At 42.4% G+C, this 72,089-nt stretch overlaps 2 long non-coding RNA genes across 2 annotated transcripts; one reads left to right on the top strand and one right to left on the bottom strand.

Moving 5' to 3' along the window:
• Positions 1 to 15,725: 15,725 nt before the first annotated feature.
• On the bottom strand, positions 15,726 to 27,532 carry LOC308473768. Its single transcript, XR_013984300.1, has 3 exons — positions 26,184 to 27,532; positions 22,482 to 22,564; positions 15,726 to 15,827 (listed from the first exon to the last, which is right to left on the bottom strand). It is a non-coding gene; the product is annotated as an uncharacterized lncRNA (long non-coding RNA).
• An 8,214-nt stretch (positions 27,533 to 35,746) lies between these two features.
• Positions 35,747 to 40,066, top strand: LOC308473783. Its single transcript, XR_013984315.1, has 2 exons — positions 35,747 to 35,912; positions 40,001 to 40,066. It is a non-coding gene; the product is annotated as an uncharacterized lncRNA (long non-coding RNA).
• Positions 40,067 to 72,089: the final 32,023 nt, after the last annotated feature.

The following is a 72,089-nucleotide window of genomic DNA, read 5'->3' as shown; positions in this document are numbered from 1 at the left end:
GGGGCAAGGAGTGGCATCCTCCTAGCAGCATTGTTGGATGGAGATGGGGATGGGTGACAGTGAGGTCACGAGAGCAGCCTCACTTCTGACACCATGCTCCATGCGCTCCCTGACCCAGTGAGTGCCTCACTGCTCCCCTTCCTCAAGTCACAGCTAGGGTGGAAATGGCACCAGAAGGCACTTGTATCTGCACCTTTTGAAAAGCAGAACCGCAAAAAAACCCCAACTCCTCCCTTATTCCATTTCCAACCGCAAATATAGTGTTAGAGGAAAACTGCACGTGATGTTAACTTTCCCCAGTATTTTACAGTCTCCAGCTTGAAAGTTCTATTAGCGCCAGAAGGAACGATCTCATCATCAATCAAGCTTCCTTCCAAGTCCTAACAACAGCTTTGAAGGAGGAGGGATTTTTGCCAGGGCAAGCTGAAAACATTTACCCTTCTTCATGTTTCTAACTTGGGTAAACTTGATGATAGTTATTTAAATGCATAAAGTGTGCTGATTAATTGCTTATTGTCTACAATGAATAGCAGTGACTCTCCAAGGCTTCAGGCAGGAGTCCCTCCTAGCCCTCCCTGAAGATGTCAGAGATACAACCTTAGCATATCAAGCAGATGTTCTACCACTACAGAAGTTGTACACAAATACATTTATTACACTTTGGTGCCATTTTCCTCCTCCCCTGTTGGCGTTCCTTTCCTTGACAGTGTTTGCCCACACTGCCATTTAATACTTTTGCTTTTATGGTTCTATGTGATTTTGCCTACGTCTTCACAAAGTCATATCCTCCACCATTTCTCCAATGAAAATAGGGACATCTACGGTATATTATTATTATTATTATTAACCCCACCCTGACTGCGTTGCCTTAGCCACTCTAGGCAGCTTCCAACATATATAAAAACATAATAAAATATTAAACATTTAAAAACTCCCCCAAACAGGGCTGCCTTCTGATGGCTTGTGAAGGTTGCATAGTTACTTATCTCCTTGGCTCGGGGATCATATAACTCTATACCCCCCAACATTTCTTTGATGACAATAGGGACATCCTAAGGAAAAGCGGGATATTCTGGGATCAAATCAGAAACCAGGAGGGCTTCTGTAATTCTGGAACTGTCCCTGGAAAATACCGAGGCTTGTGGGGTCTGCAGTGTACTCGGAGGCTGGGCGGTTTCATTCGCAGAAACACCTAAGGGTCTGTACATCAACAGAATACAATAGCATCAAAGGCAAATGAAAGTGAGAGTAGTCAGAGCAAAGAAGATAAACGACAGAGATGGGGGAAGCTGTGGTGAAAATGGGAGCAAATCAACAACATGATTGTAACTTGGTTTGCTGCATTGAATGGGTTAATTTCCAAACTGAATTGTTTCCATTTTTTCTGCAGCTGCTCCAAAAAATGCAAGGAAGTGGGCTTAAGCACATAGCTGGAGGCTACAGGTTCCCACTTCCCCTTCATGGCACACTCATGGAACGATTTTGCAACTACCGTGTGACTCCCCTGGCAGCTGAATAGCCAGAGCGCATGATGATTTTGCTATAGCCAACAACGCTCAGCTTCCCTTACAGGTCTGGAGCTTTCACGAATCTCTGAAAATCACTGCAAATTCTCAATGTTTGAAATCCCCCACAATTAAGATAAATGCTATTGTGATGGCAATTGTCACAGCATCATTCCATGAGTTAGTTCCATTAATATATATTTTTAGGATTGACAGGTATTAACAAAGACGCCAGCTGCCTATCTCTCACTCCATGTATCTGTAGGAGACTGGGAGTTTGTCCCATACGGCCCGGCTTTGACTAATGTATTCTGTTTATTATGTCAGGACTGGTGCTGCAGGATTCAGAATTATTGTTAGCTGAAATGAAAAATGCATTATGTCTTATAATACCCTGGTTGGGGATTTGCGAAGCTTTTCTCTGTTATAATTCTTAATCAAGTAAACTGGAGAAAACCTAAAAGTAATCTGAGTTCAGGTAATTAATTCTGGATAAAGTTGCTCAAAATACGTAAGATCATGTGATAGAAACCAATTACCTGAAAGTGAATCCTTGATATCAGAGTTGCCATACAGATGAGAAAATATGAAAAGGGGGGGCGGGGAGAGAATTATTATTCCCATTATCCCCTAAAATGTGTTCCACTTTTCATCTCAAGTACCACTTCAGGGATCTCTTAGTTTAACATTTTGGTAATTGGTATACATTATTAACTCACTTGTCTGTTCCTGAAGATGCATTTTGACTCTGAACATCAGAAATTGGAAACTGTCAGCATTGGGGCTGTTGTTCTTGTGTATGACAGTCACCAGGAAAGGGACCTTCCAATCTTATGATTTTTTCATGAATCCCAGCAAAGGGATTGTCAGGTACCAGTGATGAATGCCAACCATCTCTGTTGCCAACATGCACATTAATGACACCAAAGGCTGTAAAATATTACCTTTATCCCGCTGATTGCAAGACTTCCATGCTCCATGTCTTGAAATGGGTGTAAAAGAAACTATTTGAGTATATTATTATTATTATTATTATTATTATTATTACTTTACTCCTGTTCATACTTAGGAAATATTGTGAGTTCGGTTCCAGACCACTGCAATAAAGCGAGTATTGCAATAAAGCAAATCAAACAAATTTTTTAAAAAATTTCCCAGTGCATATGAAAGTATGTTTATGTTGTTTATGTTTGTGTGGTCTATTAAGCCAGACCTCCCTGGCAGCAAGGGTGAAGGAAGAAAACACAACTCCAGCCCTAGCCAGCTTCACTCCCATGGCTAGAAGAGGAGCAGCGGCAGAAGGGGGTTTTCTTCTCCTAGAAGTGTCATGGCTGCCTGCAGCTACACCTGCATCATCATAAAGAGCCACATCTCTGAGGCGCAATAAAAGGAGGTAGCCTGAACTCAAAGCAGAAGCAGTTCTTATGTATCTTAACATACAAATTAGATCTAGCTTTCACAAAGTTAACAGAAGGAGATATGTGTGAACATATCTGACCAGACATGGGTTAGAGCTCAACATCAAGTCTACCAAGTGGTGATAGCGATGGTGAAGAGGACCTTCTTCACCACCTCTGTTGTGGTGAACATATCTGAACTCAACGTCAAGTATACCAAGTGGCGATAGCGACGGCGAAGAAGAGCTGGGACAGAGCAACAGGAGCTCACCCCATCATGGGGATTCGGACTTTCTGATCGGCATGCCCAAGAGGCTCAGTGGTTTAGATCACAGCGCCACCCGCGTCCCTTATCAACTGCATGGGAGCTTCAGCAGCAGGGAACTCCTATGCATGTGACATTTTGCTGTGTGGAGAAGACATGCAAGGTCACTCAAATTATGTTGTTATAGCATGCAGAAAATCCCACAAGCACCCCTCTGCTTAACAGGAGGACTGGCCCTACAGTCATGCGAAGGATGTGGTAGCAGATTGGGCTGTACCCCAAAAGATTTTGATTTATATGTAAATCTAGCGTACCTAGGATATTTTCAAGATATACTAGTCTAATTGTACAGGTCTAATAAGAGAAGACAATTACAAGTTCTCTGTTCGTGTTTTTCAGGGAATAGTTTACCATTGTTCAACTTCAATTTCAGTTTTCACACATTAACTGTATTCTTAATATACTTCTCCATTGTATTTTGTTCCAAACAACTTTGCGCAGGTAAAAAGCAGAGGGTTTCAATATGCAGCAAATTGCCTTATACTTCTGAAATGAGTTGCTGAGTTCCGTGTGTTGTTTAATTAACTAAAGGGGAGGAAAAGACTCCAGCTAGCAATTTCCTATTCTAATCAAGAAAGAGATTTTTCCTGAAAGATCATCCTAACTGTAATTCTGAATTATACATTGTGCCTCGGTTTTCATTTCTGTTTGTAAAAGGAAAGGAGCGGCATTATTATTTTCCCCACTCTCCAAATCAGTGCCGAAGGTCATGTGTCTTGGCTGAGTAACAAAACCAAGTTGCTCAGCAAAAAGGTCAAGGGTATGTGGAAACCTTTTTTCCATAATTCATGTGGGTCAGGGATGTGATGGATGGGAGAGGAGAGCTTTAACTAATGAGCTTGCTACTAATAAGCTCATTACATGGAACTTTCAATGGGTAAAATATACCCTTCTCAGCATCCCCAAGTGAATAGAAATATAGGCTGGCCCTCCCCTACTCTAATACTTCCCCCCTGTGATGGTACACTTAGCATGAGATATAGGAAAGTATGTGGAATGACAGGTTGCTATATGGCCAGAGAACACCATGCCCCCCTCATACTGTCCAGTGTGGAAATGTCTTTACCCAGAACAAGAGTGGAAGAACAGATATAAGAATGACCTAAGAAGTCTCCTCCCACCCAAGGTGCTAAATCACTTCAAACACAGCCTCTGAAGATGAAGCACATATTCTTCATGGTGTTGTTGTTCACGGATGCTAGTGCCTATGGTCAGGGCTCCTCCTGATGACCTGTTTATTGAGCATCCATCCTGATTTATTTGCACAAAGCTTATGTGGAGATTAGGCTATGTCCATTCTTTATTGAACATTTGTTCTGACTTGTTTGTGGGGAGGATATATGGCAATGAGAATTCCTCCTGGTTTACTGCCAGTGTGTGTTTGTGTGTGTGTGTGTGTTGTCATGAATCATTCATTCATTCTGCACTTTTAAGTGCATTTCCCTATCACTTTCCTGTCCTCAAAAATGTTTGTTTTTAAAGTGAATTTGTTGCACCAGAACACTTTAATCCAATTTAATTGCACATATCTAAATTTCCTGGTGCACGCTGGAATCCCACCTACAAAAGCCATTTTGTGGTTGGGAGGGCTGCATTAGTTGTTAATTTCAAAGGATGGCTGCGTTTCAGTTTTCATATTGTTTCAGAAAGCGCAAATTTGGTAGATTTGTATTTAAATGCACACTGGATAGAATTCCTCTCCCATACCTAGCCAGGCACATTTGTTCCCAAAGACTGGAGGGTTGTTGTTTTAATAAATAGCCCCTTTCACACATTATCTATATGGGGAACATATGATTGGGATAGGGGGAGCATGCACCAAGGCATTGGCCCTGAAGGAGGCATGTTTACCCTGAACATCTGCAAAGGGATGCTGAAGTATAACCAACTAAATGTACCTAGGTACTCTTTGCAGTCAGGACCGCTGATTTCACAGGCTTGAGGATGGGGCCAGCAGTGTGCGTGACATTGGCTGTGCAGTCAGCAGCATGGCTAAGTAATGTAGAGGACTCATCACTCTTTTGTTTTGTAAAGTTTTATCTTATATCTTTGTGAGCATTTCAGTCCCAGTACTAGTAAACCATTTTTATACCCCAAAGATTGAAAGGAATTGCGGATTCCGGGATCTCATAGGGACAATATAAATGCCAACTTTTTAAATCAAAGACAATTTATTCATAACCATTTGCATTCTCTGTGTGGCTTTTCCCAGAGTTATGTTGCAAGCGGCGTATGGGCTTGGATCTCTTGAAGATATACATGTTTGGATCTCCAGACACAAGAACAATAACCCTAAAAAATCTCAATTGCTTAGAATTAATTTATTTCTGAGTATCACTTTGTATTAATTTACAGTCTTACTTTAGACAGGAAAATGCTACTCTGTAGTCTAATTTAGATGAGCATTCCCATCATTTATGTCATGTTGGATCCCATTATTTAAACTTACAGGAATGTAATTGCAGCTATCTCCATATTCATAAATGCACATTTGGATATATATTTTTAAAAAATCCAGTCATGCAAGCATCTGTGCTCTAAATTTGTCCAAGCAAAAGCAAGGTGGTCACAGCAAAGAGGACAGGGTAGCAGGTGGAAAAGGATTCCCTTGAAGTTGAGAGAGACCTACTGTTTCTCATCTCTTTCCCCTAAATGTATCTAAAGGGAAGTCACTACCAGCAAAGGGATACCGGAATCAAATTGTAATGCCAATCATTTTACAATATGGGTTCTTGGAGGCTGCAGTTCAGCTCCCATGAACTCTAGCAAAAAAGGTGTTGATGGGTACCACAACACTGGGGACAACCTTCACTTTACAAACAACTGGAGGAAAAATGAGAAAACCAACAGGCTTTTTCCATCTTTGAGAGCTTTACCTCCACTGCCTGCTACCCTGTCCTGGTCATCAGTTTGTGCCTATCTCCTTTGTTGTGTATGGTGGGGCAGTGGTAAACTAGCTGGCAGCCTAAGAAATTAGGCCTTTCCTTTGAATTTTTAAGGGAAAATCCATCAGTCATTTCTGAGTACTTGAATGAAGCACTCAAAGGATTCATTTTTGGAATAAACGCCAGGCTGCTTAGCCATTTTTAACATACTGTGGTGTTCTGAATACTTTGTGGGACTGGCCAAGCATTACATATGTCATTGCAGGGTTACTGAATAAAAGAGAGCTGTAGGTTACTAAGTACAAAGGAATATAAGATATCTCTATCTTTTATATTTGCATACAAGAGAAAAGGTTGCATGGGCAGCTTTTTTTCACCCTTGTAGAACGAGGGTATGGCAAGCTAAACCTGCTGAAATTCCTCTCTTTTTGGTAATTATTAAACCTACAGGTTGTTGTTGTTTAGTCATTTAGTCGTGTCCGACTCTTCGTGACCCCATGGACCAGAGCACGCCAGGCACTCCTGTCTTCCACTGCCTCCCGCAGTTTGGTCAGACTTGTGTTTGTAGCTTCGAGAACACTGTCCAACCATCTCGTCCTCTGTCGTCCCCTTCTCCTTGTGCCCTCCATCTTTCCCAGCATCAGGGTCTTTTCCAGGGAGTCTTCTATTCTCATGAGGTGGCCAAAGTACTGGAGCCTCAGCTTCATGATCTGTCCTTCCAGTGAGCACTCAGGGCTGATTTCCTTAAGAATGGAGAGGTTTGATCTTCTTGCAGTCCATGGGACTCTCAAGAGTCTCCTCCAGCACCATAATTCAAAAGCTACAGGTACACTGTCATTTATTGCATCTGTATACATGAAAGGGAAAGAAAGGGTAAAACACACAGAAAAACAATGAGTTTAGATGCTCAAAGAGGAACGGGAGCCATTTCCATATGTTGTAATCTGTTGTCACTGTGAAGCTTGTGTGATTAAGCAACCACACTGGAACAGCCAGTCATGTTACTTTGCTCACATGGTGGCTTAACACTCTAGCCCTCTTACACACAAATGTGTGCATGCAAATACACACTTACACTGCGGTAGTGCAGAATCCCACTATAGGGCAGGCATTTGTGTGGGAGAGATAGACAGGCAGCAGGACTTCTGACCCTATATGCAAAGTAGGCAAAGTGGCCACACATTCACTCAACCCAGTATTTCTTTTTTGAAAGTGAATTGCAAGAGCGATTGCAAAGCAAAGGAAACTTTGATTCAAAAGGGAGGGCTTCAGCTATTCGCACTTCTACTGAGACAGAAATTTCCAACTAATATTAATTACATTGAAATTGCTCTCTAAAGTACAACCTAATTGTAGTCGGATTTTTTTTTTTAAGTGACTGTTAAGAATCAGGATTCCATTGTACAGTTTGAGCCCTAGAGTCCTTTCAATATTTTGCAAGAATATTTCCAGGCTATAGATATATTTGTAAGAGAATAAGCAGAAATATCCACACTTGGTATCACATTCTTAGCAAGAAGACATTAACATGGCAATCCTATACAGTGGTACCTCGGGTTACAGACGCTTCAAGGTTACAGATGCTTCAGGTTACAGACTAACCCAGAAATAGTACCTTGGGTTAAGAACTTTGCTTCAGGATGAGAACAGCAATTGCATGGTGGTGGTGTGGTGGCAGCGGGAGGCCCCATTAGCTAAAGTGGTACCTCAGGTTAAGAACAGTTTCAGGTTAATAATGAACCTCCGGAACGAATTAAGTTTGTAACCAGAGGTACCACTGTACCTGCTTATTTAGAAGTGAGTTCGACTGAGTCCTATGGGTTTGCTCCCAAGTAATTGGGTGGAGAATTGCAGCCAGGGCTTTTTTCTAGCCGGAACTTGCCGGAACTCAGTTCCGGCATCTCTCAGGTGGGCGCCATTGCCAGGAGGGGTGCATGGTGACTTCCGGCACCTTTTTTCTAGCAAAATAAAGGTAAAGGTAAAGGACCCCTGGACAGTCCTTTGCGGCTATGGGGTGTGGCTATGGGGTACAGCGCTTATCTCACTTTCAGGCCGAGGGAGCCGGCGTTTGTCCACAGACAGCTTTCCGGGACATGTGGCCAGCAGGACTAAACCGCTTCTGGCACAATGGAACACCATGACAGAAACCAGAGCCATGGAAATGCCGTTTACCTTCCCGCCACAGCGGTACCTATTTATCTACCTGCAATGGGGTGCTTTTGAATTGCTAGGTTGGCAGGAGCAGGGACCGAGCAACAGGAGCTCACCCTATCACGGGGATTTGAACTGCTGACCTTCTGACTGGCAAGCCCAGGAGGCTCAGTGGTTTAGACCACAGCGCCACCCACATCCCAGTGCTAGAAAAATAGCACTGACTGCGGCATGAGATTCTTTGTGATTGGGCATGATAGGTGTACCCAAGTGACTCCATGACCTGGTCTAATAGGGTCGCTCAATAGCCATGATCTCAGCAACATTTGCGCACCTGAGACTTTTCAAATAAGCCAACTAGGCCATGTCTCATTGGATTTAGAGATGGCCGGGGCCAAAAAACTGTTAAAGGGCCAGTAAAGTTTGCTCATTAGAGGAAAGTTATGTCTGGGTAGTTTTACTGCTGTTATCTTCCTTTTGCCTCTTTGGTGACAGCTAACTTTATGCCACCACGATGACCTGATAACCTAGATTGATTTCTTGTTATGGATCTAGGCCTGAATGATTTTGAGGTCAACAGTTTGTTACTCTATTTATGCTACCAGCAGCCAGACTCTTAAAGGTTTTTTTTTTGGGGGGGGGGAGGTTGGAGTTATTTGAGAGCAAATCTGGAAGATCAGCCTTGCTCTGCTACATGATGGTAAGACCCAGAGCACAGAATTATATAGGAGGAAAAGAACAATTATAGATAAGTGAAAGAAATCAATATAGACTTTTTGTGTGCTTTACTCAAAATGTCAGTGTCCAGAGAGGGAGGATGGAATGTGCAGTACAGATTCTGCTTCACTCCTCACCCCCACCCGAACACCAGATAGCATATTTTCTGAAGTGCAAAGAGGTTGTTCCAGTGCCCATTTTAAAGATTAAAACTAATTGTAAAAACTATTTTAAAAATCTGGTCCCATTGGATGTGTGTTGGGGGGGCGGGGAATCTAGCTTGGATGAGAAGCCTTTCTTCTCTTAAATACTGTCAACATTTTAATCACCGTGAATTATTTTATTTTTTTAAGGAAGCGCTCACTGTGTCACTCTCTATATTATTTCCTACATAACAGCATAAAGAAAGACTAGTAATGCTGGACAGTGTACAGAGAAACAACATTCAAGAGGTCTGGGCTCAGCTCTCATATTCCACAAAGATTTATATGGGGGCATTTTTTAATGTGGACTGTGGATTACAGTCCAATCATTTTTTTTATCTGTGGACAGCTGCAGGAGTCTGTGTTAATGGAGATTCTTGATATCTTATCAGTCAGAGGCAAGGAGGGCAAAGTTCTCTGATTCCTCCTCTCCATCCAAGAAGTTCTCAGTTAAATCTCTTATTGTAGTGAGATGAGGATGGTGGGGTCATTAAATAAAACCGTATGTTAAGGTGGGGAAGCGAAAAAGGTGACAAAAAGTTGGTGGCTTTCTTTTTGGCACATTATTGCAATGTGCATATCCACACTTCTTTGAGGCTGACACAGAGCTCTGTGGTTCCGGCAGCCCACAAAAGCTACTTTACTTTCTGAAATCTTGAGGAGCCTTCCCCAACCCTAGAGGCACTGTGCAGAAGTATTGCTAGCCTTCTTCACATCATCACTGTATACAAAAACTAACACGAGCTGCATCTGAGCACAGGCTATGTGGAGTACAGTTTGCACATGTGCAGGGCCTGTTCTGACCATCTATGGAGTGTGTGTACATTGGGGCACATCATCCTGGCCTCCTTACCGATGTGCATTAAGTCTCAACACATTGGTTGTGTGAAAAGAGTGAATGATGCGCAATAACTTTGGTAGCATGGACAGCATGCTGGTGGAGTTATCAAGGCAAAATGGAAGAATGTAACATATTCGCTGGCTCCATGTTCTCTGGTAATCATGTTTCCAACAATAGCCAGCCACATGTCTCTGAGATGCGCACAAATAGGCACTCTAACCCTGTTTTGTTTATTTAAGGCATTTATATATACTACATAATTTTGCATATTTTAAAGTATTGTTGCAAAATGTTCTTTATTTTATTGTTTTATCTCTTTGTAAACCACAGTGATTTTGTGTGTCTGTGTGTGTGTGTGTGTGTGTGTGTGTAAATTTTGTGATTCTATGGTATACATAAAAACAATCCACAGAGAATGGAGCAATAAAACAATAAAAATTGATCATAAAACCAAACACTACCTTAAAACGCCTGCTGGAACAAGGAAGCATTCTACTCATGTTACCCCAACACAACTTGAAGTGGTAAAATTCAGGCATCTTAGTGAGAAACATATAGACTACCTCCCTGTCTAAAAATTTGAGGAGGAAATGAGCCTTGGAAGTAACAGCACCCATGTTCTGGACGCAAACAGGGACATACTCTTGCTTTTTGACGATGGTTCAGGGTGCATTGGAGAATCAAACTATGAAGTCTTGCTATACTACCCCAGTTAGCATCTGTGATGGAGCCCTTTCTCTGTGTGCTGATTATATGTAAAGCACCAGCTGTTCACTACTGGGTTAAATTGAGTTTAACTATACAAACCCAGCTATGTTTTGCCCCCTTTCACTGCTGATTAGGCTTGACATTTGCGGTAACTTCACAAACATTGCACAGGCAAGCAATCTGTCAAAGGTCAAATTGTTTCTGTTTACATCTCAGTGTCTTGGATTCACCTTACAGGGATATGATATTCTAATAGTGATAAAGCCTGTGCCCCTTAAGCCAGGTCTCATAATCATCATCACTATTAGGAAAGGAGTTCTGTTTTTCTCTGAAACCATGTTTGCACTCACTCCCACTTTTGTAGTGAGGCAGGAAAGGCTGAGGAGTGTCCTTCGTGTTAATTACTATGGGGTATCACTAGGGATGGATGTCTCTGGCAATCAAGGTGCCCTCTAGATGTTGTTTGACTCCAGCCCCTATAGTCTCCGACCCTCATGCAGGCTAGGGCTGATGGGAGTTGTGGTCCAACAAAATCTGGAGGTCACCCAGTTAGGCTTACACCTTAACAAAGAGTATGGCATGAAATACTGAAGTGTTCACTTTTAGCCACTTAAAACTAGATCTCTCTTTCTATTATTTTTTTACAGTCCTTCCCAGCTGTGAAATCAGAGTATGATTAGCACATTCTGGTTTATGTAAAAGAAAAATAATGATTCCTCATGTCTACTTTCTTCCAGATGGTGAATCCTTCTCCATATCTTATTACCTAATTAGGACTGACCTCCCTTCACCCACTTACAGATTCCCACCCTGGCGTACAATTTTATTTTGGCCAGAGTTCAGAGATGATTAATAGACTTGCTTTGAAAACATCCTCCAACAGGCAGACAGGAAAGCAGAATATATGCATGTATGAAAGATTCGTGGCCACCATAATTAAGTTTCTAAAAATACAGCCTGCTACAACTTATGGGCATATGGCTCTCAATTTAACGTGGATTTGTATTTCATGTGTTTGTCAGTGAGGACAGATAGGCAGATGCATAAAATCACCAAAGGTATAAATAAACAGCCTATTCAGAGCAGGCGCACCCATTAGACGCCCTGAGGCAACTGCCTCAAGAGGTAGGATCCAGCAGTGGCAGATTCTGCCACCAAGGCCTGTAGTAGTAGCCAAGATAGAGGGCATCACAGAAAGAAAAAAGGGGGTTAATAATAAAAAGAATAGTAATAACCAAGATAAAGGGCACCACAGAAAGAAAAAAAGGTGGGGAGAAGGGAGAGAAAGAAGAATTGAAAAAGAAAATGAAAGAAAAAGAGAGGGGGGAGAAACATTTGTGTGTCTGCATAGTGCAGAAGAAAGGCATTCAGAGTCAATAGATCCAACCCTTTTATTCCAATAACTTGTTTTTTGATGCTCACTAAAGAAAATAGGTTGGCAAGGTGATTGATTGCTCTCTTAAGCACCCTTAACAAGCCACAATTCCCAGAATTCCCAGAGGGTTGCCATTTTCTGGTTCGCCTCAGACAGCAAAAAATCTTGGGCAGGCCCTGGGGCCACCTAAAGGGGTAAGGGTATAACATTTGCCTTTCTGGCCAGTGTCTGCTACCACTACCTTAGTTTTATAAGTTGTATGATGCTAAGAGGGATCTTGGCTTCACATGCAAGAGTCCATAAGTTCAAGCTCCATTATCTGCAGTTAAGTGGAGGGAGGACCCTCTGAGTTTATCAGCACTTACATTTCCTCCAATTTTTACAGGCACAGTATTTGCTTTAAAACAAAAGTATTTGCTTTAAAACATGCTGGGCATGTTTAGCCTGGAGAAGAGGAGGTTAAGGGGTGATATGATAGCCATGTTCAAATATATAAAAGGATGTCACATAGAGGAGGGAGAAAGGTTGTTTTCTGTTGCTCCAGAGAAGCGGACACGGAGCAATGGATCCAAACTACAAGAAAGAAGATTCCACCTAAACATTAGGAAGAACTTCCTGACAGTAAGAGCTGTTCGACAGTGGAATTTGCTGCCAAGGAGTGTGGTGGAGTCTCCTTCTTTGGAGGTCTTTAAGCAGAGGCTTGACAACCATATGTCAGGAGTGCTCTGATGGTGTTTCCTGCTTGGCAGGGGGTTGGACTCGATGGCCCTTGTGGTCTCTTCCAACTCTATGATTCTATGATTCCACGCCACCATTTTTCTTTTCTTTTGCTCCAAAGCATTCCCTGTGAAAACCTGCTCATTAAAGCTCAGTCGGATCAAATGGCAACCCGCAGAAACCCCAAATTGATGTTTGCTACCAAAGAGTAGGCTTTCACAGGGTAAGCTTGGTGGGGGGACACTCAGACGCAGAGCTTTTAAGCAAGGGCCTCTGCCTGGAAAGAGCAGGGCAAAAAGGAAGTGTGGCTAAACCCTCTGCCTGAAACACAGTAGAACTATTGTGACACGCCTGGTCTTGGTGACTCAATAGTCCTAATTCATATAAGGCAGCCATCTATGTATTTTGTGTTCAAAGTACTTACTGTATATCATCTCAGTAATCCTTACCAGGATTACTATCTCTCTATTGCAGTTTGAATGCTGAGAAAGGAAGAATGAATAAAACAATGAAGTACACAGTCAAGGTATGACTTGAATTTCAGATCTGTAGTTGGTGAACTGGCTGATTGCCGAAGAATTGATGCTTTTGAATTATGATGCTGGAGGAGACTCTTGAGAGTCCCATGGACTGCAAGAAGATCAAACCTCTCCATTCTTAAGGAAATCAACCCTGAGTGCTCACTGGAAGGACAGATCCGGAAGCTGAGGCTCCAATACTTTGGCCAACTCATGAGAAGACTCCCTGGAAAAGACCCTGATGTTGGGAAAGATTGAGAGCACAAGGAGAAGGGGACGACAGAGGATGAGATGGTTGGACAGTGTTCTCAAAGCTACCAGCATGAGTTTGACCAAACTGCGGGAGGCAGTGGAAGACAGGAGTGCCTGGCGTGCTCTGGTCCATGGGGTCACGAAGAGTTGGACACGACTAAACGACAACAACAAGTCGGTGAACTATGCCAGGACCCACCCCTTATGTTGGGGGTAGCCCTTATAGTAGTACATTAGATGCAGCAAGGATTTGAAACAACCTTGAAATTCAACTTCCTTGGATTCTGAGAAGGCTTTTGAATGATCTGTTGATTCCAACAATAATTTAACTTCAACAACGAGTTGCCTTTAGCAATCTGTTTCAACAAGAGAAGAATTTGACTTGGTCAGTGGCAGAATGTGGTGGTATCGGCACTGCGCGTGCTGAAGTCACATTAATAAATAAGCTAAGCAAAAGCAGTCCAGTGCTTCCCCTTATACCAAAGGCTGTTCAGCCTCAAAGTCTATTAGCCAGGGCAAATAGAGCATACTATCCCATTCTACCACAGTCTGCAGATGAATATAAATGATTTCCTACCGAATTTTATACATGTTAAAACTAAACTAATGGTGGTGCTTAAGGTCTGTAATGGGGCCTTATTCAGTGATCCACAAGCACACCTTACATGCATACAAAGAAGCAGCACTACGTAGCAGTTAATCTTCTGCAGAAGCACAAAAAGGAAATAAAAAGAGGGAAGAAGAAGTTGCTGAACACTTGGCTAAGTGCATGACTTTGTCAGCATGGCATTCTAAAGCAGATGCAGCTCAGTGGCAGAGCAAGTGCCTTGCATTCAGAAGATCACAGGTTGAATCCTTGGAATCTCCTTCTAGTACTGAAGAAAACTCCTGTCTGGAACCCCAGAGACCTGCTGCTGACCAGTGTCAATAATAATTGAGGGAGATGGACCAATGGTCCAACTCAGTAGAAGGCAGCTTACCAGGATTATAAAATGAAGTTGTCAAAAGACAGATTTGAGCCTAGTTATACATAACGTCAATCACATCAAAAGTAGCTTGATTTCATTGTACACAGGTTGTACAATGACAATAAAGGTATTCTTATATTGTTAGTTACATGTATTAACCAGGTTTTGTCTGCTTAGCACTTTGAAGCTCCCCGGAATCAGGCAGAGAAGGCTGGAGAGGAGAGGATCATAGATAAACATACAAAGGGTCATATGAATTGGGCCCACTTTACAAGCCTTGAAATTGGAGGGTGTGTGTGTGTGTGTGTGTGTGTGTGTGTAGTTGTGGCTATTTTTAAGAGTGCAGTCAAATTTCAAGCAAATCATTCCGGGTCCTTCTGGTGAGCAAAGAGGAACTTATGGGAGTGCTCTTTATTTTCTCTCATCCTCAGAATCTGGCCCCTCGCTCCTGAAATGTAAACGAAGGAAGGCAGTTTAACCTCCTCTTACACTTTAAACTGCCTTCCCAGTAAGGAAGTGGGAGCTGTTTGTCACCTTTCCCTTCCCTTCCATTGTTTATCTTTCTTGACTTATCTCTCTCTGAGTGGTTAAGTGTCCTCAAGGAAAGGAGCAGTGGCTATTAAATGCTAAAGGGAAGATCAGATAAGCAGAGATTAACAATGGATGGGCAAATGGATGGAGAGAGGCAGTGGTTCTTGCTTCTTCTGTGTTTTCCTATGACTCCCTCCCTTCTAGACATTTATTCCCGCTTTGGGGGAACTTCAGAGTCAGAGCCCAACTTACACCTGGTTTTGTTTGATGTGATGAATATAATGTGTTGCCCAACCTATTGTTAAGAGTTCACCTCAACACACTGGGGAAGGGCAGAGTTCAGAAAAAGCTATCATGTAAAAAGAAACCATTCTGTTCAGGGGAAAACCTTAATATGAGGTTTATAATTATTTTAAAGTACTGAACCTCCTTGACCACCCTACCCCATTTCACCAAAGTTCTCTCAACACGCACACCAGGCAAACTAGCAACACTCCACTTTCACAGAGGAGTGGAAAGTATGTCGAAACATGGGGTGGTGATTTGGTACAGCTCTATTTATTGTCACAGCTGTTTCTATTTTACAGAGCATTTTCTATTTTAAGTGCAAGGAGGAAAGATGAACTTTTCAATGCTCCATACGTCACCTAGGTGAGGTCTCCTTCTGCTGAAAGGGCAGTGGAAGTCTATTCTTGAATGGCTGCTATACGCATGTTTTCACCTGACGCTTCGATCTACAATTAGGAAAGAGCAGTAGTTCAGTAGGCTTGTGGTATCTGTGTCCCCCTTCATGGATCACTGCCTTGCCGTGGCGAAGGGGCTTGAAGAACTCAGAGAAGCTATGAACTACACCGAGCAGGGCACCCAAGATGAACAGGTCATAGTGGAGAGTTTTGACCAAACGTGATCCACCTGGAGGAGGAACTGGCAAGCCACTCCAGTATCCCTGCCAAGAAAACTCCATGGACAAAGACAACAGGCATATAAAAGTTATGACGCTGGAAGATGAGCCCCTCAGGTTGGAAGGCGTCCAACATGCTACTGGGGAAGAGTGGAGGACAAGTACAAGTAGATCTAGAGCTGATGAAGCGGCTGGGCTAAAGCCGAAAGGACGCTCAGTTGCGGATATGCCTGGAAGCGAAAGGAAAGTCCAATGCTGTAAAGAAAAATATTGCATAGGAACTTGGAATGTAAGAACCATGAACCTGGGTAAGTTGGATGTGGTCAAAAATGAGATGGCAAGAATAAATATTGACATCCTGGGCATCAGTGAACTAAAATGGACGGGAATGGGCGAATTCAGTTCGGATGACCATCATATCTACTACTGTGGGCAAGAAACCCGCAAAAGAAATGGAGTGGCCCTCATAGTCAACAAAAGAGTGGCAAAAGCTGTACTGGGCTGCAATCTCAAAAATGATAGAATGATCGCGATACGAATCCAAGGCAGACCTTTTAACATAACAGTAATCCAAGTTTATGCACCAACTACTGATGCTGAAGAAACTGAAATTGACCAATTCTATGAAGACTTACAACACCTTATAGAAGTGACACCAAAGAAGGATGTTCTTCTCATTATAGGGGATTGGAATGCTAAAGTAGGGAATCAAGAGATAAAAGGAACAACTGGCAAGTTTGGCCTTGGAGAGCAAAACGAAGCAGGGCAAAGGCTAATAGAGTTCTGTCAAGAGAACAAGCTGGTCATCACAAACACGCTTTTCCAACAACACAAGAGACGACTATACACGTGGACATCACCAGATGGGCAGCATCAAATCAGATTGATTATATTCTCTGCAGCCAAAGATGGAGAAGCTCTATACAGTAAGCAAAAACAAGACCTGGAGCTGACTGTGGCTCAGATCATCAGCTTCTTATAGCAAAATTCAAGCTTAAACTGAAGAAAGTAGGGAAAACCACTGGGCCGGTAAGATACAATCTAAATCAAATCCCTTATGAATACACACTGGAAGTGAGGAACAGGTTTAAGGATTTAGATTTGCTGGACAGAGTGCCTGAAGAACTATGGATGGAGGCTTGCAACATTATACAGGAGGCAGCAACGAAAACCATCCCAGCGAAAAGGAAATGCAAGAAAGTAAAGTGGCTGTCCAACGAGGCCTTACAAATAGCGGGGGAGAGAAGGCAAGCAAAATGCGAGGGAGATAAAGATACAGGAAATTGGATGCAGATTTCCAAAAAATAGCAAGGAGAGACAAGAAGGCCTTCTTAAACGAGCAATGCAAAGAAATAGAGGAAGACAACAGAATGGGAAGAACCAGAGATCTGTTCAAGAAAATTGGAGATATGAAAGGAACATTTCGTTCAAAGATTACCATAATAAAGGACAAAAGTGGTAAGGACCTAACAGAAGCAGAAGACATCAAGAAGAGGTGGCAAGAATACACAGAGGAATTATACCAGAAAGATATGGATGTCTCGTACACCCCAGGTAGTGTGGTTGCTGACCTTGAGCCAGACATCCTGGAGAGTGAAGTCAAATGGGCCTTAGAAAGCACTGCAAATAACAAGGCCAGCGGAAGTGATGGTATTCCAGCTGAACTATTTAAAATTTTAAAAGATGATGCTGTTAAGGTGCTACACTCAATATGCCAGCAAGTTTGGAAAACTCAGCAGTGGCCAGAGGATTGGAGAAGATCAGTCTACATCCCAATCCCAAAGAAGGGCAGTGCTAAAGAATGCTCCAACTACCGCACAATTGCACTCATTTCACACGCTAGCAAGGTTATGCTTAAAATTCTACAAGGAAGGCTCAAGCAGTATGTGGACTGAGAACTCCCAGAAGTGCAAGCTGGATTTAGAAGAGGCAGAGGAACCAGAGACCAAATTGCAAACATGCGCTGGATTATGGAGAAAGCTAGAGAGTTCCAGAAAGACATCTACTTCTGCTTCATTGACTATGCAAAAGCCTTTGACTGTGTTGACCACAGAAAACTATGGCAAGTTCTTAAAGAAATGGGAGTGCCTGATCACCTCATCTGTCTCCTGAGAAATCTCTATGTGGGACAAGAAGCTACAGTTAGAACTGGATATGGAACAACTGATTGGTTCAAAATTGAGAAAGGAGTACGACAAGGCTGTATTTTGTCTCCCTGCTTATTTAACTTATATGCAGAATTCATCATGCGAAAGGCTGGGCTGGATGAATCCCTAGCCGGAATTAAGATTGCTGGAAGAGATATCAACAACCTCAGATATGCAGATGACACAACCTTGATGGCAGAAAGTGAGGAGGAATTAAAGAACCTTTTATTGAGGGTGAAAGAGGAGAGTGCAAAATATGGTCTGAAGCTCAACATCAAAAAAATGAAGATCATGGCCACTGGGCCCATCACCTCCTGGCAAATAGAAGGGGAAGAAGTGGAGGCAGTGAGAGATTTTACTTTCTTGGGCTCCATGATCACTGCAGATGGTGACAGCAGCCACGAAATTAAGAGACGCCTGCTTCTTGGGAGGAAAGCAATGACAAACCTAGACAGCATCTTAAAAAGTAGAGACATCACCTTGCCAACAAAGGTCCGTATAGTAAAAGCTATGGTTTTGCCAGTAGTGATGTATGGAAGGGAGAGCTGGACCATAAAGAAGGCTGATCGCCGAAGAATTGATGCTTTTGAATTATGGTGCTGGAGGAGACTCTTGAGAGTCCCATGGACTGCAAGAAGATCAAATGTATCCATTCTTAAGGAAATCAGCCCTGAGTGCTCACTGGAAGGACAGATCGTGAAGCTGAGGCTCCAATTCTTTGGCCACTTCATGAGAAGAGAAGACTCCTTGGAAAAGACCCTGATGTTGGGAAAGATGGAGGGCACAAGGAGAAGGGGACGACAGAGGACGAGATGGTTGGATAGTGTCTTTGAAGCCACAAACATGAGTCTGACCAAACTGTGGGAGGCAGTGGAAGACAGAAGTGCCTGGCGTGCTCTGGTCCATGGGGTCACGAAGAGTCGGACACGACTGAACGACTAAACAACAACAAATCTGTGTCAGCTCATTTTTGTTAAGGTTGCTCCAGCTCACGGTTGTTTTCATAACCATGCACCTGAACAAACCACAAGAGGTTAGATGTACAGTGTACTCCTCAAAGATATTCCTCATGTGCTGCTATAATCAGACTAGTGGATGGTTGTTAATTCAGCATATGCACTTTTGACTGTCAAATGGAGGGCTGAGGGGAGGGAATGTGCCCTTGCCATCCTGCTATTACTCCCAGGCAGCTCATATGAACTCAGCAGGATTCAGAGAAGTAATTATTATGACCCATTTTTATTCCAGCCAGTTAGACATGTCAAAATGACTGTTTTTTTGAGGGGGGGCATCACTCAGTAAGGCATTAACTACAGCTTTACATATTACATATTATAAGCGCTTCCTTTTTTTTCTGGAGGAACAGTTCACAGTTTAGGACATAAATTAATTGAGTGTTTCGCATCCCTTCATAAAAACCAGAGCTCGTTTAACTTTTAATTGAAATGTTATTAATGCAGCTTTAAACAAAGCCATATATTTTAATCATTTAGGCCACACATTTGCATGTTTTTAATCTGTGCTGCAGTGTGTATGGAACTTTCGTTCGAGAGTGTCTTGGTGTACATCATATGCACACCATATTATAATCTGGCATGTGGCGAAGAGTATATACTGCCATTTAGATACAGTGGTACCTCAGTTTACAAATGCTTCGGCTTACAAACACTTCGGGTTACAGACTCTGCTAACCCGGAAATAGTACCTCAGGTTGAGAACTTTGCCCCAGGATGAGAAAGGAAATCACTCTCCGGTGGGGTGGCAGCAGCAGGAGGCGCCATTAGCAAAAGCACGCCTCAGGTTAAGAACGGTTTTGGGTTAAGAACAGACCTCCAGAACTAATTAAATTCTTAACCCGAGGTACCACTGTACTGCAAAGCAGATAGGTATTGAAACCAATATTAGTGGAACTCTTTTTTAAAAAATCAAAATGTTGTGTGCCCCTACTTCCCCAAGTGGCGTGGAACCTGCAGGGGCAGAACTGTACCATGTTTGGTTCCCTTTGGAAGTCTGCAGCAAGGGGTTCTATTCCATTTTAATTTCAGTGGTACCTTGGTTCTCAAACTTAATCCTTTCTGGAAGTCCTTTCCAAAACCAAAGTGTTCCAAAACCAAGGCACGCTTTCCCATAGAAAGTAATGCAAAATGGATTAATCCATTCCAGAACAACCCCTAAAACAGCAATATAACATGAATTGCTCTGGTCCATGGGGTCCATGGGGTCATGAAGAGTCGGACACGACTAAATGGCTAAACAACAACAAGAACAAGAACAAGACCATTGATCTATAAAATGAAAGCAATAATCAATGTACTGTACTATAAAATAAATAAGACAGTATTGTAGATGATAAAAATTATTTTTTCTCCCCTTACCTACACTGATGATAGTCATTGTTTGGATGGGGGGCTTTTATCCATTTCCACAGTCACACAATCAGTCAAACAGTAGCTGAACTGGGTTCCACACAGTCACAAAAACAAATTAACCGAACAAGACTCAAAAACAAAAATGCAAAATAAATAGCAAAAACAAAAGTGCCAAATTAAATCCATTCCATAAGTCCGTTTGACTTCAGAAATGTTCGAAAACCAAGGCGCAGCTTCTGATTAGTGCAGGTGCCCTGGAAACAATAGCCTACAGCCGCATCGGACGTTCGGCTTCCGAAAAACGTTCGAAAACAGGAACACTCACTTCCAGGTTTTCGGCATTTGGAAACCAGGGCGTTTGAGTATGTTTAGGGGTATGCGTACCCCTGTCTCTCCCCAGAAAAAAGCACTGAGTATAAGTGGAGTCTCCGCTTAACACCACCGTGAGCAACCCAACAAAGAAACATACTCAGGTGGTTTTAGCTTACAGAGCTCATAACTCTGCTCAACGTTTCTCCACTTCGCTCTGCAAAACAACAACCATCTCATTTTGTTCCTTTTCACAGATCCATTCAGGTCCCATCAGCACCGTACATTTAAACCTGTGCCATAGCACTGTGTAACTGGTTGAAGTTGAAGGGAGAGCATTGGAACATGAATCATAGAACACTTGGCTCCTACTTGTAGGCTTCCCACAGACATCTGGTTGATCACTGTGAGAACAAGATGCTGGACGAGATGGGTCATTGGTCAGACCCAGCAGGCTCTTGTTATTTTCTTACACTTATTCATATGTGACATACAATGGACCTTCAATCTTTGTACACAATAGTTGAGCTGTGCAAATCAACAAATGTACATGCTTTCACACAAACACATGTACATGTACATGTGTAGAGGCAGCTGTACCTGTGTTCAGTGTAAGCTGTGAAAAAGCCTATAGTGACCTTGACTGGATCATCATTAGCTGGGTGGGAAAAGATACGTCATGTACCCTTTTAGGGAACTGCAGCTATTCCCCTACTTTCTGCACTAATCATCTAGCAATTACTCTAATGAAAAAGAAAGAAAAGAAGTTATGACCAGAGCTGGCCAGCAGGAATGACCACCATTATTATGTAATTTTGATCCTATTAACTCTTTCTTCAGAGCTGTAGTTACTTAATGGTCTTATGGAGTCCTCACCCCCTTCAGGTGGCCATATGTATTTCCTTAATTACTTCAAAATGTGGTAAGCCAGCCTTGGCAGCATTTGGGGACTACCAATCTTCTGGTCAGGTCAGGGCCCTGGACATCTGTACCAAGTCTTGCTCTGACACTATGTTTCCAACCAACCTCCCCAAACTTAACACAATGCAACGATCTCTGCTTGCATTGAGCAAATGGAGACAAGTGCATGATGTTGAAGGACATACAGTCCAAGACTTTGGGCAGCTTTGTGACTGGATTTTTGTCATATGCTAACCTTTACTCTGACATGTACGTACAAGAGATGCAGGCCTGCTTCTGTAAAAATCAAAGCTCTGTCACAACAAGAAACATAGAACAATTAATTTGATGAGCTTTCCTTAGTTCAGTGAAGTCACGATATGAATCTTTGCTCTCTCTTTTCTGTAACATCTTTATTGGAAGTTCAAAAAGTGCATAGCTATATGTGAACCAAACATGGTGAGACGGAAAACAAAAAAAGAGGAAAAGAGAGAAAGAGAGACAGAACCCGTGCAAAAGGGAAAACAAAAGGGGGAGAGGGAAATCCAAAACTGTATATTTTACGAGGTTGTTATTGTACTTCACCAGATCTTAACCTATTACAGTATTTGTAAGAATGGATTCCAAATATCATTGAATTTGTCCATGGCAAGTCTCAGCTGAACGATGGGGGTGGAGACGCTCCTTCAGGTATACTGGGCTGAGGCTGTTTAGGGCTTTAAAGGTCAGCATCAACACTTGGAATTGTGCTCAGAAACGTACTAGAAGCTGATGTAGGTCTTTCAGGACCGGTGTTATAAGGTCTCGGTGGCCACTCCCAGTCATCTTCAGCAATGTTGAAGTTTCTACATACAAAAAGGAAGTTCTGCAGTCCATCATGTGTGCATATATGAGCAATAGTTAGCGGAGAATTAACTACCCTAAAAAAGGAAAACTTTCTGTTTTTGCTAGAATTCCTGTTGTCACCCCCAGTGCCTTCCTTACAGACAAATACATAATGCAAACTCTGGCTAATCCCAGTCAGGCTCCCCAGTCAAGGAGAAAGTCCTAAAATACATTCATAAAAATCAGGATAATGATAGTAACACTTTCCAGCTCTTTGTGCTCCAGTACTTTCTCTTCTCAGCACATATTTATATTTTGCTTAGGGGGAAAAAATTGCCCTGAGAAGCACTCCCTCTCCTGAAACAAGTGTTTACGATTTTCATTTCTGACAAGATGCCATATTTTCTCATTTTGTCTCTTCATATCTTTGCACTGAAAATGACATAATGATAACGAATCACATTGCCTCATTTGCAATGACAAGGCTTGCCTCAAAAAAGAAGAATGCATGGATCGCCCTGCTGCAATCTTACCTGGGAGTAAGCCTCATTAAATTCAGTAAGACTCACTTCTGAGTAGACATACGTTGGATTTGTGTCATCTGCCTTTGCGTGACAAGAAAAACAGGTCCTTTTTTGCAGTGCATTGACAGTTGAGTATTTTGGTAAATGGGGGAAATGTAGGGGAAGGGAAGTAGGCAAAAAATATGTGACATAGGCCAATTAGTGTCACCTGAAAAAAAATCCTACTCATTCCCCTCAAAGAAGTCAACTAGCAGAGACCACACTGGAAAAGAAGTGGGAGGGTGCGTGTCTCAATGAGAAGAGGGGAGAGTGTGGTATGGAGTGAATTTGAATAGCCTGATCTCCAGCCAAATCAATCCCTAGTCCACCATGTTGTCTTCATGACTGGAGTGGTATTTTCTGAGAATTTGGCTAACTGGCATTTGGTTCACGTAGGTGAGTGGATTTTTGAAAATATCTGACTAATACTGGAGCCAGAGTGTTGTTTGGGCCTGTCAGGCTCATCGGGGTGAACTTTGGCCAAAGGGGCCATGGTACACATGTCAGGGTCATATCCCCAAGGAGCACGCAGTGAGGGGGAGGAGTTTCCTCAGACCTTGCTGTGTGTAATCACTGTGTGTGGTTGGCAATTGGCTCAGGAGATGGAAGAATTGAAATGGGAGAGGTGTGTTGGCAAATGGTACTTGAGCAGCAGCATACTCAGTTGCAAGCAGGTGCAAGAAAAGTCAAGCAAATGCTAAAGGTGGAGTTTTCAAGGGGCTTTGGCATTTTTATTTTTATTTTTCAATTGCAAAAAATTCAATTCAGCAACAGTTATAATGTTGGTGATATTCCACAGAGCGCTTAGAAATGCCCATGACTGTCTATGATCGAAGTTTTGATTTCCCCCTTTTCTTTCAGCAAATCTGAAAGCCTTCAGGCTCCATAAATTGTAGTCCTAAATTTACTGGACACATTCTACATTAATGAAAACCAAAGCTGCCAGTTCCTTTAATCTCTGCTCAGTATGATCTTATACTACGTTCTGTAAGCTTACATCTGCTCATGCTCCCCTCTGTGATGTGATGCAAACAGATTTGAGCACAACACCAGCTGACAGATGAAACATACTTTTTGCCTAGTTGGGGGGGAAAGATGAGAACAGACCTAAGAGGCAAAATGAAAAATGCATGTGCATTTGATCTTAAGAATCAAATTCTGGCCAATACATTTCCTGGGAGTGACACTGGAATACAAAGATGGCTTAAAACACCCAACGTATTCTGATTATTTTTCAAGTTATGGAAAAGGATGCTCAGTAGGATACCAAAATGTTCCAACCTATCCACCAAGGTGTGGCTTTCTAGGTAGCAAAGTGTACCAGCTTATAAGAAAGTCTCACCACCCAGCTGCATATGAGCCCTGCACAAAGTCTCTACTAAGATACAGGAGGTACTATACACCAGTGTGCATTTCTAGTATCTCAGAAGAGCAGGTGTGGCCTGGAGAGAGTCCCATGGGGCACAGTGGCCTGGAGGGCTGCATTTGGCCCCTAGGCATGAGATTTCCTGCCTCTAGAGCAGTGGTGGCAAAGCTTTTAGAGACCGAGTGCCCAAACTGCAACCAAAAAACCCACTTATTTATCGCAAAGTGCCGACATGGCAATTTAATGTGGGATAATAATGATTGTCTGAATGCGCACATACAAATGAATATAAATAAATAAATAAACCCAGCCAGATGGGTGGGGTATAAATAATATATTATTACAGTGGTACCTCGGGTTAAGTACTTAATTCGTTCTGGAGGTCTGTTCTTAACCTGAAACTGTTCTTAACCTGAAGCACCACTTTAGCTAATGGGGCCTCCTGCTGCCGGAGCACCGCCAGAGCGTGATTTCTGTTCTCATCCTGAACAAAGTTCTTAACCCGAGGTACTATTTCTGGGTTAGTGAAGTCTGTAACCTGAAGCGTATGTAACCTGAAGCGTATGTAACCTGAGGTACCACTGTATTATAAAGCGTCAAAATCAAGATGTGGAAAATATGGAAACAACGAGGAGAAGCAGGGCTGAGATGTGGAGATATGCTTCAGAGATCCAGACCGTGGGGAGCTCCGAAAAATTAATAATTATAATTTGGACTATAATTTTGTTTTTTTATTTTAGTTTTTATTTTAATTGGAGTATTATGATTGGATATATTAATTGGATGTTTTTAATTGGAAAATCAATAAAAATGATTTTAATAATAATAATAATAATAATAATAATAATAATAATAATAATATATTTTGTCGTTCGATGAGAGTTTGCCTAAGAACCCTATGAATGCTAACCTCGAGTTCCATGATGAAGGAAAGGCAGGCTATTGGTGTACGAAGGGGCAGCCATTATGGTGCCCTTCAGATGTTGCTGGACTCCCAACCTCACCAGCATGGCCAATAGGCAGAGATTAGAAGTGTTACAATTCAGTAGCATCTGCAGAGCCAGGCTAGCTACCCCTATATTAAAGGATAATATCAGCTGAAAGAAGGTACATGTCAGACCACATAGGTCACCTAGAGAAAGAAAAGCACAGGTCCAGGAGGTTTTGCCTTTCCAGCTCTTTATTCAGCTCTAAATCAGGATAAATGTCATTCCACAGAAAACCCACTTGACTTTGCTCTGATCCAGAGGTAAACAGTAGGTTCCCCCCTGGGGAAAATGGTGGGTCAAGCGGACGAGCCCTAAGTCAACCCTAAGTCATAAAGAGATGGAATCATTGCTCGCTCAACCATTTTAGCCAAAACTGTTGAATTGGAAACTGGTCTGTAATTTCCAAAATCACCAAATTGAGAGGAGGCTTCTTCAGTAAAGGTGTAACTACTGCCCCTCTCAGAACAGATTTCTTGCAATGTCCTTCTTGCAGAGAAGCACTGACCACAACAAAGATGAAATCTGAATAATTTGTCCTGCAAGAGAATGCTATAATTCTAAAATTTTGGAGCTGGTTGGCTAGAGGTACTGATACTGATTTTGGAGGCTGAACTTGCTTGGGGACTAGTAGTACCTGGCTGGCTTTATTTTGTCTGTGCATCCACCTTCTATTTATTATCTTCATAACAGCTAACAATATAAATAGCTACCTGCCTCTTACCTGCTCGGCCTGTCTGTTTTAAATTGCAGCGCAGGGTGTGTGTGCTGGTTGGCGGGAATGCAACTCTCCCCAATGCCACTGTGGATGGCAGGCTCTCTAGCGAGATGATGGCCCTGCTACTAGCCCATCACAAAGACCTTTTACAAGACAAAAGGGTAACTGAGAGGCAAGTTGCCAGGGCAACGTAGGTGGGATGTCACATTGGAAAAAGTTATCCTTTAACACAGAGGTTTTGGGGCAAGGTGTTATGGGAACAAGGAAGTGGAAATTAGAAGACCTCCGTATGGGAGCTGAAGGTCAGAACCACCTTGGCAGGCTGGGACAGAGGCATGGATATGTCTTGGAGTCCAGTGCTGGTTTGCTGTAGGGAGCTGTAACCCTTCCATCCAAGAGCCAAGCTGTATATATGTGTGGGGAAAAGTACATAAAAAAGACACTGTTGTGCCTCATTTCAAGGAAGCACAAAGCCTGGTTAAGTGCCAAGACCCCTAGAACCTCGCATCCCTCAACAGACATTGGAGTGACCTATCATAATATGATTCTAGAATGTGCCTATAGGTTACCTTTAGAATGCACAAACTGAATGGAATTTCTCCCTCGCCCTCGCCAGTCTCTGCCTTGTCTTTACACATGCACATCTATGAGCAACAACAAGGGAAGGAGCTAAACTGCAGGCTCCTGCAGTGAGACCCGGGATTTCTACCCATGCTCACAACTATTGGAAAAAAGCACCCCTAGACTAAAAGCATGATCACAGACTAGCATGTTTGCAAAGGAAATTTATTAGAATTAAAAAAGATATATATGAGGGGTGTTCATTAGAGATTCCCCCTGATGTACTTCTCATGGACTGAGACAAACGAAACTAAGCACAGCTATTAGTCCTTCTCTAGCTACCAGCAAGAGTCAAACCCTTCTCCCATCACTTTATGCAACTGTGGAGACCTTCTCTGTAGAAGTCAGAAGGTTGCATCAGAAGCCATGACTTGACCACAAAAATCATTATTCCACTTTAGCACCTGTAGTAGAGAAACTGTTAGGAGTTCAGAGCTATAAATTACCACATTACCTATGGAGAGATGTATCATTACACATGTGCAATTTCATCCTCCTACGATAACCGGAAGTGGGTCAGGGGAAATCTTTAATGAGCGACCCTTGTGTCTCTCTCTCTATCATCTATCTATCTATTTATTATTACGTTGATATCTCATGGATATGGGTGAGGGGGGATTTGAACCCTGGTCCTCCAGTCCTAGTCCAGCAGTCTGATTTGGGTTGCCAACCCTTTGAACCCATGGGCACACCTGCAAACCTGAGAAACTGCAGTGGGCACTACACCATAATCAAAAAGCACAGCAATAAAGAGAAATGGTTCTCTTCTTCAAAAGGGATGTCCCTGAAGTCTTCTTGAATCAAGAAGCTGCCTCTCCTCCCCTCCCCTCCCCACCCCAGTGATCCAGATTTTCTCTGGCCTTCCTGTTCCTCATGGACAAAGATCAACACTTGCCATCCATATTGGCATTGGCGGCATCCATCCCCTGGTTGCATGGTCTCAAGTAAATTGTTCTAACCTTCATTAACTCTTCCTTCTGATCTTTCATAACATAAACTTTGTCATCCCATCGATCTTCCAATATCTCTTCCTCCTTCTCCTCGCAGATCAGGGGATGGATTTTGGGGGCATGACAGCAGGAGGCCAGCAGCTCACACAGCCTATGAAGACCATGAAACCTAGAGAAGAAGAGGAAAAATACATAGGTAAAGGGTTCTAGTTACTTCCTTGATACTTTTATCTCTGTGCTGAATTTGGGACACCTGGCAGCTGAACTTGTTTCCAGAAACCTCTCATGGAGAGTGCAGCAAGCAGTTGAACCCTCAGAGGAGGGCATCTTCTCAAAGGACCCTCCAAAACTGGGAGATGCCCTTCCTGTGAGGATGCCCACAAGGGAGAAGGCAAGCCATTTCCCTCAAAGCATCTAAGGTGGCCATTAAGTCTATCTTTAAAAATTAATCTACCGTAATTTTCTCTCTATAAGGTGCACCCGACTAAAAGACGCACCTAGTTTTTAGAGGAGGAAAACAAGAAAAGAAATATTCTGAATCAAATGTTGTACTAAACTATTTAATAAACAACCGGTATATCAGAATCATATTACAACCATGTAAAGTGAACAGCAGTCAACAGTGGCATTAAGAACCATCATCACTGTCATTAACAAATGAAGAGGGAATTTTAGGTTCAAGTACTCTTCTAGTCTTCTGTGAACCCCAAGAACTCATCAGTGCCAGAGTCAGAATTTATGAAGTTCAGTTGCTCACAATCACTGACATCACTTTCTTCACTATCTTCATCTAAAATGTCATTTTCGTTTGCATCCAAAGCATTGCTAATGCCACATTTTCTGAATGACTGTACAACGATTTCCTCCTTCACCAAGTGCCATGATGTTTTCACCCATTCACAAACTTGAGTGATAGTGGGCCTCTTCATTCGTCCAGTAGGTGTCAGATCATGATTACCAGCAGCCATCCATTTGTTCCACTCTTCTCGCATAAAGACCTTAAATGGCTTGTTGATGGAAACGTCGAGAGGTTGCAACTGGCTGGTAAGACCTCCTGGAATTATAGCTAGATGTGTCTTCGCTTCTTTAAAGCACTTATTTGTAGTTTCGCTAATGTGTGCTCTAAACTGGTCCAGTACTATTAAGGCAGATTTTTTCAAAAGCCCTCCAGGACGTTTGGACCACACTTTTTCAACCCATACTTTCATTCCATTTTCGTCCATCCATCCTTTCTCATGAACGTGCACAACAATTTCTCGTGGAATCACTTCTTTTGGAAATGTTTTCCTTTTGAAAATTAACATGGGTGGCAATTTGGTGCCGTCTGCACAGCAAGACAACACAACTGTGTAATGGGTTTTCTCATGTCCGGAGGTTTTCACAGCGATAGTTTTGGCACCTTTCAGATCAACAGTCCTATTAGATGGCACATCAGAGGTTAGCGGGACTTCATCCATATTCCTAGTCTGGCCAGTTTCAAATCCATTTCTCTTCCTAGCATCAGTTACAAATTTATGAAAAGACAGAATCTTAGATTCATATTCTTCTGGCATTTTTTGTGCAATTCTAGTTTTGGTGCGCATAGCAAGGCCACATCGCTTCATAAATCTGTAGCACCATGATGGTGATCCAGTAAAATCATGAATGCCTTTCTCTACAGCAATGTGTTTGGCTTCATATATTATCATTTCTGTAGAGACTGTGAAGCCATTATTCCGGTGATTTGTGATCCATTCTTTCATGGCCACGTCCAACTGTGGCCACTTTGCAGCATTTCCACGAAAAGTGTGCTTACTTTTATCTGCTTTTTGCAGCTGATCCTCCTGTTTCCTCCGCTCTCTTATCATTTTTTCTGTTGGAGGTGGCCCAAAATGTCTCTCTGCTGCTCTGTTTCCATACTCCTTAGCATATTTTACTACCTCTAGTTTAAAAGGAATCTTATATGCTAGTCTTTTCTGCTTTATCATCCTTATCAGAACGGGGGAGGTTTTCTTCAGGAAAATACAGTGAGGAAGGAACTGTCAGTAATGTACAGCATCTCCAATACAGTGATGAAGGAAGAGGGGGGAGAGCTCACATTTGTCCTAGGCAAAGCAGCCAACTCCTATAGGTCTAGGTGCCTTCACCCCCCCATTACGGTAAATATTTGAGGGAGTCATCTTCCCCCCATGCTGATGGGCATTGCAATTCATATACCAGTGTGCATGCACTTTGTCTTGAGATCCATTGCGGTCTGTGAGATGGGACTTACCTGTACCTGCCCCCCCAAAAAATATTTTATTGAAGTTGAAGAGGGTAGGAGGGAAGGAAGAGAGATGGAGAGCTCACATTTGTCCTAGGCAACTCCTATGGGCCTAGGTGCCTTCACCCTCCCCCATTAAATATTTGAGGGAGTCATTCCCCACTCCCCATTGTGGTATGTGAGGTGGGGCTTACCTGGCCGCCCCCCAATATTTTTTGAAGTTGGAAGAGGGAGGGAGGGAAGGAAGAGAGAGGCGGAGCTCACATTTGCGCAGCTGCCTTGCCTCGCTGGAACAGGAGCAAAAAGAGAAGGAGGAGACGCGGGGCAGGAGCCTTGTAAGCCGCTTTGCTTGAATTTACCGGTGAGGTGTTGGGGGAGGGAAGGAAGGGGATGCCCTCTCTGTCCCTCCTTCCGGCTCATTGTAAAGAAAGAAGAGTAAGAGTCTAAGCGGCTCTCTCTTTGCTTGAATTACAGTTAGCCCATCAGACTATAAAGTCACCTCACTGAAAAGCCATAGAGTGGGCAGACACACTGCACAGCTCTTGCCGGCTTCCCAGCCAGCCGGAGGAAGGGAGGTTGCTTCCCTTCTCCCACCTCACCAAAAAGCCAGCAAGAGCGGCCCCTCCCGCCTGCATTCACTCCATAAGGTGCACACACATTTCCCTTTACCTTTTAGGAGAAAAAAAGTGTGTCCTATGGAGGGAAAAATACGGTAACCATGACATGGTTCCCTATATTTCTAAATCTTACGGGATAGCAAAAGAAGCAGACTGCAGAAAGAATAAGAGATCCTACTTACACGCAAGATGAAGAAATTTTCACTCAATTCACGCAAACAACCTCTTTTCTTTGAACTATCCTCAGTTAGTTGCTCTTCCCAAAGTTTTCAGCCAAGTCACTCAGCAGGGGGACGTGTCACAATGGAGGACATGACACCATTACTTTAGCTGGATGTCAGGGAACTGCTATCGGAGCTAGAGGCGGAGGGAAGGCTCCAGAGGGATGCAGGAGAGGGTCCCAGTAGGGAGAGAGGCAGCCCATCTGCTGGGGAAGGAAATCAGCGTAACACCAGTGGAGAAGGGGGGCAGATGGGGGAATCGGAGAGGAGGCTCCAAGACTCCTCACCAGAGACCAGCGGAGAGAATACGGGTACTCCGCTGCCCACACCCTCCCTGCGCAGAAGACTTCCGCGCAGGGAGAGTAGGAGGAGACTTGGCGTCAAACAACTTTTATGCTGGAAAAGGTTCAAGAAACGCCCACTGACGGATTCTGCCAGCGACTGAGACAGTCACGATGGTGAAGGCTGTTCAGTCAGAAAGGGTTTAACCAGGTAACCTCGCCAGCAGTGGCGGCAACTTACGCACGAGCAACCCCTAAATCCATTACAGCACCTTGCATAACAATGGGCATTGTTCCTGTTAATATTCATTTTTCAAATATATCTTACAGTGGGTTAAGTGGTTTTATTCAATTTATTTAGAACAGATCTAGAGCTGGCTTCATCCAGCACAGTGCATTTCTGGAAAGGACAGAACACACTTTTCAACATGGCGGAGTCACCAAGGGAAAGCACTTTTGGCCTAGGGTGCCTGTGATTCAGGAGTGGCTGTTTGTTCACTATCTATTGTATCCACTTAGGTATCTACTTAAACAACCCATAACTGGGTCTCAAAGAAAAGCAGGTGATAAAAGATAAGATATAAAATAAGATATAAGATAAAAGAAAACACACACAAAATAAAACTGTTTTTAAAATAGTCAAACATATGCTTAGGTTTGTTTTGTTTCATACATTGTTTTGTTTTAGTCACAAAAGGAAATAAAATGTATTTTTCAAAAGCAAAAAAAAGCGCTCCTAAATCCACGACAGAGAACTAAACGTATTGCTAAGTAGATAATTGTTGATGCAATTTTAAACTACTGTGAATCAGTATCCTGGGGAATGAATTTTAAAAATAGGCCTATGGCCTTAATGCTATCATTCTTATGATGACCTTGAGGCCATTATCCAGAACAAACACAGCAGTGTTCCTTTACCAGAGATAGTAAGGTATGAAACATCTCCCTTTGTAAGTGTTGGATGAGATATGCTGGAAAAGAAGCATCCACAAGGCCTTCTAGGAAACTGTCAGGCCACTGGTCCATTTAGCTGAGGGTTTCCCAAACTTGGGTCTCCAGCTGTTTTTGGACTACAATTCTCATCATCCTTGACCATTGGTACTGCTAGCTAGGGAAGATGGGTGTTGTAGTCCAAACACAGCTGGAGACCCAAGTCTGGGAAACCTTGATCAAGCCCTTTACATTGTTCCATCGTCAGATAGTTGCTCTTCCCAACGTTCTCAGCCAAGTCACTCAGCAGGGACACGTGTCACAATGGAGGACATGACACCATTACTTTAGCTATCTTGCTTAACAATTGGCATTGTTCCCCATAATATTCATTTTTCAAATGTATCTTTCAGTGGGTTAAGTAGTTTTATTCAATTTATTTAGAACAGATCTTGAGCTGGCTTCATCCAGCACAGTGCATTTCTGGAAAGGACAGAACACACTTTTCAACATGGCGGAGTCACCAAGGGAAAACACTTTTGGTCTAGAGAGTCTTAGTGTAAGGTTCTTAATGAATCAATTACATTTTTAAAGTGTTCTGAGCTGCTTTAGGGGCTAATATTAATTTATTGCAGTTAAATCTCATCTTTTCTTCCAAGGAGCTCAGTGTGGCATAACATGATTCTCCCCCTCCTCAGTTAACCCCGACAACAACCCCTTGAGGTAGATTAGGCTAAGAGACAGTGAATGGCCTGAGGTCACACAATAAACTTCAAGGCTGAGTGGGGGTTGGACAATCTTAACACCACAGGGGACAGAAAACTACCAAATAACTACATCCTCCTCTCCAGAGCATTAAGTGTTTGTGCTCTTAACTGGGATTGGAAACACAACACAACACAGATAATGTAGGCGAATGGAGCAGGTTTTTTGTTTGTTTTGTTTTTAAGCAGATTTTCCAACTACACAAATTCCTCATCAGACACACACAAACACACACACACACAAACGAATGACGTCTTATGGACACAAAGTGAGCTTTGCCCATTGCTTACACCCTGTGTCAATGGTGGCTTCTCCATAGGAGTCAGCAGTTCTTATGTACTATGTACAGAGTTGGCTCATTTATGAACCTGCCTCAGTTCAGTAAACAATAGGTGCCCAAACAGGAGTACTTTTGGGGCAATTGCAATAATGCAACAAAGTTTTATCTGACTGAAGGTGAAGAAGACGCAGCTTCTGCCAAGAAGAAGGTGTTTTGTTTTTCCCTTTATTTAGTTTTCCAGAATATGCAGGCATAATAATGTAGAATAAGGTGTTTTAATATGGTTTGCGCAGTTTGTTTGAAATATGATAACTTTGTGTATTCTGTTCTCATATGATTTGTGTGCAGGCTGTCCCTGGCGCTGTCTGTGTTCTTCCTCTACTCCCTCCTTGATTTTCAAATTGCACATTATCAGCTTTCCAACTGCATATATTTTTCCTGATTTCATATTGTGTCCAACCTGGGCGGGGGGGGGGGGAGTAGGGAGAATTTGATATGTTCCTTTACAGGAACAGTCAATGTGTATCTCCATTCTTATAAGAGGCCATCAAATGAAGGTGGCTAGGATTGTATTCACCTCTGACCTCTGAAACTTCCTTCTGAGTAGACATGTATAGTGTTGCTGTGGTGCTGCACATAAACTGAGCAGACCTGGGACTGGTCCTGATACCATTGCAGAACCTCTATTTTGAAAGACCCTTGTTTACTCTCTCTGTTCCAAAGCTGTACCCATTGCGTCACATTTAGTTGTGACAAATGGGCAAAACACACTTTCATAAATCTTATGTTTTGCACTCTTGGAAACTGCCTTAAAAACTGTGTGTATCTGTGCAATGCCCTTTCTCCACTCTGAATTGCATTCTCTGTTTCCACTTACGCTTCATTTGTATCTGTCAGGAGAAAGCCAAGGTAATTAAACTTGTACAGTTCCCCCTGCTCCTAACTCACCCCTTCCATCTTCAGTCTTTCTGTTCTGTGAGCTTTTGACATATGCAAAATATTCACATATTGGTCTCCCAAATGTTAAGCTGAAGCTTATCTGAGGACAAGATTTGTCTACTGATTTAATTCTCAATGAATTATTTCCCATCACCTGATATTTCCCTCAGGGTTAATTTCACTCTTCCTTAGCTGAGGTGACACATCCATCTCTTGGGCTGGTACCTTCTCAATTGTTGCACAGGGAAAATTTTATTTGAAAGCAATTTACCTGTGGAAAATGTTTCATGCCAGTTTAACATGAGAGAGAGAAACTGTGCTTGAAAATAAGTGCCCTCTCTTTGAGTTGGGAAGTTTGATAGGGACAATTGGGGGGGGGGGCATCATGCAACTCTTTGTCAAAAGCCTCAGGTAGTGGAGTCCCATGAAATTGCATATTTTCTTGGTGACTGCAACTTCCCAGAAATGGAAAAGAAGGTATAGAATTGGGGATGGGTGGTGGAATCAATTCAGTTCTTATTTAAAGACAAAAATTATCTAATTCACACTTTCTGAAACAATGTGTGAAATGATACCTATCCAGCCATTGAAATCCACACTTCTCTGAATTTTGCAATGCAGTTCTCCAGTCATGTAAAATATTCAAAATTCCGCACACAAAAATGCATGTATTAGTGAAAACAACGTGAATGCATTATATTAGGGAACACTGATTCGCAATAAAGTTCCATATTGTACAAAATTGTGTGTATCAGGAGAAATTCACACAAAAATGCTGATGTGTTTTCATGAGGACTTTATCAAAAAATGAAACAGATTGCAAACTGATATGGGGAACTGAATGTAAGATTGTAGGGAGGGCAGAATGAGAAACCAAAATTGACAGGTTCACTCATCCCTATGTAGAACTCAAAGTGAGATAAAAGATAAGAATCAAGCTGGACAGTCTATTCCTAAGAGGATGGACTTTACATTTCAATGCTTTAAAATAAAATCCTCCCTGATGTGAAAACTGAGATGGTTTTCAGGTGTGAAGCCTGAGAAAGGGAGATAGGGAGAAATAACCCTTAAAAAGAGAATAAGAAAGGGAGGCTGGTGGGTAATAAGCCAATGATAACTACCGTATATACTCAAGTATAAGCCGACCTGAATATAAGCCGAGGCACCCAATTTTACCACAAAAAACTGGGAAAACTTATTGACTCGAGTATAAGCCTAGAGTGGAAAATGCAGTAGCTACTAGTAAATTTCAAAAATAAAAATAGATACCAATAAAATTACATTAATTGAGGCATCAGTAATTTAAATGTTTTTGAATATTTATTTTAAAGAAAAACAGTAAACTAGTTCTGTAAATGGAAAAGAGGGTCAACAAAAACAATATGGTATCAACAATAACTTTAAAAGTACAAAAACCTTCATCTCTCTCCCTTCTCACTGTACTCAAACTACTCCCTCTTCCATTCCTCAGCTGCCTCATGAGAGCTCTCAGATATTCCACAGTACTTTACTCAAACCTCTTACCATTGTTTAAAACTGCCAGTTTTCCCCGTCCCCTCCAGCCTCCATACCCTTCAGTGTTTCTCCCTTCTTACTGTCATGCCATGCTCACTACTCTTGTGCAACCTGACTTCACTTTTGCTTGCTGCCTTTATGCAAATCCAGGATTGTGATGTAGCAACTACAAATCCTCCAATGGGGGCTGCCACCATGAAAGCCTTTCTTCCTAGGGAAAGAAAGGTACCTTGTGGACCATGAGCTAATTCTGGACTAAACTTCACAAGCCCACAGGTTTAATTTTTAAGGAAGGAAACCTCTTCTCAACGGATAAAGGGGATGCTGGTGCTATCTTACCTGACGTTTCCAGCCATGATGACAACAGAACACAGGTGCTTCCCCTCTCCCCAAAAGGGCCTCTCTACCACACTGGTTCACTCAGCCTTCGGTCTGAAAACATTTGATATGCACACATCAAAGGGCATGAGTTCAAGCTCCCTCAAAGCTCCATGGGAGATTTGCATTCACTTCTCGCAGGAGGGGAGGCGCCCACGCAGGCAAGAAAGACGCAGCCCAGGGCTTGCAGCCGAGGGAGCCAAAAAGCAAACCAGGCCCCTTCTTCCCGCTGACCCTGAGGCGCGTCTTCAGCCTCCAAGGTGCCCAGGTATAGCGAGAAGTGTCAGGGCGGCCAAGGTGTGGGAAGTGGGGGGGGGCAGCCTCACCTACGGAAATGCGTAGGCGAGAAGCTAAGGTCGAGGCTCTGCAGCCAGCACAGCACCATCCGGGGCAGCCCTGCGCGTCTCGGGCTGGTGGAGTAGGACATGAGGAGAGGCAGCTTCCCTTCGCGAGCACCTTCTAGAACCATAACGGCAGTTGCCACAGCAACCGCCACTGCCGCTCTGTCCGGTTTTTGTTTTTGTTTTTTTAAGAAGCACTGCCACGCATGCCTGGGCTTCTTTAAGCATTCGCACACGCACAACTGTGGGGCTGTTTGGAGGAAGAAGGAGCAGCCTGAAAGGGCTGCTTTCGGGCTGCTCATTCCTCCTCCGCCAACAACAGCCTCTGCCACTCGCAAGTCATCTGCACTGCACCGGAGAACAGGTAAGTGGGACCCTCACTCGAGTATAAGCCAAGGGGGGCTTTATCAGCATAAAAAATGTGCTGAAAAAGTCGGCTTATACTCGAGTATATACGGTAGTTGGATTAGTTTATGGGCGTTTTGTGCTATTCAGTATTAGCACAGATACGTTAAATTATAATAATATGTTTCCTGAAGATGGACTGAATTTTGAAAATTAAATAGACTATTGTGCCATATAGAATTCAAGAAAAATGGGGTTATTCTTACAGTCTTAGTAATGGATAGTGATAGTTTTTAAGCTTTATAATTATCTAGAAAATGTTTTTCATATTACCTCATCCAAACCATGCCCAATCACTTTGACCAAACTCTTGAAAATTAAAGCAGCATTTGAGATGCAAGAAAAAAAATACTGTGCTATGTGAAGTTTGAACATTTCCTTCTTCATATATATTTATTTATTCAATTTTATCAACTCCATCCCATAAAACGAGAGATCTCTGTGTGACATGCAAGGCTGAAGCAATTTGTTTAAAAAACACAGTTCTGATAGGACAACTTAAGAATCGGCAAATAAGACAACTGTACAACTGAAACACTTTAGAACAGAGATCAAAAGATTAAAACTTTGCAGAAATAATCAATTAGAATCAATAATATCCTCTGCTGCAAAGCTAAACACCACAGCATGGTTTAAAGTTTACTGGTAAATGCCTCTGGGAAGAAAGTGGGAGAGAAATTCCCTAACACTGAAGAGACATGAAACTTGATGCCAGACTTCTAGGAAGAGGACATTCCTTAACCAAGGGGCCACTGGTGATAAGGCCCTTTCAGGAAGAGCCATGGAAGAATCCAATGATTCCCAACAGAGTTAAAAGTTCACCACATTTATACATATATGATTCCTCTTGTAACCTTTTGAATTGCTACGGCTATTGAACTTCATCCAGTCATCTCTGAAGAACACCACAATACTTGGTTCCATGAAAAAATTACGAACTGGTCATTTTAGAACTTGATAGAATTGGGGAGTTAGATAACACATAGCAATACCTCAGTCCAGTGCAGTTCTTAATACAAGCTAACCCTGAACTCATAAACAGTCACTGTCCCTGGCTGGCATCAATATGGAAGAAGGGTAGGCCTTGCTTCCACGGCTGAACCTTGTTTATGAAGTCTGAGCTTGCACAATGATTTGCCTTGTTTTCAGCAAACATAGTAGATACAGCTCCAGAATTCCATTTTTAACTGTTTTGCAATGTCTCAGTGGCACGTGCAAAGATAATGTTAATTCCCCAAATGCTTCAGGTGTTTAAAGATTAAAGCTGAAAGCTCGTTTTAGAAAGGCATTCCTAGACAATGCTTTAAACAGTCTGCGCTGATGGATGATTTACTAAATGAATCTCAAATGTCTCCAATGAACTCGCTTCCATGAATCTTTCATTTTGATATTTTTGCATTTCAAGTCACTTTCTCCTCTGCCTTAATTCCCCCGTGTCTAAAAGAAAAAGATTAATGTTTATAAAATATTCTAAGGTTGAAAACTGTAATGCATTAGAGATATACTACCAATAGATTCTGCACTCCAAAAAGTGCTTAAAGTTATGAGACAGTGCATCTATCACCATCTCATTCCTGTCTTTAACTGATTTCCAAATAATATTTTGCAAATCACCAATGCTGAAAGCATCAATATTACCATTTTAAGGCTGCAATCCTCATCATATTTACACACGAGTAAACACTATTGAATTCAGTCAGGCTTGCTCCTAGGTAAGTGACTGTTCTGGCATTGCTGCCATTGGTCTTTTTGGTTTATTAGTTTGCAGCCTGATGTTTATTGTTTTAATGATTTGTGGCAAAGTACTATGAGTACATTGTACTCATAGTACCAAAGGAAGACACATACTGCAGTCTAAATTCTGTTTGGTCAGTCAGTGTAATAATCTGAACAGCTGGGATGTACAGAAATTCAATTAAGAGGATAGAAACAAGAAATCAAAGAACATTTTCCAGGATGTCAAATTGGAACCCAGCTGATCTATCCTTTCCTTCAGAAATGCTACTTAGGAACTGAAAAGCATTCTGAAGAAATAAAAGTGTTTGTTTCAGCTTTGGAAATGACCTAGCATCGTAACATAATTAAAGCGGGTAAGTTAACCACATACAATATACTGGCTTATTGTGGTAATATTATAACACAGACACACATTATATGTTGCTTGTCCCTTTGCCCCATTTCCCCCCAAGTCGTTAGAAACAATCATCAGCTGTCTCACATCAGTCAGATGTAATCTGATCAATTTCACTTTGGAAATGGTCCCCTGTGAGCATCCACTGACTGGGGGAGGACAAATCATAGCTCCAGACAGAAATGCTGTCAGTTTTCAATGCTTCTGACTTTGACGCATTCAGCTCACCTGCATCCAGGCATTGGTCTGAAAATGTATGAAGCGAAGAGCAGGGCTGTGCATGTTAGACATGCCCCAGTGCCCTGTCCATGCTGGAGCCATCCTTAACCTTTGTGCATTGACTTCGAAGGTCTGAAGTTGAATGCACGTAGAAGCCTGAGCTGTGCAGCTGTGGTTCCTAATTGCAGGGTGGATACTGGGTGCAGTCAGCTGGATGCAAAATGCATTCCCTCTTCAACCTGCCCTCAAAGGTATAACAGTCTGAGGCTGCATTCAACAGGGCCAGCATCTGCAGCTCTACAACACATTTTCAGGCAAACACCTGAATAAAGCTTTTGTCTTCAATGAATTGGGTGACATTTGCCTCCCAAGCTCAGCATGATGTACTCAGAAATGTCACAGATCACTGAATCGAATCCCTTGAGGGCCTGGTAACTCACCCATCTAAATCATATCATCCCAGGGGGCAAGGACAAGGCCAGGTCTCCCCTGACACATTGTTGGATATGCAACAATGTCCAACAATTGAAGAGCCACAAGAAGGTGTCTTTGACTCCTCTGGGATGCCTAGTGGAGGGAGAGGATTCACCTGTTCAGAGGGCTCCATTCCATCACAGCAAAGGTTATGTGCACACTGGGAGCGTTAAACAGAAGAAAAGGTAGGAGATAAATTGAATAACAGCCTATCTAGGTGCAAATCCCTTTAATGCAAGGGTATGGAACCATTTTGGCTCAGCTGATGGCCAATGGACTTGAAGCCAGTATGCAACTGAGAGCACACTTGAAGGTTTCTGATTCCGCATTGGCAGCTGTGAGCCCATCTGTGACACACCTGATGTCATATGGGCATAGTTTGGGGAAATTTGAATTATTGGTGGACCACGTCTGGCCCATGGACCAAAGGTTTCCCACCCTTGCTTTAATGCTTGGTGGAGTTGTGGTCCTTCATTGGCCTTAATATAACCAGCTCTCATTCCTTCATTTCTAGATAGAGGTTCAAGCCAACATTACAAGAAGAAGATGGCAAATTTATTACATTTTCCAGTGGCAGAGATATAGTTGGATTTGTTTCTAGTTCTGTCCGTAGTATCATACTTAATCCAGTACTGTCCATATGATTCTGATGTTTCAAGATGACTACCTGTTCTGCAACCTAACACATGAAGAGAAGGTTGGAGACTGACAGCATTTGGGGTTATTTTGAGCAAGTGCAGGACAAATGCTGTTTTAACTGCACAAACATGCATATCTCTATCTGAATATATCTGTAGGAAGTTACAAGGAAGCAACTGGAAAGGAAGAACAGCAGGACCACTGGTGGCTCCTTGCCCAGGGCCCCATGAAAGTCTGCATTTAGTTGTGATCCAGTTAGCTTGCTTACATCCATTTCACATATTACACAAATGCAAATGGAGTCTGCCGCTGAGTGGCAGGAAGCTGTAGTCAATCACTGCTTCATTCACATAAATATAGACACAACACATGGGCTAATAACTGTTAGAGCATATATAATAGAATAATGATATCATTCAAAAAGAAGAAATAAATCTATTAGAGTTCATATATTCAATGTAACAGACTAGTGGCGCAGAACGTCAAGCCATGTGTTCAAGATAGGTGTCAAAAGTCACTGCTTCATGACAAGTACATTTGCATATGTGTTTTCAAGCCTATCTTTCTCACATTATATTTATGTACACAGTACTTCATATTTTTAGAGATACAGTGGATGCTCGGGTTGCAAACGTGATCCGTGCGGGAGACACGTTCGCAACCCACAGCGTTCACAACCTGCACGCGCGGGTCACAATTCAGCACTTCTGCGCATGTGCAAAGCAAGATTTAGTGCTTCTGCGCATGTGCAGGCGCTGAAACCCGGAAGTAACCCATTCTGGTACTTCCAGGCTTCGGTGCGTCTGTAACCTGAAAATGTGTAACCTGAAGTGTCTGTAACCCGAGGTATGACTGTACACTGAAAGTATCTGAGATGTAGGCATAAATAATGAAATGGGTGGATGTGCCCTATGCCAAACAGTTGGCCTGGAAGACATAGCATCCACTAAACTATCTGGGTGGATGGAGGTCTGATCTCCCAAGTACTCTTCCAGGACAAGCGTCACTCATTTTAATTGAACTTGACTTGGACAAGTGCTTTAAGAATGACACTGGAAGTGAAAAGGGGAAGCAAAGCAGAGCACTTCTACATTTCTCTCTCCCTCTTTCAGGAACCTCTTCATTGTGGGGGGGAAATGTCAGACTCCTCCAGGTGTCCAAGATATATGATGATTTACTGAATTGTTTCTTGGGGAAAAAATTCTACAGAACAAAATAATCTTTTGCTGCAGCAGGATACTCATATATTTGTTCTTTGGGGCTAAAAGAAGTTGATATTCTATCTCTCACATAAAATTAGGACTGCCAGGACTTCAATAACAAGTGGCTGCAGGGTGTGATAAATACAAAAGATGGCTTTGAACAAAACTGCATTATGGGTAAGGGAGAATTTTTGGCAACACCATTTTCCTGAACAAGGAATTCTCAGCAGCAGCAGAGAACAATGCTGGCTTGCATCAGCTCTGAAGAACTAGAGTCCCACCCCCCCACCCCGCCCAATGCTAGTCGTGATTAGATAGAGCAGTAGTGAAGAACGATAACTGAATGAAGAGATCAGCCCAAGCAGTCATTGTCATTTATCATGCAGAGGTTACTCAAAACAGTCTCTATGTGATGCTTTAACCCCCGATTCTCTATAACTCAGTTCTACTGCAAAGAGTGGAGTATTCCCAAGGCAGCAGTGGTCTGTTCCATTTGTGGCTGGTGCTGCTACAGAAATTCTCTGTGTCAGGCAGAAAAGAGAATAATCACGTTGAAAGAATGTGCATGTTCAGTGGTGAAAACCCTATCACAAATGCAGCCTTGGTTCATGGATTTAAAACCAAGGCTAAGTGAATATGGCCCCCCAAAATTTATTTAGGTTCTTCAGACACAGTGATTTAGGTTCTTCAGGCACAGTGAAATGGAGGGCAATTTTCTCCCCAAATAGTCTCGGTAGGTAGGTAAAATTCCCCAATGGATAAACTCTCTACTGACACATTTTGATTCACTTATAGTTAAATTAAACTCCACTTCAAGTTCATTGTGCTGCTCAGGAGTCAACTCCTAGGGGCTGAACGGGCTTTGGTCCCCCCATAAAATATATGAGGAGACTGCCCCCTTCAAAGCTGGTGGGCATTGCCATTCAAATGGTATGCATGCATCCATCATGTGACCTATTAAGCCCACCAATATTTTATTCAATTTGGTACCCTGGATGAAGGAAGCAACAGCCTAAGAGAGAAGGACTGGAAGGAATAGAGCCAAAGCCCATTGCTTCCTTCAACAATATTAAAATAACGTTAAACAATGTAAAAACTAGATCCACTGTTGTGTCCAAAATCCACAGATGGCAAAACTGGGGTGGCCGTTTCAGTAATTATTCTCCATGGGAGGACTGAAATTCTCCCAACAGTTCTAGAGAAGCTAAAAAAAAAAAAAAAAAAACTTTCAAAAAATATAGTCTGTAATATCCTTGTCTATAAGTTTTCACACGAGGGCAATATGCCATGTTCTGGAATACCAAATTTAGACATATCTACAGTAGATGGACAAGGGGCTTAGCTAAATAGGACATTTTTCTGGATTTTTGGTTCCCATTCTGGGCTTTTGTTAAGAGGTGGCCGTGAGACCACCAATGGCACAAGCTTCATTTGGGAGAGACTTTCTGTCATAAAGAGAACTGTAATGTTTTTGTAACATGACGCGGGTGGCGCTGTGGGTTAAACCACAGAGCCTAGGGCTTGCCAATCAGAAGGTCGGTGGTTCGAATCCCCGCGATGGGGTGAGCTCCTGTTGCTCGGTCCCAGCTCCTGCCAACCTAGCAGTTCGAAAGCACATCGAAGTGCAAGTAGATAAATAGGTACCACTCCAGCGGGAAGGTAAACGGTGTTTCCGTGTGCTGCTCTGGTTCGCCAGAAGCAGCTTAGTCATGCTGGCCACATGACCTGGAAGCTGTACGCCGGCTTCCTTGGCCAATGAAGCGAGATGAGCGCCGCAACCCCAAAGTAGTCCACGACTGGACCTAATGGTCAGGGGTCCCTTTACCTTTACCTTTACTGGAGTCCACAAGAGACAAGGACATACTTTGTTCTGAGCAGAAAAGTTTACTGAGCAAATTACTCTGCTTGGGGTTTACCCCCATCCTCTGCCTTTGGCTATTTTTAATTGTTTAGTGTGAAAATAGAACCTCTATTTTTAAAAGAATATTTTGAGAAACGTTGTCTTGACCCAGCCACTCATAGTTGGATGGGGAGCACATTGTGGCCTCAAAGGCCTCAATGTGTGCTTCTACAAGTGTCATTTCATTTAATATCACCACTCACAATATCATGAAAGGAAGGAAGGAAGGTGAAAGCCCTGGTTTGTATCCTTGGCACCACCACACAATTCCCACTGGCCTGTCACAAGTTGTAAGTGATCAGATGGGTGCTTTTAGACATAAGAAATGAGGGCACAATGGTTAGAACTTTCAGTTCCTCTATCAAGTTGCACATCTTAGAATGCACTAAACCAAATGCTGTCCATGAGCTACATATTGTAGTCTGCTGGTGCCTCACAACTCACCTGTCTTTGTAGCTCCAGGTAGAAGAAGCTGGAAGCTTGAAGCCCTAGAGGAACATTCTGTTTGGGCTGCATTCAGTTTAGGGCAGAAGTTGAGAACAAGTGTGATGTAGTGGATAGATTGTTGATCTAGGAACCAGAGTTCAAATCTCCAATCAGCCATGAAGCTCAGTGGGTGACCTTAAGCCAATTACTGTCTCTCTGCCTAACCTACCTCACAGTGTAAGAATATAATGAGGAGATATAGGACAATGTAGACAATCTTGAGCTCCTTGGTGGGCCGTATATGTAAAACTAAATAAATCATAAAGTTGTGAAGGTGAGAAATATCTAATAAGACTCCCTGGACCTCCTCAAAACTGGGCACCATGTCAGACATTTAATTCCTAAGACTTTCTTGGGTGAATTTCATTGCACCACAGATTGGTATTAAGTGGTAGTGTTGGTTGCAATAACAGCCAACATTTTAGACTTAGTCCAGTTTTGACAACTTGTAATAATGGTTCAGAAGCACAAAATATTTCATTCCTGGTATTTACATTCCTAGTGGTTGGGTCAATTGGAGAGCAAATTCTGGGTTAACAAAATGGTTAGAGGCACCCATTTCAGGGAAAGAGGAACTTATAGGCTTGCAGAAAATAATTCAATTTTGGGGTAAAAAAGTAAGTTAAATAAGTTGGATGTGCCAAGCAATTATTGTTATTGCAGAGTTGCACAACATAACGATGAAACATTGATGCAACCTCTTGGCAAAAAAGGGTAAATTATGCAGATACTTTCATAGCAGTAAAAGTGCATTATGCATGGGGTTTTAGAAATAGGGTTTTAGTAGTAATGTACAAAAGTGTGCACTCTGTTTCATACCACGCTACTTTCTTCAGATAAATACACAAACTCTCAGCTTCATAATTAACAGATATTTAATTTACCTAGAGGCAGCCATTTGGACAGCCCCATGAATATTTTAGTCTCCAATTAGTGTTTGCCAATGCAGTGTGGACAAATGACTATATAAAACATTTATTCCATATAGCATCTTGCACGCAAAACTTAGAGCTTAGGCCTTTTATTAGGCTAACTCCAGTTGCAAAGCTATGCTGTGTTCCAGTCACTCTGGAATCATTGCCCTGGGTTACTCAGATTTTTAAGCTCAGCCATTTTCTGAGCACAATTCAAAGTGTTGGTGCTGACCTTTAAAGCCCTAAACTGCCTCGGTCCAATATACCTGAAGGAGCCTCTCCACCCCCATCGTTCTACCCGGACACTGAGGTCCAGCTCTGAGAGCCTTCTGGCAGTTCCCTCACTGCGAGAAGCCAAGTTACAGGGAACCAGGCAGAGGGCCTTCTCGGTAGTGGCGCCCTCCTTGTGGAATGCCCTCCCATCAGATGACAAAGAGAACAACAAGTACCAGACTTTTAGAAGACATCTGAAGGCAGCCCTGTTTAGGGAAGCTTTTAATGTTTAATAGACTATTGTATTTTAATATTCTGTTGGAAGCCGCCCAGAGTGGCTGGGGAAACCCAGCCAGATGGGCGGGGTATAAATAATTTAGTAGTAGTAGTAGTAGTAGTAGTAGTAGTAGTAGTATTACTATTATTATAGTGAACAGAATGGTGGAGCTCACCTGACCTCTGGTTGGTTGCGTCACTGCTGCTAACTGGGAGTAGGGGACTAGGTGTCTCAAACTAGACTGAAATTAATGCAGGTGACTTTGAGGCAAGAGGTATGAAGCAAAGAAGCGGTATTTTGGGGGAGGCTCATAAAGAAACAATGGAGAAAATTAAGACTGGGTCTTTCCTACAAGCTACCCATCCTAATCTTGCTGCTCAGTGCTTAGAAGGGCACTATTAATGAAATGGCGAAGTGCGGGATGATATTATTAACCACCACAACAATTTTTGCTAGTCTTTTCAAAATCCTTTGGCTTCCCTTCAAAATTCTTCAGGTAGTTTGCATATGTAAGAAGTCCTAAATATGTTTCGTTTTACACAAAAAAATCAGTGTCAATTCTAGATCAAGGAGGAGATTCATCAGTTTCTCTGAATGCCCCCCTTGCTGTGCCCACAGCATTTTTGCTGACAATACATAGACTGAAAGTCTAATGAAGCCTGAATGCACATTTCCAGTGTTGGTCAATGAGGTAGTTCACTGGAGGAAGTTCCCACTGTTTAGAGGGTGGGGGAGTGTTCTTAGAACAGAGAATTGCAAGATAGCAGAGCAGGCATGGAAAAGGTAAAGGACCCTGAATGGTTAAGTCCTGTCAAAGGCGACTATGGGGTTGTGGTGCTCATCTCACATTCAGGCTGAGGGAACAGGCATTTGTCCAAAGACAGCTTTCTGGGTTATGTGGCCAGCATGACTAAACCACTTCTGGCGCAACAGAACACTGTGATGAATGCCAGAGCACATGGAATCGCCATTTACCTTTCTGCTGCAATGGTACCTGTTTATTTACCTGCACTGGTATAGTTTCAAACTGCTAGGTTGGCAGAAGCTGGGACAGAGCAACGGGAGCTCGTCTCATTGCACGGATTTGAACTGCCAACCTTCCAATGAGCAAGCCCAAGAGGCTCAGTGGTTTAGACAACAGCACCACCAGCATCTCACTGCATTGAGGAATTACATGGCTGCTGGATGGCTACCACTACCCAGTCGGCTTATAACACCGTAAAAGAAACTCAATGTGTATGATAATATGCATGGTTGCAACCAGATTCTATGTTTGTAATGTTTTATAAAAGTACATACATTGATTACACTGGGCAACAATTTTTTACTTTTTGAATGTTGTCTAGATTTCTACAACTGATTTAGAGTATTTTTGCACTGCTGAATCAGGAAATGGCATCCGTTTCTCTCCATCAGGTCAGGTTTTTGTGCTATGTTGATTTGAAAAAAATCAGATCTTGTGACAAAATCAATTACATTTTTGTGGCATTATCAGCTGATTTTTGTCAACACATATCATCCTGAATATGCTTTTAAGAGAAAAAAATGTTTTTCCAACAACATATATTGATTACCTGATAGAAACATTGATTCCTGTAAACTGAATGGTGGGCATTGATAAAGGTAAGTACATGTAAATTGCATGTTGCTTCACCATTTTTCAAACTTCAGGGCTTGAACTTCCGTTTCTTGGAACTCCTGGAATGCTCGGCGGCAGGGAGGTCTCTCTTCAGAGTCCAACAGTAGTCAGCCATCATGACTGCGTACCAGCGACCCTGATACCTGGTCTCCATCTCTTTCATGTCCTGATGGAATCTCTCCCCCTGCTCGTCACTCATTGAACCCAGGTTCTCAGGAAACCAGTCCATATGTGAAAATAGGTAGTGCATCTTGACGCTCATGTTGCAGCCCAGGTTTCTGAAAGCAGTCAGCATGCTGTTGACAAGTTCTGCGTAGTTTCTGGCCTTATTGTTGCCAAGAAAGTTCTTCACTACCAGAACAAATGCCTTCCACGCTTCCAGTTCCACTTCGTTCATTGAGTTTCCGAACTCTGGATCTCTGATGAGCTGACAGATCTGAGGACCATCAAAGATGCCAGTTTTCAACTTCTCCATGGTCAGTCCTCAAAAAGCCTGGCACAAGTAAGTGAAGCAGTCACCATCCTTGTCCAGAGCCTTGGTGAACTGCTTGATTAAGCCGAGCTTGATGTGCAGCGGTGGGAAGAGTATTCTGTCTCTGTCCACCAGAGGGTCGTTGATGACGTTCCTTTCTTTGAAAGGCACCAATTACTCCCGCACAGGCCAGTCCTTCTTCATGTAATGCTGAGCATGGTGCCTACTATCCCACATGCACAGAAAACATGGGTACTTGGTGAAGCCAGACTGTTGTCCCAACAAAAAGTTCACCATCTTCAGGTCAACACAAATACAGTGGTACCTCGCAAGACGAATGCCTCGCAAGACAAAAAACTCGCTAGACGAAAGGGTTTTTTGTTTTTTGAGCTGCTTCGCAAGACGATTTTCCCTATGGGCTTGCTTCGCAAGACAGAAACATCTTGCAAGTTTGTTTCCTTTTTCTTAACACCGTTAATACAGTTGCGACTTGACTTCGAGGAGCAACTCATAGAACGCGGTGTGGTAGCCTTTTTTGAGGTTTTTAAAGACTTTGGTGATTTTTGAAGCTTTTCCAAAACTTTCCCAACACCGTGCTTCGCAAGACGAAAAAAATCGCAAGACGACAAAACTCGCGGAACGAATTAATTTCGTCTTGCGAGGCACCATTGTAAACCACTTATGCTGATCATAACCAATTTTCTCCAGCACATACTTCACCCCTTCATAGTTCTCCTTCAGTGTACTCAAGTGAGCCAGGGGTTTTGATCCCCCAACTTTATGCTGTGCCGCACCAATTTATGGAAGATTTTGAGGTTTTATGACTTCAAACTGATCCCTTTTCGACATAATCACCCAGAACTATCGAACCTGAATACTTCTTGTCATTAAAATAATCATTTCCAATCAAAACAATTATTCAACATGGCATTTTACCCCCACCAACTTCTTCTAAAATGCTCCACACAAGCGTACATGTGAACAAAAATGTAAAAAAATGACATGTGGCCATAACTCAAAAACTTGACCTGATTGAGCAAAACCAATGTGATTTTGGATTCAGCACATCAGATTCGTCCTAAATCAGCTGAAAAAAGGCAGACAACAAATTTGTTGTTGACCAGTGTTATTAATGGAGAGCATGTGTGTCTGTGAAGGAATTGCAGGTTGCAGCAATGTCTACATAAATAGAACTCTTTGCAACATCAAAATGTTGAAAATAGAACTAGAGTAATTCCTAATGCATCCGTTTCATTTTGGAAACAAGTTCAGCTAATCTGGAGCTCGAAATATTGGCTTAACTTGAGATGGAAAGCATTTTGGAACTATCCCTGTACTGATGAGATCTGATATTTAGAAGCAGGGGCTCTGTTAACTGAGTAAGGCTAGAAAGCTGCAGTCCTATACAACCTTTAAATGCAATTTTAAGTGCTTAAGTCCATTAAATTCAACTGGATATAGAAGTACAAGCTTTTTTTAAAAAAAGTAGATCTTGTTTTGCATGATTCTTAATGTTCTGTGGAATGTGATAACTGGCTTTATTTGGTATGTATATTTATTTTGTACAGATAAAAATGCTGTCTCCCCCTACACACGCTATAAATAACCCTATATTTATTCATGATATCTTTCCACAATTCAAATGTAAATACTTGCTGTCTATTATAAATATCAGTCTTTCATCTGGTATAAAATTAACCATAGCAGGGAAAACTAAACCCTGTTATATGTAACTATAAAAAATGTCATGGTGCCCTAGGCTGGGATGGCAATCATATGTCATCATAGCAAGCTGATCATCCTCACATAAATGATGCATTCTGAAGAGCAAATGTCATCTCTATCCATTAATGTATATAAAACACTCTTTCAGATTTATGAGAAAATAATAAAAATAGATTTTCAAATGTATGTGGGACTTCAAAACAAGCATATTTTAGATTGGTTTCTGTGTTACAGGTTACCCCTTCTGTACATAATTACTTTGAAAAATTATCTTTTCAAAAAGCAATCACTTTTTCACTAACATATGTGGAGCATTTCTAATTCTGACATATAACTGTGCACAGGGCAAAATAATTCTAAGACTTTAAAAACTTAAGATTTGGTCCCTGATACATCCTCACCTCACCTCCCTGTTTCACGTTGCATTCTGAAGCCCCCTATAGCCAGCCCCTGTTCCCCATTAAGTCGCCCTCCTTTGTGCAACAAATTGCAAATACCCAAATGTGCCTGGATTAGTACTTCAGGTTCAATCCAGAATGAAAGGGTTTCCAATCTCGGCTTTGTGTTGAATTACAATTGCCATAACCCTAAGAAGAAGTCATGCAAGGTCGAGTCTAATAAGCTCTGTGTGTTGATGCAATAAAACGGTTGGGTAACGGTGGCTATTTCCAGTATAGTAGCAGAATACTGATACCATATCTTGGCTGGAATTCCCTTTGACAACAAAAGCCAGAATGTTCCACCACTACAGGGGATATTCTGGGCAACCCTTTCAACTGTCGGCTGATGTGATGACCCAAATGATTAGGCTGCCTATCAGTCCATTTTTATTTAACAGCCACCCACCATTTACCTTTGATTCTGTATATGGATGCACTTTTTGCTGTAAATCACAAACCTATAATGCTTTCCTGTGAGCTGGTTTTATGACATGATCTTCTTGAAAACAAGAAGCTGTCAGAATGTAACAGACAAAATTGTTGTTCTCAAAAAGATTGCCTCTGATAGCACAAAGCAGTTTCTTTGGTAAAGGCTTCAGGGCGACACTCCATTCTATTTAAGCTAAACACTAAATGATCCAATTATCCAGCACAGTGCCAATTCCTTCTTCACTTACCTCTTCTTGTCTGGCTTCAGGGCTGGACCAAAACATTTTGCTGCCTGAGGCAAAGATGGCACCTCCTCGATTCCATGTACAAAAGCTGACTACACTGGCAGTTCAATCTTACTTAGCACTTGGAATGGGATGAAGTCCTTCACTAAAGGCACCTGGCTAGCCAGAAGCATCTCACCTGAGCTGGAGCCAACACTAGCTTCCTAGCAGTGGTGTCGCTGCCACTTACCAGAGAGAAAGAGGGGAAGGGGCAAGGTGGCCACCTCACTCTGCTTGCCTTTATCCAACCCCAGTAGCTCTCTCCCCTTGCCAACATAGATGTTTATGATATTTCAGGCAACTGTCCTTCAGCATAAGAATATATGAATTGCCCTACTGGCTCAAAACAAACATCCATCAATCTCCAGCATCAGCCAGTCAGGATGTTTGAAGGCAAGACATCCCCTGTTACTTTCTCCCTGGTCTCTTATAATCAGGGAGACACTGATTACAGTGGTACCTCAGGTTAAGTACTTAATTCGTTCTGGAGGTCCGTACTTAACCTGAAACTGTTCTTAACCTGAAGCACCACTTTAGCTAATGGGGCCTCCTGCTGCCGCTGTGCCACCGGAGCATGATTTCTGTTCTCATCCTGAAGCAAAGTTCTTAACCTGAGGCATTATTTCTGGGTTAGCGGAGTCTGTAACCTGAAGCGTCTGTAACCTGGAGTGTCTGTAACCCGAGGTACCACTGTATATGTTGGAAGCTGCCCAGAGTGTAGCTGAAACCTGAAGCGTATGTATAGGGATTGCATTTAGGTAACAGACACTGAGTGGAGCCATCCTCCATGAATGTACCAGGTTTTTTTGAGCCAATGAGCAATAACTGCAGAAACAATAATCAAACCAAAGCTTATGGTAAGGGAGGGGAACCACCACTATGCTGGCGCAGTCTTTTAGAAACAGGGTCTTCCTCTTATTGACTTTATAGTGCGTTATTTAGTTGCTTTTGAGAGACCTTCATTTTCACAAATAAATGTTGGTTAAAAAAGCAAAAGGCCAGCCATTTAAAAATAAATAAATGCATCTCAATGACCCTGTTTTAATAGACTACCCAATATGAACATGCTCTACATGACTTCTGAAGAAATTTGGGCATGGATATCTCCTGAATGCAAAATGGCAATATTAATCAATCTTTATGTGTAACGTTATTCCCACAAGTAATCTACAAGTAATGACTATACTTACATGGCTCAGACCAATGATTTTTATGAGTTGCCAACTGCAGGTACACCTGGGCTGAAAGACTGGAACTGCGCAGTCTTTAGAACTAATGAAATGAAATGAGCATGCATTATCAAAATGCAAGGCTTATCAAGTACTTTTGAAATGAAGGCAAGTGATACATTTTATGTGAAGGGAAAACATTTGAATATAAACGGGCACAGAAGAGAGAGCTCTCTATATGTATACTACAGCGGCTTTTATTAAGTTTATTTCTCAGTGGAGTAGTCTCCACACAACGAAAATGAAATAAGGTAAAGCATCTAATAAAAGCAATGCTTCCTTCCTCTCACAGCTATAGAACGAAAGAGTAATTCAGCTCCCTGCTTAATTTAAGTGTATAGCCAAAGAGCAGTTTTAGATTAAGATCGCATTCTTTAATTAAAATCTATGGGTGCAAACCAGATCCATTTTTTAAAAAAAAATAAAAATGGGGATATTGCCATTGACTTTGACAGGTGCTAGATGGTAGCCATCACCAATTTAGAGTTGCAGCCAAAGTTTATATTGTTGCACAATATGGTTACATTTTTTGTAGAATCCAACTAGTGATTTTAGCACGCTTTAGAAGTAGAGGGACGTGGGTGGCGCTGTGGGTTAAACCACAGAGCCTAGGACTTGCCAATCAGAAGGTTGGCGGTTCGAATCCCCGCAATGGGATGAGCTCCCGTTGCTCGGTCCCTGCTCCTGCCCACCTAGCAGTTCGAAAGCACGTCAAAGTGCAAGTAGATAAATAGGTACCGCTCCGGCGGGAACGCACGCATTTCCGTGCGCTGCTCTGATTCGCCAGAAGCGGCTTAGTCATGCTGGCCACATGACCCAGAAGCTGTACGCCAGCTCCCTCAGCCAATAAAGCAAGATGACGCCGCAACCCCAGAGTCAGTCACGATTGGACCTAATGGTCAGGGGTCCCCTTTACCCTTAGAAGTGTATGTGTGTTCATAGAACACAACAACACCTTCCAGAACCCCAGTTCAAACCTGTGAACAATTCCCAGACAAGTCCAAGCTCACTCTATTATCTTTTATTATTGCCAGCTCTGTTATCTGCAAGTTCCTCTCCCTTTCTCTCACCTACCTAGTTGCAAGAAGTAGAAGAGAAAATCATGGGAAAGGGCAGGGAGCACAGAAACAGAGACCAAAGAGCGAGAGATGGTGGAGATCCTTCTGAACTTTGGCAAACCTGCAAGTGGAACCCAGTGGTTGTTCGTGAGAATTATCCTACTAGATCTGAAAACCTAGTCTATTTCAAGATTAGTTTGGATTACAGATGGACAATCTTGAAATAGACTAGGTTTTCTTTTCATATTTTATGAAATCTTTTCATATTTTTGCTAATTAAAATTTTAAAAAACCCTGTATTTAAGCTTCAACATTTAGAAGAAGAAAAAATGGCACTGCAAGCAAATCTAGACTCCACTGAAATTCATGGAACTAAAGTTGCTAAATGGACAGATGTTTCTCAGCTTGGGAGTTGGAAAATGGAGCATTGTGAAAGCTTCTTTAGCCATTTCAGGATAGTGCAAGGTGTAGATGGGAGAAAAAATGCCATAAAACCTGAATACCTTGAAGCAGCTCGATGACACATTCCTTTCCTGGCTTCTCTGCCACTTTTCACCTTGGCCTAACCCACATTCATAAACCCTGATCCGGCATCAATACATTCATCTATCCATCCACCCTTAGATTCTGAGAGTCCAGTGTGATTCAGAAGCAGCCTTACTGGAAGTCATTCTGCCTATTTAGCCATTGGAACTCACAGGTGGGTGCCTGCTCTTGCACCTCTGAATCTCTGGTTTCCCAGAGAGGTCTCACTGCAATTAAATTTGCCTGACTGACATTATACTTCCAACTTTTGTGTTAAGGGTAAATGGATCTGCCCAGTCTGATTTCTCACATTCCCCATTTCCCCCAACCCGTGTTAGTTTGCACCGATTCCTCACCAGTATGCTTCCCCCCCAAAAAAAAAGGTTGCATGGAAATTCATGCTGATTCCCCCCCCCATGTACTAAAGCTTCATGCAATTTTGCCAAATGCATCTTTTGAATAGATAGCTACATTGCAAAATTCAGACAAGTGCAAATTTCAATTTGTGTGTTGACTTGGAAAGTGCAAATTAGGTAGATTCACATGAAAATCGGGATTAGGTGAGCCAATGGGCATGCGGACAAAGAGTCCTTAGCTGACCAAGGGCATGGTAAAGTCTTGCCAGAGCTAAGCAAAATTTACCAAAGGATCTCTGCCCCACCTCTGCTTTTAGATTATGGATGCATATAGCACAGGAAGCATAATCTTCTGCTTTCTTGTACACACAGGAAGCGATGATTCTTCTAAGATTTTGTGTACAGGTATGTGCACATGTGCATTTGTGTTTGTGTACACAAAGCACAAATATTTTTGCAAATCACTTAGAAGTGGGGGTTTCTTAACCACCAAGTAGTATATGTTTTATTACACACATGCACACACAGACAGACACACAGACACACACACACACACACACACACACACACACACTATGCCTCCTGATAAATCAGAAACAGCATTTGAAAGTCTATGCTCTCATAACCTTTCTTTCTAGACTGAGTGGAGGCAACCTCCTTAAATCCAAGCCCTTGACTAAAGATGTGATGCTCCCTTTTCTAAATCTCATGTAGGTCAACCCCCAAATGGCCAGTGCTAGATGTGTGGGCTTCAAAAGGAGATCAGATTCAAGCAAATCACTTAAGCTACACTTTACACAAAAAGACATAATGAAAATAATCACAGAACACTAGTTTTAATTGAAAACCAGAGCATGCTATAAAGTAGCTGTAGAGTATAACTGTGTACAGGAGGATCAAATGCATATTGCAAGTTTTAATGCAATATAGTTAAAAGAGTTTACTGTTCACTGTAGGGATATTAAAGCACCTTGGTCCAAATCTTGCCTGCCTTCTATCCCAGCATTTTTTAAAATGGGAAAACCTACACTGAGATCTAATTCTACTTTTATGCCCAGGCTAATCAATATTACTTTTATAACACATCATATAGCTTCTTCCCTGAGGCTAAAGAAATAATCTGGGTAAGGACTCCAGGTAATTAGAATGGTCAAAGTGATGATGTACCCTTTTATTGCTTAGGTAATAAAAAGTGGAGCATTGTTGGTATAAATTTTCTTACAGCAGATAGGATTTGATGTGTTCTGTATACTAGTTACGTCTCCAGAGATAAATTTATAGATGGTTCAGAAATTTAGGAGTGAAATTACTCTGCCTAATATTCTAAAAAGTGGCACGTCAGTTGTTCCGTATCTAAACCCTGTACATTAAAAAATTCAATTTAAATGAATAAGGATGCACCTCGGAGACCTTCGCTTTAACCACCTCATAATTGTGTTCACTTTGCTCCGCTAGTTATATTGCACTGTAAGGCCACGATTTTGCTCCCTTTGGTATATCTTGCTTATTTTGCTGTTAGGGAGAAGAACTGACCCTTACAGATGCTAATCAAAATTATGCAAATATTATATAAATATATGCACATACACTTCTAGGTACAGTAACCAAAAACAGAAAAAAAAGAAAAAGTCTCCTACCACTGATCAACTTTCCCTGAAGTAATTACTGCTTTAGTCAAGGTTTATCCGCCGAAGTGAGATGCACTCTTTCCGAGATGTAACTTTCCAAGTTCAAACTAACTTCCCCCTATCTTCTGTCTTCATATTTTCCTCAATAAGTGTTACATATTTACTGGTTGCCTCTTGATATCCTGGCATTCCCTCCATTTATTCTGCCTGAGCAGTGTGTAAACAGGGGTGTGGAACCTGTGGTCACAACCAGCAGGGCCAATGGTCAGTGATGATGAGAGTTGCATTTTAGTATTGTCTGGGGAACCCATTGATTGATGGATGGATTGATTGAATTTATATACTGCCCCATACCCAGAGGTCTCAGGGTGGGTCACAGAATAAAATCAAAATATAAAACCACAAAATACATAATCAAAATAAAAACAACAACCCAATAATCTCCACCCCCCCACCCCCCCAAAAAACACATTTTAAAAGGGCATAGGATCCTCACAACATTTAAAGTAAGATAATTAACAACCCTGGACAAGAACCACTCGTTGGAAAGACCGTGGTCTCAGAAATGTTCGCAGCAATATTTATTGGCAACCAAATTGATACAACGACAAAAATAGCTTTGAAATAAGAGTGGGAAGTGGTTGGGGGTGGGACTTAGTTCTGGTTGCTGAGCAGATGTAATACTAGTGCTTCATCTTCCGCAAGGGAAAGGCCTGTAACTAATGTTGCAAACAAGTCCTCTTTGCTGAATTGGATCTTCTTTCTTCTTGGCGCTGTTTCTACTGCTGATGCGCTTCCACCAGAATGCCGTTTGTCCATCCCGGGGCCACCATGACTTTCTGGATCAGCCTCTTGGTCAGAGTCTGTATATCTGTCAGGGTCTGGAAGGATGCTTCCATATTTGTGTGTTGAGGTCCCCAAGCCACCCCCAAATAAATCACAATTCACACAGAATTTTTGTTTAAGGTTTTTGGCATAATTTTGGCCACAACTTTTAAAATACATAAATGTGAGTGGTTGCTTAGGCATTGGTTCCGACTATCTGTCTCCGTCCAGGGACAGAACTGACTTCCAGATTCCAGCAAAAGCCAGTAAGGGAAAACAATATTGGGGACAAAATGGAACTGAGCCTCAGACCCTCACCTCTCCCTGCAAGCTCCCAGGGGCTTGCGCGCCCCAAGCCCCATGCCAGGGATTCGTACGAAAGCATGGCGAGCCCCTGGATTCCTTTAATGGAATTCCCTTGCTGCAGCAGCATTGGAGGGGCAGGCACTGCAACCACATCCCCTCCACCAACCAAAAATTAATGAATGCCTAACTGCAACCTTACAAGTTGTGACGATTTGCTACGCAGTAGGCAAAAACCAAATGGCACCATCCAATCAGCCAAATGGACAAAATTCCTACCAGGCCCCTGCCCCAAAAGCAGATGACCCCATGACTGGCATAGCAATGTCAAATGCAACAGCCCTAAATTAGGGAGGGTGGGCGGGTGATCCGGTGCACACAGCAAAAGAGAATGCTCAGTGTTACATGCCCTGCATATAAAACCTTTGGTCCATCCCACAAATTGGCAACATCAAAATTAGCCCAGTAACCCAAACAGCCCAGTCACTACCAATGACCATCTAAACGATCCCGCCCAGGAACTGAGGGGGTAGGCTGTCAGACCCCACCGCAACACGTGCTCTCCATGAAGGAGAACACACTTTCCCATCCTGGATATAAAAACAGCAGCTGGGATCCCAAACACCATTTGAGCATCGCTTGTGGGATTTCTTTTCTCCTTTGAACATCAGACCCCACCTCCACCCCAGACACCATATTGCAAATTATTGTTGGAACTCCTCTCCATTTTAAAGGCAGCTTCTTATGTGGCACAGAGCCTGCTGGTACCATAGCGTACCAGGCTTTCATGGCCTTGTGGTGCTACCCACACTGGGTTGAATACAACATTCTCTGTCTGCCAGTACTAGGACTCTTGTGCTTACGGGCACCTGAGTTTTAATGCTGAGCGACAGAAGAATGAAACAAAATAGGCGCACTAGCTGAGACCAGTTGCGCAAGAACTTGAACAATCTATTGTGTAACAAAGCTCCTAGCAATCTGCTTGCTCATTCTCTTGTGCAACAACACTCTGTTGACACAAAACAAGGATACTGGCAGGCGGAGCAATTATATTGCTAAGTGCCTTTAACTTTATGCTACATTGGATACAATCCCCTGCTTTTCAGAAGGGAAAGGCAGTATAGTTGGGTGGCAGAGAACATGCTTCACATGTAGAAGGTGTTTTCTTCAACTGATGACAGGCAGGTCCTGTTAGAATTAGGGAACAAGAGATGTGAACGTACGGCAATGGAGGCGATTTTGTGCCGAAAATTTCAAAAAAGCTGCAGAGCTCTCTCTATTTTTTTTGAGCTTTTCCTTAAAAAAAAAAAAGTTCAACAGCTTTGGGCTACAAAGACATATATATTGACCTGATAAAGGCAGTTTCCTACACTGGATCTGAGCCCCTAGCCTTTCATTTGAGCCTTAGAATTTCCTATTTCATTTATTAGATTTATATATTTTTGTCACAAGATCTCAGATCAAAGTACACGCTTAAAACACAAATAAATAGTTAAAACAAAAACAACAAAATAATAACTGCCCCTCTCCCCTTCCAAAAACACATTTAAAAGGCAGAAGAAGAAGAAGAACAGGAGGAGGAGGAGGAGGAGTTCGGCTTTGATATCCCGCTTTATCACTACCCGAAGGAGTCTCAAAGCGGCTAACATTCTCCTTTCCCTTCCGCCCCCACAACAAACATTCTGTGAGGTGAGTGGGGCTGAGAGACTTCAAAGAAGTGTGACTGGCCCAAGATCACCCAGCAGCTGCATGTGGAGGAGCAGGGAAGCAAACCCGGTTCACCAGATTATGAGTCCACCGCTCTTAACCACTACACCACACTGGCTTTCACTGGGCTGTTCGTTGAAGAAAAGAAAGGAGGAAAGACACTCAAAGGCTCAGGAGTATTGCAGCAAAAGCAGTGTCCTTCTGTGAGTTCCAACCAATATCCGCATGATGCTACCTTGCACTTTTGAAAAGGACACGTTACAAAAAGAAACTCTCTTGACATGCTCCATTTTAGAATTGATCAAAGAGAGATTAGGATGAATAATCCAATGAGCATGGTTGTGTGGAGATTGGGTGGGGGGGATGAATGTGTATACCAACCCGTGACCTTTCTTATTAAAAGCAGCATTTTCAAGGCAAGATCAAAAGTGGATAGGTCTTTTAATTCTTCATGATAGCATATAATGAAGTAATTAATCTCAGTTTGAGTTTATATGGATGTTTAGTAGTAATAGCTTTTCCGCCTATTCTGCACAGTTAACTCAACACATATTCTGTCATATTTTTGTTCAGCTAGAATGCTAGCCCTTGGGTAAAATAAAGAAAGTAATTACTTTTTGTCAAAATGGTGCAGGCCCATAGCTCTGGGGTTATAAAGCAGACTTCATTAGTGCTGTATGTCTTCCATTTTTTTGCCATTATTTTAGTTGCCCTGAGAGACCTTGAAAGATGAAACTTAGTACTAATAGACTCAATATAAAGCTTCTAACTTTAGCACAGCCTTGGACATATTATATTAGAAATACAGAACAACCTCCCATTTAAACAAGATGCAGCAGTTAAAAGTTTATAAATGAAGCCCTTCAACGTCTTAGTATTAACAGTATATTTCCATCTTCCCTTTTTATGGTGCAATGGTAGCTTGCTCAATTGCATTCATTAGTAAAAGCATCTATTTAAACATTGCAATACTTAACCTTCCACAAGAATATTTTACCTAACTTCCCAGTGATATATTTTTTTTTAAGTTTCAGACTAGATACCTGCATGACTCTCCATAGACAGGATGTGTGTTTCCTTACCTGTAGCTCACATTTTACAAAGAAACCTGTTTAGTATCCAGGCAACATTAAGCAATTTTAAGTCTCATTGATTTGGGAGACATGCAACACAAGGCTGCTATACAGATTTACTTGGAAGTAAGTCACACTGTTTTGATGGGGCTTACTCTGGGTAAATGTGGCTGGATATGCAGCCTTAAGCATATGCTTAATTCAAAATGAATGAAACACATTGTGCTTGACTTTGGATAGATTGCACTCAAGTTCCCACCATTTGGGTGAAAATGAATACAGTTCCCTTAACAGTACAGCTATAACAATAAACATAAAGAGACATCTAAAACATATTGATTAGGAAGTTGTCCAAATGACTAAAGTGTGCTGAATAATCCCAGCATGTTGCTGAAGAAAAGCCATTTTAAAAATAAGTACCGTATTTTTCGCTCTATGGGACGCACCCGACCATAGGACAAACCTTGTTTTAGAGGGGGAGAACAAGAAAAAAAATTCTCCCCCTCTCTGCTCAGCGCCCCTTCAGCGAAGCGGCAGGTGAAATGGAGCCCCTTCCATTTCTCCTCCCGCTTTGCTGAAGGGGCGCTGCGCAGAGAGGGAAAGCTGTGTAGCGCCTCTCCAGTGAAGCAAAGCCAGGAGAGCAAGAGGGGTCGGAACACACCGACCCCTCTCACTCTCCAGGCTTCAGTGAAGGCAACCCGAAGCCTCTGGAGCTCAGTGGGAGCTCCTGCTGCACTCCAGAGGCTTCAGGCTTCAGGCGGCTATCCCTGAAGCCTGGAGAGTGAGAGGGGTCGGTGCGCACTGACCCCTCTCGCTCTCCAGGCTTCAGCGAAAGCAAAGCAAAGCCTCCGGAGCGCAGAGGGAGCACTCCCTCTGCGCTTCGGAGGCTTTGCATTGCTATCGCTGAAGCCAAGGAGCCTGCATTCACTGCATAAGACGAACACACATTTCCCCTTAATTTTGGGAGGGGGGAAGTGCGTCTTATAGAGTGAAAAATACGGCAACAAACAATCAAATAAGAGGATTCTCTCCTCTGCACTGCATTACTTTTGATAGAATCCAGCTACTGAGCCATGCTGAAGGCCTTGTTACTAACATCATATAAAGTCCTGAACAACTCAGGACAAGGCTGCCTGGAAGATGCCTGCCTGCCCCTGTATAAACCTATAAAATCATTTAGAACATCTGGGAAAAATTAGTGTATGACATGACATCCAACAATATATTACAAGGTGGTAATACCCCAAAAAGGCATTTTTTTGCTATTGCTCCTGCGCTGTGAAATGACCTTTCCTCTGCCATATGTGAAGCACCATCCATCCATTGCTTGAGAGGCATTGAAAAGACATATTTTCTGTACCAACCTATTGGCATTTTTTTTTTTACCAAAGCCAGACTAAATGTATTGCCATCGGAAGTGCTAAATGGTAGGCTGAGAGGCATCCCTTATCAGAACAGGCTTTGTTTATGTTCTCAGGACGTCGATTGCATGAAGCATATCTTACTGCATTGTGGGCAGTATGAGCAAGCAAGGGACCAGTTGACCAAACCCCTGCTGGCAAATCTGCCGGGAAAATCTGAAACCTCCCATATTAAATATATTTTGGATGACAGGTCTAATGATACCAGTTACAGATAGGTAGCCGTGTTGGTCTGCCATAGTCAAAATAAAAAAAATCCTTCCAGTAGCACCTTTAAGACCAACTAAGTTAGTTGGTCTTAAAGGTGCTACTGGAAGGTCTAATGATATTACACTGGCCGTGGCAAAGTTTCTCTTGGAAGTTAAAAGAATCAAGGATCATCATGCTTGAGGCAAAACAAAATAACCACCTCGATTCCTCTCTCTTTTGTGGTTGGCTGTCTTAACTGTATTTTGTTCTGAAATTGTTCGGTGGGTCTTTGGACCGCAATAAATATTTAAAATATAAAAATAAAAAATAAATAAATATTTTTGCCCAGACTTTCCTGGACCAATAAGTTTGGACCCTGTTATTACTGGATTCCTGTTTTTATAATACTGGTGTGTTTTTTAATGTTGAATCTCTATCTTTTATATTGCAATCTTGTATACAGCATACATTTTAAGTGGTTTATAAATGCTATTTAAATACATACATACATACATACATACATACATACATCGGGATGTGCATCCAACTGTGGATGCTTTCCATTATACTGCTTTTTCAATGATGGAGGAGGCATCTCAATGTGGGAGAGCACTGGCCAGGACAAGTCTCTAAGGCAGGCATCCCCAAACTTGGCCCTCCAGCTGTTTTGGAACTACAACTCCCATCATCCCTAGCTAACAGGACCAGTGGTCAGGGATGATGGGAACTGTAGTTCCCAAACATCTGGAAGGCCGAGTTTGGGGGTGCCTGCTCTAAGGCACTGAAGACTGACAATCGATCAGGGGGCAACGGCCATGAGCAGACATGGGCAAATGCACTAAAGAGAGGCGATTTAGCAAACATTTTCATGACCCCATTTTATGAAAGTTTGCTACAGAATGAGTCTGGATTCATTGCTCCCACTTCCCCACACAAATGCTAAAGGATTATGAATTTCCTTTGCCTAAGAAGTTGCATTATTGTAAAAATGAGGAGTTTACATAGAAAACAATATATTTTTAAATGAAAAGAAAAAGCCAAACCCATCATAAAACATAATCTAAGCCAGGGATGATGAACCTATGACCCTTGTCTAGATATTGTTGGATATCAACTCCCACTATCTTGGCTTGATGGGAATTTCAGTCCAGCAACATCTGAAGGGTCACCGCCCCATCTCTAATCTAAATATTCCCATGCTAATTCAGTGATTCCTTACAGGCATGTGAACTCTGATCCAAATGCAGGATTGCCCTATAAATTTCAACAGATATGACAACCATGTGCACATTCCTTAACATGCAGAAAACTTCTTTCACCGCTGAAATGAATTATGCTGCCATCAGACGCTAAAGCTCTCTTTGTGCTTCAGAGCATCTGTTACCCTACCTCCATAGAATATTTAAAGTATAAAGTATGCTTAACAATAAAAATGAGGTGATACTAAGTCCATATGCATCATACCGAATTTTCAAACTCATGTAAGTTTCATTTTCTACAATGCCACTCAGATTCAATGACGATCTAAGGTAAATGTTGAATGGCCATATTTTGCATACACTCTGCTATGTTTAAAATAGAAAAGTACCTATATGAGAAAGAAAAATCTGGAATTTAATCATAAATGCTTTCCCCACTATTGACATTATAATGATACATTTTCAATCATAAACTAAATTTTTCTGCAGTGAAATGCATAGTGAAAAGTGGCAATGATGGGTTTTTAGTTTTCCTTTCAGTGTAGCGAGCCTTAGAAATATGCTGATGGGATCCCAAGGAAAGATGATTGTGGACCAGGTCTCTGTTTGCATTTCTGTCCATCAGAAGCATAATGAATGGAATTTCTCAAAAACAAAATGTACTCAAGCTCTGTGTCTGCTTTCATCACATCTATTGCTTCAAAAGAAACGCAGTGAAGCTTTAGAAATGGAATAACATATGAGTATCATTCTGTCAAGATTGCCCCTAATGCTAATATTTCCCTTAGTAACTCAAGTGGCATTATGGGAGGGAAGTCAGAAGATTCTGGAATCATTTAGATTAGATATGCACATCTTAAATGCGCGTTGGCCAAAAAATTAAAGGAACATCATTTCCATTTTCTTATTCTTAGTTCAGTATTTCTGCTTGTTGCTAGCTGTCAAGAATCTGTTCACCTGAGGCGGTTTGAACACCCTGCTCTGAACAGGCTAGCTACAGATCCTCGGAGTAAAATCCCCTTTCTCTGCTTTACCAGAGAATGCATGTTACATGGCTTCAAGTTCCCGTGATAAGGGATGAACATAAAATTCAAACTGATTGGGGAGCGAGCCAACCTTTCCCCCAGTGCAACTTCCCTCTAAAAAGTTGCCACTTTTGGTGGTTTACATTTTACAGTGGTACCTCGGGTTAAGTACTTAATTCGTTCCAGAGGTCCGTTCTTAACCTGAAACTGTTCTTAACCTGAAGCACCACTTTAGCTAATAGGGCCTCCCACTGCCGCCGCACCACCAGAACACAATTTCTGTTCTCATCCTGAAGAAAAGTTCTTAACCTGAAGCACTATTTCTGGGTTAGTGGAGTCTGTAACCTGAAGCATGTGTAACCTGAAGTGTATGTAACCCGAGGTACCACTGTATTCTTTAGAAGCTTACCCCACCACAGAGTTTTCTTTCAAAAAGCCCTCAGAGAGGCTCTGCTGGGGTGGAGGAAGGGGGGCGGACCGCCCCAGGTGTCACCACTGAGGGGGTGACAAAATGCCAGGCAGCACTTACTGTGAGGCCTGCAGTGCGCCCAAGCCATGCATCTCTCCTGGGAGAGACACGGTGACTTGCGGGCACACAGGCTCTGTGCTGCCCAAACGGTCCACCCACTGCCCCCCCCCAGCTGTAGGGCAGCTGAGTGGGAGGAGGCAGGCAGACTCCGGAGGCCCCACAGTGCGCCCCACCCGTGGGCGCACCTCCCCAGGCACCTGAGCGGCTTCCTCCACCGCTGGGCTCTACTATTGCTACTCCTCCAAAATCCCCTCGCATGCCAAGATTGTGCCACCCCGTCCCCCAAACCTGACAGTCTAAATATTCCAAATTCCCCGCCCCCCCACCCCACCAACTGCAGCTATGGGCAACTTGCAAATTTTGCACCCCGCTCTGCTCCAAGGCCTTAGGATTTCCACCTCTTTCAACACCCCACAACTGAGTTAAGGAAAGTGGCAGGGAGAGACACACATTACCGGTGATGACTGAATCAGCCTTTTGTCCAACTGAAGCAGGAGTGGGGGACTTTTTCAGCCTGAGGGCTACAATCCTTCATGGGGCCACATTGCCAACAGTAGGCAGGGCCAGAGGCAAAATGACTTGGGCAGCACAGGACTCTTACCTTTGTACAGTAGGCTGTGTTCTAGCCATGTGAAAGTCAAAGCTTTCTCTGCATAGACGTGCACACATCTCTCCACCAAGGCAAGCAACAGGCAGGATCACACTTTGAGGATATATTCCAAGGCATGGAACAGAGCTGCTGAGAGATGCAGCCTGGAGACAATCTCTACAATGACTAGATAGAAGGACCTGGAGGAACCCTGGCTTGAGGTCCTCCAAGATTTTTGCTCATGGTATGTGTGTGTGTTGAAGGTTGCTGGTAAAAGAACCTAACTTTTCCTTCTCTTTCTTTTTCTTCAGCTCTTCTGGCGCCCCCACCCTACCATGGCTTTGGGAGCAATATCATGTCATTATGTCACATTTTCCTAAGGGGAACTGTGGGTACAATAATTTTAAAAAATAATAATACAAAACTACTTGTGGAATGACACTATGTGGTTATGAAGCAAATGCCAGAGGATCATTCTGAGGACATGAGAGGCTTTTGGACACCAGGGGAAACATCACTACTGTTGCCATGGTTATTCTGCTTCACAATTGTTTTGCTGCCCCTCCCAGGACTAATCTACTGGCACAGGAGGCATGTTTTGGGCTATAAGCATGTACACAGAGATAAAAACATGTGTGTGCGTGTCTTCTGACATTAAGGCATGAATTTTCAAACATAATTCTCTTTTATGAAGGATGACTAAATGCATGAAATCAGAATGTTGACCAGAGTTACTTTTTCCCCATCGGGTTTTCTTCAACATAAACAATCTATGATGATAGAAGTCTCTATTGCTGAATTGCGTAACAATTTTGTAATTTTCATTGGGTTTAGTGTCTTTGTAAAGACCTTCTAGCAGATTTTACTAGCACAGTAAAAAAGAAAAGAGGGGAAAAAACCTGTAACGGTTGGATGAGTCTGCATATGGTTTACTGTAATTAGCAATTGTAATTTGCTTGTGCAATGCATGGATCTTGACAAAAAAGTTACTCATGCAGCAAAATTCCTTGTTAACAAATCCTAATGTGTTCTATTTTGTTATACTTCACTATAGCAACTTATAGCATCTTTTAGGAGACTGATCACTACTATGAAGGAAGGGAAATTAAAGTAGTTTACTATACATTGGATTAAAAGGCAGGTCTTGAAACATATTTGCCATTGGATTCTTCTGGAAAAGAGGCAAGCCAATATGAAAAGATAATTAGATGATAAAATAAGAAAAACTGAATTAAGCACTGCAGGTTATCGGTGCTTATAAGCAATTCATCCACAGTGCATTAGTGAATTACATGCACATCTATGATGCATGCTTTTATTTGATATCAGCATACACAAGCCCTATTATTTAACTTGTAACAAATAGTCCTCCTACGGAAAAAACCCAAGGTCTATTTTTCAGCAGTTATTCCGTATAATTAAAAATAACAGGGTTATATTTTTCCACACAGTTTTATTAGAACAATAATTGTTTCAGGATTGCTTGTTCAATTAAAAACAGAAGAGCTTGCGATCCTGTTTGCTTGACCAAGCACATTCGGAGGGGGGGGGGGTTGGGAGAGAAAGGAAAAAGCCATATTCAGCAATGTAGAAGATCCCCAGGTAAACCTTCCTGGCATCTCCAGTTAACGATTCTTAGAAAACTCTTTAATGGTAGATGTTGATAAGCTGTTGTCAGATATTGCTGAGCAACAGAGACCAGTAATTTGCATCAGTATAAAGAAGCTTCAAACCTTCACTACCAATAGGTTTGATCCAGACTAATTTAGCATTGCATTTATTCCACGAAAAACACTGGGACATATTAGTCAGGGTAGCCCAAGTGCTGCCTTGCAGATGCTGTTGGACTCCAGTTCCCATCAACCCTCAGCCAGCATGATCAGTGGTCAGGACTGTTGACAGAATTAAATGATGGTGAAGAAAGCATTCAGAGGGGTAGGCATAATTCATAGCAAAGCAACAAAACACTGCTGAGCTTCTGCTGGCCAGGGTAGAAGATGCCTCTGCTGGTGGGTTGTTGGTTTTCCCCCCTGTTTTCCCTTTCTCATTGGGATCTAGTACAAAAAATGAGGTCTCATAAGTCCACCACCCAGTTAAACTCACTGTGCAATGCTTGTAGATCTATGGGGGAAAGTCCACAAAGACTGATGGAAAACGACAAGAAGGACAATAACTAGGCCAGCTTCAGGGATGGCATAGCTTGTCTCCCTTGTTGAGGACAGGTCAGTCTAAACTTACTAAGGAGATCCATCCATACGGTTCCGTTCCAGACATCCTCATTGAGGGTACAGTCTACAGGCCCTCTGGTTGATCATTTGAAAGATTGGCTCTACCCCTTTCACAGTGGAAATAAGCTGACACCAGAGAGGGAGATCTAATGCCAGAATCTCCCTTTCACAGCACTGCCTCCTCTGATGCCATAGGCCAACTGGTGTCAGACCTCTCATATTGATAGGGCCCAGGGCATTCTGGGAATAGGACCCAAAGTCTTCCAGTCCCCTAGAATCTGCTACCATCCCAAATTGTGAGGGGGGGGGACTGAGGCACAGAGCTGAGCATATCTAAATCTCTCATACACCTTCCCTCCCTTTGTTTTGTGTGGAAGGGGGCAGGGAATACAAGTTATGAAAAATGTAAGGTTGATCACGCCCGTATTTCTACCTTGAGAGCAGAGCCCAGCAGGCTTATTGGATAAGGAGGCTAACTGCCTTTGTATCTCTCCCATCCCCTCCCCACCCAGGATAAATCCTTGATAACAGGTAAAAATATTACTGTAATGCTGCAACTTGCGCACATTCAGTGTTATATGCATGACAAAAAATAAATAAAAGGGGGTTGGGTTCTAGGAAAAATGACTTTGGCAAGCTCCCCACCACAGACAAATCCCACTCGCCATTGAACCCACTGAGTTTTGACTGTACAGTGGTACCTCAGGTTAAGTACTTAATTCGTTCCGGAGGTCCGTACTTAACCTGAAACTGTTCTTAACCTGAAGCACCACTTTAGCTAATGGGGCCTCCTGCTGCTGCCGCGCCGCCGGAGCACGATTTCTGTTCTCATCCTGAAGCAAAGTTCTTAACCCGAGGTACTATTTCTGGGTTAGCGAAGTCTGTAACCTGAAGTGTATGTAACCTGAAGCGTATGTAACCTGAGGTACCATTGTATGCAATTTGGCTTTAGGAGTGATCCCCTTGCATAAGTTGTGGGCCTGCTGTAGAGCTGGGGACAGACTTCTGCCTGAAGCCATGGACAATGGGTAGCAGAGGTATATTCAGGGACTCAAAACCGGTTTGGACACAAATGGCACAGAGCCTCAGGGACACCACAGGGGAAGCCACAACTGTGATTTAGAATGGAGCATGTGGGGCAGGGGTGGGGTGCCGAATATTAGCATCACACAACGCGCTGCTGAAATTTGAGACCCCAAGTTCATCTGCTGTGGGTAGCCAATGTGGTGCCCTTCGGAAGCTGTTTGATTAAACTCCCATCAGCCCCAGCCAGTATGACCTATCGTTGAAGGAGACAGGAGGTCTAGTTCAGCAACATCTGGAAGGCATCACATTGGCAATCCATGCCTTAAAGACTTTGTAAACCCTGAAAAGCTTTTACTTCAGATGAAAGTGGAATGAGCAGGTACACAGTGAACAGTAATCCTTCTTTCAAATCCTCTTGAATATTTGGAGTGGGAGGCAGGGAACTATAATTTCTCCAACAATCATAGCCATTATTAGGGTATGTGGGCCATACCTGTGGGTATGGGGCATAATAATAATAATAATAATAATAATAATAATAATTCATATAATCCATCTTCCAAAAACCATGATGTTCACATCACTGTGGATTTAACAAGTGGATCGATATTGTTCTGAACTTACGTTAGATAACATTTTCATGTATTTTTTTAGAAGCAGAAAACATCACCGGCATTAGGGAAGATTAAAGAATGTGGGTGTTAAATAATAACCACAGTGACTGCCTATGACCTGACATTCTTCCATGCCCGATGTGGTCAGGGTGTAACTTGGTAATTATAATTGGTATTTGTGGCAATTTATAATTGTCACTGAACTTAGTTTTGCAAAACTTTTCGGACTAAGCATGCAGTAACAAGAAAAGTATATGAAGGCTTGTTTAGCTTGTCAAGAGATTTAGGAATGTACTCTAGTTGGTCTTCCTCTCAATCTGAGTTTGGGATAATTTATTCATTAGTTGGAGAGCGCTGTAATTTGAATGCACCATTACAAGAATGCAGATATTGCTATCCGCTACTTTCCAGAAATCTTGCCTCCAGTGTATGCTTCATTTATATAGATGGTGATTATGTTTTATTGATTAAAATCTTTAAAAATGCATGGCACAGGGTTTACATAATGGGAAAATTAAGCACGCATTTTAACAGAATAACTTCTTTTTCAGGTGATTAGCAGTGGCTTTTAGCAGTAAGCAGCTGTAAACATTTTCAGTAATAATAAGCAAATGTTGCAGTAATACAGGAAATGCAAACTATATTAAAAGACTGCACTTATCAAAGGAACATGTCCTGCACCACCTCTTTTCCATTTTGTAGCTGCAATAGATACAGTGGTGCCTCACAAGACGAAATTAATTCGTTCTGCGAGTTTTTTCGTCTTGCGAATTTTTCGTCTTGCGAAGCACGGTATTAACGGTTTTAAGAAAAAGGAAACAAACTCGCAAGACGTTTTCGTCTTGCAAAGCAAGCCCATAGGGAAATTCGTCTTGCGAAGCAACTCAAAAAATGAAAAACTCTTGCGAGTTTTTCGTCTTGCGAGGCATTCGTCTTGCGAGGTACCACTGTAGAATCATAGAATCATAGAATCATAGAGTTGGAAGAGACCACAAGGGCCATCGAGTCCAACCCCCTGCCAAGCAAGAAACACCATCAGAGTACTCCTGACATATGGTTGTCAAGCCTCTGCTTAAAGACCTCCAAAGAAGGAGACTCCACCACACTCCTTGGCAGCAAATTCCAATGTCTAACAGCTCTTACTGTCAGGAAGTTCTTCCTAATGTTTAGGTGGAATCTTCTTTCTTGTAGTTTGGATCCATTGCTCCGTGTCCGCTTCTCTGGAGCAGCAGAAAACAACCTTTCTCCCTCCTCTATGTGACATCCTTTTATATATTTGAACATGGCTATCATATCACCCCTTAACCTCCTCTTCTCCAGGCTAAACATGCCTGGCTCCCTTAGCCGTTCCTCATAAGGCATCGTTTCCAGGCCTTTGACCATTTTGGTTGCCCTCCTCTGGACACGTTCCAGTTTGTCAGTGTCCTTCTTGAACTGTGGTGCCCAGACCTGGACACAGTACTCCAGGTGAGGTCTGACCAGAGCAGAATACAGTGGCACTATTACTTCCCTTGATCTAGATGCTATACTCCTATTGATGCAGCCCAGAATTGCATTGGCTTTTTTAGCTGCCGCGTCACACTGTTGGCTCATGTCAAGTTTGTGGTCAACCAAGACTCCTAGATCCTTTTCACATATAAATATTTTCCCCCTCAAATTGCAAAGAGTATCTGTGCTACCGTTGGAGTCATTTCATACTTGGAATGTTATATAAAGCTATGGTCAATGTTCTGGCCAGCAATGGACAAAATAGTGGGGCCAAGTCACTTCAGCAGAGAGGGGAGAGACGCAACAGCGACTAGGTCACCCCAGTGACAACATGTCAGCAGGAGTTCCAGATTGGCTGTGCCAGCACATTTACATCTGTTTTGACTCCTCCCCTTTCCCCATCCAAATTCCAGTATTGTTACAAGTGTCTGTATGGATCCCATAGGCATCTGCGTCTCACTGGGTCCCTCAAACATCCAGCTCCCAGAGAGTGATGGTATTTTTTGCTGAAACCATTCATTCATATTACCTTCACAACACTGCTTCCACTGGGTCTACAGTGGTACCTTGGGTTACATACACTTCAGGTTACATATGCTTCAGGTTACAGACTCCGCTAACCCAGAAATAGTACCTCGGGTTAAGAACTTTGCTTCAGGATGAGAACAGAAATCGTGCTCCGGCGGCACAGTAGCAGCAGGAGGCCCCATTAGATAAAGTGGTGCTTCAGGTTAAGGACAGATTCAGGTTAAGAACGAACCTCTGAAACAAATTAAGTATTTAACCCGAGGTACCACTGTACTTTGAGTAGAACTTTGTTGGCTTCATCAAAAGACAAACAACTAACAATGCAATGCTTGGTTTCGAAAGTGAGTGGAACACATGCCAACTTAAATTATGCTAGGGTAAAACATCCATATTCCAAACTCAGGAGTTCAGAAGCAGGACTACTGTAAGATAAAAACAAGCCTTTAAAATAGTTTGACTTGTAGTCCCAGCAAAGGAAGAATGGATACAAAAACTTGTGGAATACGCAGAAATGGCGAAACTTGTTGGAAGAATAAGAAATCAAGATAACAAACTTTTTATAAAAGAATGGAAATGGTTTATTGAATATTTACAGATAAATTATAAACAGATAAGAATATTGGCAGAATTATTGTAATAACCTGCAGCTTCATAAGAGTATATATTTAAAGTTGATGAATAAATGAGCAAATTAAGTTAATTTGGATATGCAGAAAATGTTAAAAATAAATTTAAGGAACTGCAGAAAAAGGGGGAAGGAAGTCAAGTTTTGAAATGTTAACATATTGTAAAATCAGTGAAATGTACAAACCTGAAAAGCATATTTTAATATAAATAAATAAATAAATAAATAGTTTGACTTGTACCAACCATTTTGCTAGAGTATATTCTATCTGGTTTCCTGGTCGCATGAGTGAGCTGAAAGGAGTTAGGATGCAGCAGGAGTTAGGGTCCCCCTTGCCTGGTCAATCCTCTGCCACTCCCCCAGAGCACTCATTTTTCATCAATTATGCTGTTGTAAGATCTGCTAGTTGCACAGCCAGCTGAAATGGGATGAATAGCTACACTGGTGTATCTCTGACTGAAGCAGCATGTGGGTCTACACTGCTACAGCCTTGCTGTGCTGCAAATCAGCCGACTGGGCCAGAGATCTGCTGGATACTGACTTGCTCATCCCAGTGGATATTGGGATTGGATTCCTCCCTAATTCAGTTGCTGAAAGCAGTGTAAGAAGCCAGTCATTACCACTGATTGCTGTGATGATTAAGTTTACTATAGATCATCAAAGGTCTAATCTCCTTATTTCAGAATATCTCCTAAAATCTTTGGGGAAGACATCCATTCTTACATTCTGTGAACTCAGTATACCCATCTATCAATCACAAGTTGTAATAACTGAACACATCTGAAATGTTAATTAACTCCTCATTCTTTCCAGACTGGACTTGAAAGCAGTGGCGTAGCGTGGGGGGTGCGGGGGGGCCGGCCGCACCGGGCGCAACATCTGGGGGGGCATGCTCGCACTCGCAGCTCTCTGCCCCTACCTGGCTCACTCACTCTCTCTCACTGCAGTGCTGGCTGTGCGAATCCGATCCAAGCCGCTGGGTCGCCGCCCACTGTGGAGGGGGTGGGTGCCAGGCGTGCGGTGCGGAGAGAGAGCGAGGGACTATCTGGGGGAGGGACAGTGCAGTGGCAGCCCAGCGCAGCGCTGAGCGCGGGAGAGAACCACACCAGACCAGACCAGGCAGCAGCAAGAAGAAGCTGGCAGCGGCGGCAGGTTAGGGGTTAGGGGGCGCAAATTACTTGCCTTGCCCCAGGTGCTGACAACCCACGCTACGCCGCTGCTTGAAAGACATTGTTGTAATGAGATGCTAGTACTTCTGTAATCAAAGTATTATTTTTCCAAGGGTGCTAATATTGCAAGCAGTGCCGGATTTATGTATACGCTAAGTAGGCTGAAGCCTTAGGGCGTCTTGGGGGCCTCACCAGCCCACATGTTCCCCAGCGGGCAGTCTCCCCTCTCCCAAAATTGCAAACCCAAGACTTCATGTGAGGGCAGGACAACCCAAAAGCTGTTAATCAAGCAAACTAGCACACAGGTCACCTTTGTCACAGTCAGGATGCCTGTGTCCTGGCCAGGCCTGCACTCAATCTTGTTTTTGTACAATCTTGTTTGTCCTCAGTAACCAAAATTATATTATCAACATATACAAGCAGAAAAGTTGTTTTCCTTCATTGGCAAGGAATCGTACAAAACAAAGTGGCACTAATAAAGAAAAGTTCCAGGGTGGCAACAGAAAGCAAACTAAAAATGCTTTTGCAGGTCATCAAAAATATCCAGCAATATCAAGTTATAGGAAAACTGGTACTATTAACAGTAATCCTTCTAGTTGGTTAATTGGTTTGGCAACTTCCATGCACATGACGTGTGGTGCTAATTATT

The sequence above is a fragment of the Podarcis pityusensis genome, assembly GCF_964106645.2.
Source record: "Podarcis pityusensis genome assembly, chromosome: 3".
Lineage (NCBI taxonomy): Eukaryota > Metazoa > Chordata > Lepidosauria > Squamata > Lacertidae > Podarcis > Podarcis pityusensis.
This window is presented reverse-complemented; position numbering and strand designations above follow the sequence as displayed.